Source organism: Coffea arabica, chromosome 10c (assembly GCF_036785885.1).
Source record: "Coffea arabica cultivar ET-39 chromosome 10c, Coffea Arabica ET-39 HiFi, whole genome shotgun sequence".
NCBI lineage: Eukaryota > Viridiplantae > Streptophyta > Magnoliopsida > Gentianales > Rubiaceae > Coffea > Coffea arabica.
This window is the reverse complement of record NC_092329.1, coordinates 47,565,880-47,634,707: the sequence shown is the minus strand read 5'-3', so window position 1 is coordinate 47,634,707 and position 68,828 is coordinate 47,565,880. Positions and strand designations below refer to the sequence as shown.

The following is a 68,828-nucleotide window of genomic DNA, read 5'->3' as shown; positions in this document are numbered from 1 at the left end:
TTGCTAATTGAGCCAACTTATGTAGGGAGAAAGTTAACTTCTTTGATGTGCGACGGTAGTTAATCACAATGAAGTGTGCTAAAATTAGTCTACGTCGAAGCACGTGTTGTTTGACTTTCTTTTGTACTTAATGCACCAAGTTGTAATTAATATAACATGTTTGTGACTTTTGCTAGTTGTTCTAACCACCCAATTGGTTGGGTTTTTTTTTTGTTTTTAACTCCTCAGTGGAATTGAGAGGGTAATGACACCTACTGATATTGTTTGATGTACTACTATGAGTTTGTTCAGCACCCACTTTTGGGTCTTCTATTACCCAAAACTCATTATCCCCCAATTTGGGCACTATCACTTTTTTTTTTCTCGAAACGTTAGATTACTTGTATTGATCTAAAAGATGACTTTACAATTCGAGCAACGGCTCGTCAAGCTGTACAACTTGTGTTCAGCAACACAGAGGAAAAGATCCTTCCTCATCCATCAAAATGCCTAAGGCATATGAGCTAACATTAGCAATAGTGTTACTATTATCATTACTATCTAGTAAAAAGAGCACATTCGAAACAATGACATTAAGCAAAAGATATCCTCTAGGATCGTTGCCAGTCTGCCATTCGATGATTTACCATGCTTGATTTGTCTCAGCACTTCCTTGTTTTGGAGTTGTATTCGGACATTGCACCATTCTTTTTCCAGCGCTTTGCACAAGATTAGTCTGACTACTGAAGCTACATCCGATTCCAATCGAAACAATAATAAATAAACCGAAACTGAAGATTGAAAGTAGACGAAAATGCGTCTGTATTCTTCCACCTCCCTTACTATTGCCTCGTGAAAAATTGAAAAACTTTTTTTCATCTTTTTGAGCCATATATCTTTTTATCTTATATACATCATATTTATATAAAAAAAATGTTACAATCAGTGGTGGAGCCAAGACTCCATAGTAAGTGGGGTCAAATTTTAGTACAAAATACTTATTTTTTTTTATAATACATTAAAACTTTTACAAAGCAAAAATCAAAATATAAGAATAAAAAGTAAAAAATCCTTACATTAAACTTATTTTATAATACATTAGTACAAAAAACTTATTTTTTTTATAATACATTAAAACTTTTACAAAGCAAAAATCAAAATATAAGAATAAAAAGTAAAAAATCCTTACAGATTTTTTTTGGGGATAAAAAGAAAGTTTCATTGACAAATTGCTAGAAATCATCCAGTATGATTTGATTTACAATACTATCCTAATGATAGGTTAAACATGTACTAAAAATAATAAATTTGCAAAACATTTATAATTGTACCCTATAAGTACTCTATTTTTTTTTAATAATATCAATTTTCATTGACCTACAAGTACTCATCTTATAAAAACATTGCAAAATCAATTAATTATCAATTTTGTTAAATACATCATTTTCAATGTGAGTAAATGAAGTTCTTGATGTTTTCTTTTAAACATTTTGCGAACTATCATCAACTTGATCTTCTAAGGGTTTCTTTTAAGAAACTTATCTTTAGTCTGTTATAAATAAAAATCATAATAACCTAACTTCATAACATAAATAGAAAATTTAGCATCCACTTGAAAATTTCTTGTTTTTGAAAACTTTTAAATTGGTTTTACCACTTCATTCAAGAAAGTTTATTCCTTGTTTTTGGAAACTTTGAGAGTAGGGATGGCAATGGGGGCAGGCGACCGCGGGCACCCGCCCCGCGGGGGGCTAATGGGGAGGGGGTTGGGGCGGGGGCAGGGGGAATTCCCCCCCCCCCCCCCCCCGGCTTAGAAACGGGACGGGGGTGGGGGAGTGTACCCCTGCCCCAACCCCCACCCCGCCACCCGATTTAAAAAAATAAATATATAAAATATATATAGGTATATAATTATATATAATATATAATTTAATTAGTTACAAACTTATGATAATGATATTATTAGTTATATGTATTATATGATGTCTATTAGTATATATAATATAATTGATATTATTAATTATACTAATAATTATATATGTGTACTAATACAAATTATTAATTGGTTATACTAAATTTACTAATACATTTATACTAAATCCCTAATTACACTTAATACAATAATATTTTTTTTTCTTAAAAAAAGCACAAGCACAGTAATGAATTAGTGATTGTATTTGTACCAAAAGTGAAAACTTGACTACTTTAGTTATATTTATTTCATCATGTTGGATTGTATTCAAATAATTTTTGTTTGATTGTTTTTATAAGTTTCAATTATCAAATTACAATGAATAATAATTTGATGATATGTTAATATTTTAGTACTTGATTATTTGCTAAAATTTAACTATAATAAAATTATATAACAAATTTTTATTAGCCCCGCGAGGGAAGCGGGACGGGGCGGGGGGAGCGGGGGACGGGGGATGGGGCGGGGGCGGGAGGAGTTTGTAGGCAGCGGGGCGAGAGATGGGGGAGGGGTCCCCCGCCCCGTTGCCATCCCTATTTGGAAGTGTGCATTAGAAAGAATTGGCTTTACCACTCCACTCAAGAAAGCTTATTCCTTGTTTTTGGAAAATTTGGAAGAATTTATTCTTGAAATAACTTTCATAAATAATTTGAAATAAATTCAAAATTCATGTGATAGTAACAATTATGAATTTTCAATCGTTTGGTGGTCAATATATATAGAAAAGAGAATTTGTTAAAATTTAATGAGGTCAAATAAAATGTGACTTTAAAATTTTCTAACCCTAAAAACTATGTTTGGATTGTTTGTTTCCGTCGGAAAATATTGTCGTTTTCCGTGATCACATTTTCCTATCACCTTTTTCCCTCACATATATCAAATCGCTACAGTATTTTTTCCATGAAAAATGACGGAAAATGCAATCCAAACACATCCTAATTTTTTTTCAAAGTTAAGTGGGGTCAATTGACTCCGCTTGCTTCCATGTGGCTCCGCCACTGGTACTCACTGTAATTTTTCTTCAAAAATTTTCCAAAAAAATACAATCGAAATGGGCTCTTAATTGTCCAGTGAATTATAACCCAAGAAAATGTTTTACACTACCTCCTGATTCTCTGCATATTCCACGTATCATAGGTCTATACCATAGAAAATGATTTTTGACCACTTTGATATGTGCCACGCACAGAAACCTCTATGTGGGGTTTCTATTTGTATTTTTTCTGGTGCCATGACAAAATTCTATGTGAAGTTTCAAGAATTTTCTAGATTCCACTTTTTTTTAAAAAAAAAATTTGTTTTTCTGAGCGGCAGCATTCCACAAGATGCCAGCTGTAGAATAAGGTAGGTCCGACTTGTTTCTGGCAATAGTTAGAAAATACAAACAAATAAGACTATCAAAGCTGCATCGGTCCATCAAGACAAAGAAGAAGACTAACTAGTTTCTTTCTTTCACTTCTGAAGTTATTAATTTTGATAATGAACATGTAAATTCTCCCTAAATATTTTGAAAGCACCCTTAATTGACATTTATAAGGCAAGAGTTTTGGGTTAAAATGTAATCCCAACTCGTTAATTGACCCAAAAACCTGTTTAATCAATAAGACAAGCTTATATATGTCAAGTTCATCCGATCTATTATTGTCATGCAATCACTCCAAGGTCAAGCTATATGCAAAAGTAATAGCTGATAATTCTGATTATTGATGGTCAATTAACAAATTGGAGCCATTTAACCAGCAGACTATTTTCTTCCATTCAAACTTTTTTTATTTTAATATATAGTTACGTTAGTTGCTTTGATAGGATTAATTACTGTTGACCTCAACAACAGATAAGGAATTCATGGAACGCTTGTTATTTATATGCAATTTAATATTCAACAATTGTGAAGATAGAAATGAATAATTAAGATGGATAAATTGATAGGAAGGTTGATCGGCTTTGCTAGAACTTGTAATTGTTTAGGGTAATTGCCAACTTATTATCCATCTTAATTAACAACCGCTTTGTTTGATATATTAGATCAACATATTTATTAATGTAAATTGGATTACTAAAAAAAAAAAAAAACCAATAAGGTTGTGCATAACTTAACTTAGGTCAGAATGCAAAATTCACCAATCTCCTTAAGTCTTTCGAAATTCTCCTCCAAATTTTGTCCAATAAAATGTGTTTGAATAATTTCTAGCAATCTATTTGATAAACCTCATTTCTTCTATAACAAAAAAAAAAAAAAAAAAAAACCACTGTATGTGAAAAATATGTGTATGGTTAGAAGATAATCTGATTTTAATTGATTTTGCTTTAGTCTTTAGTCCATATGATGTGTGTGTATGAACACAGACAGCCCAAACACAGGCCATGCCTCAAAGAGCATAAATTATACATAGGGACGTGGTCACCTTATTCACCTTTCACAACTTTGGTATCCTATCCTCATCTCCTGATTTAAAACCTTTCACAGACACACACCTTCACTTATATTAGTCACTCACTATAAAGGTACTTTATCACATTGTATTCAGAGGAAAAAAAATTCATTGAACATTTGCAAAATCATCACACGAAAAAGCCATGGCTCAAGCAATGTTGCTAACTGCTAGTGTCCCTTCTAGCCATGCAGGTGACCTCAAGGGATCAGAGCCATTGCTTCAAAGGATTAGACCAAAACCAATCTCTCATTTGTTCTTCTCTCCTCTTCCCACTTCATCTTCCTCTTCATATTGCCCTCTTACAACCGTTGCCGTCTTCAAGTCAAAAACCAAGGCTCCTGCCAAGAAGGTATTCATGTTTTTTTTTTCTGTACCAAGCTAGGTTTCTACTTATTATTCCTAGTATTGCATTTTGGCCATTTCTAAGCTTTCTTGCCTTTTTATATTTGGTCGTGACAGCCTGCAGCTGCTACCAAGCCAAAGGAAAAAGTTGAGGATGGGATTTTTGGCACTTCTGGTGGAATTGGATTCACCAAGGAAAATGAACTATTTGTGGGTCGTGTTGCTATGCTTGGATTTGCTGTAAGTATATGTTTATTGGACGTCATGAGTTTTTTGACACATTTTTTTGTTTAACCTAGTAGGCATGAGCTCATCAATTTGCTGTAAATGTAAGACACGTGGCAACATTCTGTGGCCGTTAGATAACATGGCAAATTTCTGTGGTTGTGAAATATTAGATAACAGGGGCAAATTTTTGTGGTTGTGAAATATTAGATAACAGTTATAGAGTATGATTAATTATGTAAATATTAACAATGCATACACTAGTACTTTTGAATGCAGACCACATAATCTCAATTAAATATAAACTTCATTTTTTAAATATGTTGCATGTACTTAAGGGTATCAGTATATACATAGTCAGTGTATACAAATATAACTTAAAAAATATTTGAATAATAGACAATTTATGAATTATTTTTTTTTACTTCTGTAAGATTAATAAAGTAAATTAAGAGGTTTCCAAAGATTTAGAACTTCCATGACCGTGTTTACACAATTTTGCTAAATTAGTGAAATGAGTTAATTAAATTGTAATACAATCCCAAATTTTTGGAATTCATGAAGAACTAGAATGGTTTTGTGTTTCAAGGAGCCCTTGGACAAACTTCACCATTTTCACGGTTCATGTTGTAGCAAGGCCCTGAGAAATGGTACCTATATTTGTAGCATGAAATGCTATTCAAATAGTATTCTTTTACGTAGCAACTGTTTATACTATTAAAAATTTGTACCTAGTTGATATAAAAAGCGAATAGAATTCATCTACACTATGAGAAAAATGTCGTTTGATCTTTTGCTTTAATTTTCCACCTTAGTAGTCGACAATTTGGTTTTTACTGTTAATTTGCTGACAATTGATCAACAGGCATCCATATTGGGAGAAGCTATAACAGGGAAAGGAATTTTGGCACAACTGAACTTAGAAACTGGGATTCCAATTTATGAGGCTGAGCCTCTTCTTCTGTTCTTCATCCTCTTTAATCTCCTTGGAGCAATAGGAGCTTTGGGTGATAGAGGTCGTTTTGTGGATGATGCTCCTGGAATTGAAGGAGCCGTTGTTCCTCCTGGCAAAGGGTTGAGGGGTGCATTAGGGCTCCGTGAAGGAGGTAAAGGGCACTCTCTAACCTATTACCTTTTATATATACCTCGAATAATTTTTGGGGCGATATGAGCATAGTAATTTTTTTCACTTAAGATACACTTGCTTTTTTTTTTTTTTTTTTAAACATCTTGTGTGTTTTGCTTAATTTCTCTTTATTGGACAAAAAATTTATGTGGGTTCAACGTAAAATGATTTAGCATTCTTAATTATTAGACTTTGGAACTTTAAATTGTCCACGCGATCCCACTTAGTTCTTAAACTTAATTTTTGGATACTTTACCTCTTAAAACATGAAATTTGCCAACTTTAGTCCATAAACTTCGAATTTGGACACTTTCTCTAATATCATTGTCTATCACTTTCTCAATTATGTATGTGTTAGCTGGTTAATTGACTATTAGTTGAATAACTAATGTTCTGGGTTCAAACTAAAAATTGATTTCATCATTTTCAATCCAGTCAACAAATAACCTTGTTATGCTAATCAGATATGGTATGATAATAAAAACATTTGTCTGAGCCTTTGAAGTTCAAGTTTGGTCACTCTAAAGGTCAAATTGTTCTATAGTATTATATTTGTTAATTTTTTTTTTTTTATGTATTGTTGAGTTCTATGTTATTTTAACATGGATTTATAATTGCAGGTCCTCTATTTGGATTCACCAAAGCAAATGAGCTTTTTGTTGGAAGATTAGCCCAGTTGGGCATTGCTTTCTCTATAATTGGTGAAATCATTACAGGGAAAGGAGCTTTGGCACAACTCAATATAGAGACTGGTGTTCCAATTACTGAAATTGAACCCCTAATTATATTCAATGTTGTCTTTTTCTTCGTTGCAGCAATAAATCCAGGAACAGGGAAATTCGTGACTGATGAGGAAGATGCATAACTGGATTTAGAATTGTGTAACAACTTTTATATAAGGAGCTTGAGTTCTTTTTCTTCATTTATATATAAATATAGATGTGTTGTATAGCCGTTGTTAACTTCAATGGTAGGGATCAAACTAGTTTCCTTGAGTGTGTACATGGCATGCATGATTTCAGTCAGATTGTCAGGGATAAATTAACTATTGTGGCTTCCAATTTTAGGCTTGATTATCAAGATCAAAAAAATTCCATCACTGATGTTCTGTTGAATCTCTTAGGCTGCTGCATGGCAGCTGATTGTGTGTTTCTTGGACATGTTCATTATTTCAAGCATGGAAATTATAAAGATAAAAGGGGATTAAAAAAAAAAAAAGCAAATCTGTTTGAATAGGTCTTGACTTTAATGCAGAATTTTCAAAATCTTTCTCTAGGTAGGTAAGAATTCTCAAAATTCGTGGACCATCCAAAAAGGCGATTTTGGATCTTTATTTTTTGAAAAAAGTGATCAAAATACATATAAGGTACAAGAATGTAATTTAGTTCCTACAATAATCTAGTCGAAGAATCACATAGACATCCATCCCAAGTTTAGTCATTGCAAATTGAATTCCAATATGCAAAAATGCAATCTAATAAGCTTATGAATGAGGTTTCGTTTATCTAGCTTCTTGTTGACTTCATTTCTAATAATAAGGCAAGGCAATTTTGTTAATTAGACAGGCCAAGCCTCATTTAATCCACCTTTTTGTTTGAATTCACTTTTAGCATACAATATGTAGTAAAGTTATTGGTATCTCAACTTTTCTTCAAGAAATTGCACAACTTAAAAAGGTTGATTACACAGCCTGATTCCGTAGCGTGATAGTTACTAGCAGGTCTTGTGATCGATCCCTGTGTGCTATCTTGCTGTGTGTTATCGAGACAATATTCTAAACAGTTTTAGAGGATTAGTCTGGCCGAAGGTCGAGATATCCCTAAGTGAAAAAATAAAATAAAAAGGTTGATCGCCTTAAACATTTTTCCCATTCTTTCCAATTTCTTAACATTGGTCAATCCGTTTGTCGAACAAGACCTTCACTATGCACCAAAAGATAAGATGTCTGAAAGTAATTTTTTTAAGGTCACGTTTGTCATGTCACAATAAAATTGAGAATTTTCATACTTCTTTTGAGTTGACAAACTTTCTGAAAGGGCAAAGTGTGTATATTTTAGGTTTAAGGGGAAAGAAGTGCAACTAGAGAGGAGTTTCAGGGGTTAAGGTGTAATTAGCCCTAACAAAAATATTAGCTTGATAAAAAAAATAATACTTGCAAATCAATTAGAAGATTTTAGGTTTAAGGGGAAAAGTGCAACAGGAGGAGTTTAGGAGGTTGTAGTGTAATTAATCCTTACAAAAGATTAGATTTATTTTTTTGATAGAAAAGATCATTTCATTTAATAAATCTCCAATAATGGCATAAAATACTTCAAACAAACATGGCACATATACATATATATTTGAAATCAATAGATACAATGTAGCTAAAAAATCAATACAAATAAAGATGACATTAATGCTTCTACATATTTTTCATTCGGATAAATCATCGTACCCAATACATCAGTGCATGTTTTATGACAGTCAAATTTGATTAAAACTAGTTCAAGTTAAGGAGAAATTTAGATTTGACAATAATAAAAAAGATTGCAGATCTGAGAAATTTGATTTTAAATTTACAAAATCTCAACTTTCACAAAAAAAGATAAAAACTAAAATAACCCTCACAAGGAAAAACCCAAGAGAAAATAAAATTTTCACTAGAACAATTTATGGAAGAAAAAACTCTTATTAGGAGATTGTAAGAGAGAAGAATCTCTCACTAGGAAACCCTAAGAAAGAATTGATTCAAATAAGAGAAATTAAAAATTAGAGAGAGTTTTCCTTCTCATGGGGAAAAGACTAGATTTAGCCTCTCTCCCATGAGAGAGATGAAGGAAATTTTGACTGAGATACTTCTACATAGAGAGAGAAGAAAAGAGTTTTAAAGAGAAGGAGGAGACGCTCGAAAAAGAAAAACTTGCAAATTAAATAGAAAAAATCAGGTTACTCAACATCAAAAGTTTGACTAGATGAAACCTCAACTGATTTTAATTCAAATACTAGGGGAGGAGTGCTCGCGCATCGCGCTGGTGTTTGGTGCCTGTGGTTGAAGAAGGTTTTTTGGTTTGACAAATAATAATACATTGCGAGAATAGTACGTTGCGATAAATAATTAGAAGCAGGTATGATTATAAGACAAACAACATAAGAGTCTTCCAATATTAGAATTAGGAAGTTCTCGAACACAAATAATTAGATACAACAAGTTTCCAAAGGTATACGGACAAATATTTATGAAATTGTTTTAGGTAAAAACTACGAGATAGATAGCAGAGTAGGTTAAATAAGACATCATGTATGTCTACTTATTTAGTGATACGAATAGTAGTAAACTCATGTAGATGCTGTAATAAACAGCAGTCAGATGCATTGCTTCTTGGTGGTTTTTTCATTTTGGTCCCAACTTCAGCATCTACATGATGAGTGTAGAACATACATGATCGAGGGCCCTCCGCAACTTCCTGCTTCAACTACTATGACTGCTGAAGTTGAAAGTGGAGGCAACGCAGGGATGTTGGTGCCTTTTCTTGTCGGAGTAGCTACTCTTGGTGCTTTTGGCTTAAGGAAGCAAGTAAGCTGAAGGAGTTCTCTGGTGAAGGACTATGCGCTGCTAATGTCCACATTCAGTCGATCTTCAAGTGAGTGAGTCATTAACTTACCAATAGAAGGTGATTAAAGACAAGGTGTAGCAGAATGAAGAAACCATGGGACCAAAATGAAGCAGAGGCCAAGTGAAAGCCTCATCAAATCCCAAATTAAGTTAATAACCCTTGTAAAGATTGTCGGTCGGGCCCTCCGCAACTTCCTGCTTCAATGGGCGGTGATTGTTTCCATGCCTAGGATTTATGCAGTATAAGGGCATAAAAAAAATATCCCAATTCCAGAATATGAAAAGCTTGAAACTGAAGAAGGTGAAGAGGATGCATGGAAACAATTATAACCGACGCAACCGTTGGGCATTAACTTATCAACGTCTGGTTATTTAATTGAGGCTATAATGAGAAAGAAATGAATTGTTTCGGCCATAAGCTCGGATGAGAGGGGAAACGATGCGACATTCTGTTTCAGACAAAAGTTGCAAGAGAAACCCAATCCCCGAAGCTCAGGAGCCATTAGTAGGTTCACGTTTTTTGCCATTAAATTCAGGTATAAATGATAGAGAAGGACGTCTAAAAGGAGGTGCTTCCACACCTGAGCTCTAACCACGGTGACGGTTGAGCAAGGTTGGCCTTTCTTATTCCCTTTTACTTGTGGGTTTCCTATACAAGTGATTTTCAAGTTCAGTGATCATTAGTCAAACGGCGTACTTATGATGTGTGAAGGTTATTTCAGTAATGACCTATAGCTTGTAAAACACTATAGAATATTTTACATTTCCAAAAAGTCCCTGCCTGTGTGGTTAAAATGCAATCCCCTCTTTCACCAAAACTCAATCTTATATAATATAAGGATACAACCGAGCCAACCTTTAACAAATTTTGAAAGTCATTGAGAAATTAATCAAATTTCCAAGACATTCTAATGTTTAATCAACTCGAACAAAAAATGTAAACAGATCAAGTGTCTAAGTCCTGAGTTCAACCATTCTAACTGAGTCAAATTTCAAAACTTGCTTACAAAAAAAAAAAAAAAAAAAGGGAATGAAAAATAGCTTCTCCATCAAGTTCACCTTATTTTTCTTAACTTTAACAAATGTACCCGTCTTTAACTAAAGTTTATATTATTGCCGCCTTGGGGAAAAAAAACAACTAAAGTTTATACGGCTGGCTCAAAAAACAAAAAAAGGAGTTTATACAGTTGAATCTAGGCATTAGATTAACAGAACCAATGACTGGACCAAAATCATTGAAAAACACAAAACAAAAGTGCTTGAAGTAGGTGTATGCTTTATTTTTGTTGATTTTGGTCAATGTTTCCATTCTTAGTTTTTTTTTTTTTAATTTTTTCTAACAAGGAAGGGATGAGATTTAAAAAACGGCCAGGAGGGATTAGGAAAAGTAGGTGGGACGGGTTAAATCTACACCCCTCCGTACTAATTCCACACCCTATACATTTAATAGACATTAATGCTCTTAACTCTTATACATTAATTCAAAAATTTTTAAAGTATTTAAACTATCTTTCTACATAATGAAATTAAGGGCAATAATATACTTTCTAAAGAAAAAAAAATTATTTACCCTAATGTTTAATTAGTTCTATGGAGAAATTTCTTTACTTGTGATTTTTCATTCCAAAATTTATGTTTTTTTGAAGTTGTTTTTGCTATTTTTTCTTTCCTTTTATGATTTTACTACCTTTATTTTCTTGAATTGTTTTTGTTACTAAATTATGCATAATCAAATTGTAGATATTAGTATGAAGAAGTTGTTATGATTGCATGTTCGACCTTCAAAACTGCAGAGATTTTAATTTTATGGAATTGAAAATTATATATATATATATATATTGTTATTTACATGCTTGTTCGTAATTGAAAAATTTGGAATACTAAATTAGATTTTAAATTAAAAATTAATATTCTTAAGTGTTTGTAAAATATTTCAATATATTCTTTTGTACAATGTAAACATTTTATCGCACTTTTTTGTTTTATCAATATATGTTTCTTGAAACTACAAGAAGCATCAAATAAATCTAATGGGCGAGGGCCTATCTAATGAGTACATGAGATGTAAATTAGTATGGAGGGGTGTGAAAAGCCTCTCTCAAATTAGAATTGAGAACTTTTAATCCTTAAAATCTAAATTTTAATTATTAAATTGAAGTCTTCTTGAGTACGTCGCTCAACTAGTTAATTCAATCAAACTTTAACTATACAAACCACATATAACTCAACTCAAGTCTCTTCGAATATATCGCCCAACAAGTTAATTCAATCCAATTTTAACTACAGTAATTCAACTCAATCCAACTTTAACTACAGTAATTCAACTCAAGAATTAATAATAAGCTATCAATCCCTTTTGCCCCGCTCCCCACGTCCCACATCCCCTTCTAAACGGTGGAAAGAGCATTCAAAGCCCAAAACATGATGTAGTCAATTTGACCTCAGGACCCCACAACGCCAACTGCTATTCCTTTTCAGTTCATATCCAACTCCTCCTTACATGAGTACTGCAATCCGCTTTCTCCAAATCTTTTTTCAATAAAAATCACATATAATCCACTGTAACTATCAATTCTTCAGCTGAGTCAGCCTCTGATCAACTGAAACAAGAAACGAGAAATAAAACAAGAGGGACAGAAGTTCTTTTATGGAGACCACAAAGAGGTACCTAAACTATCACCAATCACCCTCCTTTGGCTCTTCCATGAGAGATGTCACTTACAGGTTCATACCCTTTTCTCTTTTCAGAAGATTTAATCTTTTTCTTTTATTTTGTTTTGTACCAGTCAATTGTAGGAGTTGATTATATGGTATTGAAGTTGGAGTTCTTGTTTCAGTTGTAGGTGCATTGTTTTTTAGGTTGTTTCAGCTGTTTAATGAGTTGTGAATTGATGCAAATTGCTTTTTCTTTTATTTTAATTTGACAGCCTTTTGTTCCTGCAGTTTTTATTTTTATATTTTTGTTGTTCTTTTTACAGTCCAATAAGCACTTCTAGCTATTCTTGGAAGCAAATTTATCACTGGTTGGGCTTGATTAAGTTGCCTAAATCGTCTGGATAAGTATCTATTTTCCTGTGATGTGATCATTTAATTTTGAAAATGTTCGAGACACAGTTTTCTGAGTCATCTGACAAAAGGTTGTTGCTTGTCATTGAATGCATTGTTTATCAGATGCAGACACGGGCTATTTGAAGATTCGGCATTGATTGGACAAATAATTGGAAATGGATTTGATTGATTTACTTACTAAACGCACTTTCAAGAATTGTTCTAAAAACTTTTAGTTGGTGATTTCAAAACTGTGACATTCTTTTACATCATCAATAATGGTTCTTCCTCAATTAGTTTCTATATAATGTGTTAGTCTATTGCCGTCCTTGGCTTTTAGTTGATTTGAAGTATTTTTAGTTATTACTTTTAGAAGTACTATTCTCATTTTACATTCTAGTTGATACTTTTGTGAAATGCCAGCGAGTTCCCGTAATTTATGCTCATCCTCCATGTTATATGTTCTCCTTTTACTCTCCTGTGTTTGTGATGAAAGGCTATCTTGGCCAGAGAATGGAATATTCTTGAAGTTTGGTCCTTGTAAAATTCTGAAACTTTAACATATTCCTGAGTTCATTCTTCCTTTGATGTTGTTTAACAACACCCAAGGGATGAAAATGATTTTGGAAGATGTAGGTGTAGGTATCTACCCTGAATATTTTCCAATTTTGGCTCAAGATCTTCTAATTCTGTAGAGTTCATTTCACTGTATCTTTAAGGAGTCCTACAATAGTTTTTCAATGAATCAGGTGGTGATGGAGCCTTAATGGTTCAAGTATCAGGTACAAGCTTGTCTGCCCATGGAGATTCTAAAGAAGTAGGAAGATACTGTTATGCTTGCTGTTATTGTGAAATTTCTTCTTTTGAACGCCCCATGTGTAACATCCCGAATATTAGGAGGTTGTTTGTGAAGAAAATATTAAAGTGTATTTCTTTGGGGTTTGATTTAAAACCTTATTTTGTTTTAAAAGACTAGAAACCCTAAAATTTTAGTCAAAAACCCTAGTTTACTTGCGACTAACCGGTTTTATTAAATGTCTCACATTTTAATAGAAACCCTAATTTTAATTTCTGAAATTGTAAAACCCTCACGGTTTCTTAAAAATGCTCTTTTATTTGGAAATTATTATTTATTAAAGCTCTACTATCTAATTATTCCATAATAAGTGCAAATGAATCTAGAAAGTAGGGTTTTACTCTTTGTTTTCAACATTTGAGCAAATTAGGGTTTTAGCGATTTTTCCGCCGGATGAATTTTCGGTACTGGTCAAGGATCAATTTGATGATTAAAAGTGACCTTTAAGTGAGAAATAATATGTGAATAGGAGCAATTATATAAGGTTAGTGAATGGGAAATAAAAACCCTAGTAAGGGTGTTTTTAAGAAAAACGGCGCGAACCGACGGGTCCCGCGCACTACCGATTGAACGCACCGTTTGACCACCATTTTTCTTACCAAACAAGCTTATTGACTTTTGCACAAAATATCTTCCTAATTTGAAGCTGGTTTGACCGAAATTATAAGGCTAGAAATGTAAGGGAAGAAAGAGAAAAATTTGTGGACAAGATTAGTCCAAGTGTTGGCCAAAAATTGTGGACACAATTAGCCTTAATCTTCTTACTTCCTTATAAGACAAGTTAAGCTCCATTTCCTTCATTTTTCTGCTCCATAACCGAAATAAGAGAGAGAGGGAAAGACCAAGAGAAAAACTTCTTCATTTCTTCTTGATTCAAGCTACAAAGTGAGAAATCCAAAGAACTAAACCGATTAATCTTGTCCTTGAGTGGTTAGTTAGTGTTTGGTGGTGAAAGTTTGGAAAGAGAAGGCTTGGGCTGCTCTTTGTAACCTCTATTCAAGGTAAGAGAGCTTATCTCTCTAAGTGTTGCTTTCAATTTTGTTAAATTAAGTTTAGTAGTTTGATTATAGTGGTGGAATCATGGATGATTAGCATGTTTTAGAGGTTTTTCCCCAATTTATTTGATGAACTAGGGCTTATGGAAATTCTGCCCAAATTGTTGTAAGATGCTTATATGTTGCAATTGAGGTTTCATAAGGTGTTGTGGGAGTGATTAGACCAAGAAATTAAGGAAAGTTCCACTAAAAACTAAAGATTTCAGATTTCTGGAAATTCTTGCTTACATTCTGTCCGAATTTTTATCTGTGTGTTAGAGGCCGAATTGGCCTTAGATCAAAGAAGAAAAGTTGTAGATAATGACATTTTATAGGTTCCTACAAAATTTCAGCTCAATCGGAGCAACGTAGGATGTGAAAAGTCCAAAATACCCTTACTGTTTTAAATATTTCCCAGCAGTCCGTTTCATCAGTTAAGTCCAGTTTATCACGTTTTTTGACTAGGAGCCGTACTGATTTAGCTCTGAGCCAAAACATGAAAGTTGTAGTGTTCTGAAGTAGCTTTAAAATGCCTCAAAGAACACCTGAATTGGACTTTTGTACACTGAGTTATGACCATTACAGTGTTCTGCGGTTAAACAGCCGACGAATTGGTTTCTGGTTTAGTAATTCGAGAATGTGAATGAGTTACATTAGGAACTGGACTAAGTGACCTTCATGAATGTTGTAGATCTGTGTCTTAGCTTCGAAACGGCATAGGTTTCGTTTTAAACTGATAAGCGTAGCCTCGGATATGTTATTTCCGCATTTGTACGTCAAATCTGTTTTGAACTAAATTGAATTTCTGCACCTGTACTTAATATGATTCTTGTTATTATGATATTGTGAGCCTATGGAACGGCTCTTGACATGAATTGCTGATTTATATAATGTTGGGTTGTGTTTGAGAAAAATAATGAAGCCTAAAAGGCTGGAAAATTAGGTAAACACAAAGGGCATGCTGCCCAAATTTACGCTCGAGGACTAGAAAACTATATTAGCGACTTGAGTGAAGGTTAAGTACTTATTACTTGAACTTGCGAGAACCTTGGCCACTATGTTTCTTGAGTGTTATACGTTAGGACTTGGCCGAACTTGTACCCTTGAGAAATGAAATAATGATTGCTCGAAGTACGTTTTCCTTGTACTTTCGACTCGCATGACAATTTCAAGTATAAATATTACAAAGTTTTATCATTGAAAAAGTGAGCAAGTATTTCACGAGTACTCTCCAAGTGAATTTCTATTTATTGATTCTTATTGAACAAAACGTCTAAGTTTCGAATCTTAATCATGTTTCAAAGTTCTCAAACTGAGTTTTATCGCAGATTTGGACTCCGAACCCGGAGTATAACCTGAAAGTGACCAGTAAAGGCACTATATCTTTTGGTGAGTGTTTTCAAATACCGAATTGAACTTGATACCTGAACTTGATACGTGACCAATATGATTACATGTTATATACGTGAATTGTTAGGGCAAGAGTGTACTTTATCGCACTTGCCCTTACGTGATATACTTGTTTATTGTTGCAATTGACTTGACATACTTGTTTATGATGCGCGCACTTCCTGGAATTCCAGAAACCCTGTGGCGAGTTACTCTAGTCGAGCCGGCAAGGGGCTTGGTCGATTGGGTAACGAACCCTGGGTCTCTTGTATTGTCGAGTGGAGTGATATCTCCTCGACTAATCGGTATACTCGAGTAGTACCACCCGTGTTTCTTGAGGATTTTGGGCCCAGTTGGGGGTTTGAACGGTGGACGGAGAGTCGTGTAAGTGGTGTTCTACTGGATTGGTTACTTACTTGAAAGTTGACGGAGTGTCAGCTACTACGTGATCAAGCTTCTGGTAATGCAATGGGAATTTGGCTCCTGAGAGCCATCCGTATCCTTATACTTTGGAGTGATTATTGTTTATTGGATTATTGTTTCTTTTGAAAAACTTCTACACTCGCTCATTTTGAGATTGCTACTTGACGTGTTATTGCTCACATTTATGAACTCTTCATGCTCGTTACTTTGCTATATCGAAAACTTGTACTTATAAATAATGGTCAATTTGCTATTTGGAACCTCACTGGGCTTTTAGCTCATTCCACTCCATTTGTTTTCCTTTCAGGGGTACGAGCGAGGTGTGAGATATGTAAAGTCTAACATAGACTAGTTGTTTTGACTTTTGACTTGTACTCGCGCTGTTACTCGAATAGAATGTTTTGTATTTGGATTGTATACGCCCTGAACCAGTTTGAGTATATTGAGGCTTTGTACCTCGATTTCTATCAATGTAAATTATAAGCTTGAATTGCGATGTTATTTATGGTCTATGGATGTCTGCACGTGATACGAGTGAATGAGTCCTGGCGAGAGCTGGGCAGGCGGTCCGCCGAACCCTCTGGTACGCCTTAGGGGGAGGTGGGGTCGTCACAGATGGTATCAGAGCTCCTATTGAGCTCGTGCCGGGAGAAGGTTCTCGGACTGTGGGGATTGACTTGTTAAGTATGGAACAATTGTCTATTGTTGGGAACCTTAGATATGTATGTTGGGTAGGAATCTCTAATACGGGTGATTTGCTCTTGAGCCTGGCCAGCTTGAGTGGTGAATTATCATATTTTCGGATTCTTGTCCCCGAATACCAAAGAGTGACATCTTTACGATCAGTTGAGATCTCGTGTAATATTCGGATAAGTTTGGATGGTGAAAACAAAGGCACAGGGAATGCGAGTAGTCTGGACTTGAAAAATATTGGAAATATTCATGGGATTTGGGATCCTTCTTATTCACGTTTTTCGAGCCTTGATTAAGTGTAGTGCCTGAGCGATACCTAGGGTTAATGCTCTATAAGCTATGTGACTTGTTTTGATCGAATGTGTTGTATTGCCTTGTTTTATGATTTAGAGGGGTTTATGATTTGCATTATTCTGTTTTGTGCTGTTGATATTTATATAGTTACTTAGTGGCTATATTCTATTATTGATTAGTTGGTTATATTGTTATAGTTGATTCGCTACGAACCATGGAGGGTAGAAGAAGTCAAGCTAGGGGAACTAATCGAGGACGCGGTCCTAGTCGTAGCCGTGGGGGTAGACAAGCCCAGGAACCGGTACGAGAATCGAGAGAGGAAAGAGAGGCAACGGTTGAGCCACAACCTGAACCCCAAGCTACAGGGGGAGATCAAGTGGCAACTGCCATCCAGCAAATGACTAATATTCTGGCCCGTTTAGTGGAACAACAGGGTCAAGCCCCTGTAAACCAACCTCGGGACCCCGATATGGGGCAGGATAGAGCTTTGGAGAGATTCCAAAAGTTCTCCCCACCCAAGTTTTTAGGAGGGCCAGACCCGTATGAGGCTGAGAAATGGCTGGAGGCCATGATAAATATTTTTGCTGCCCTAAACTATACGGAGGAGAGACAAGTCCAATTCGCTGTATTTCAATTCGAGGGGCCAGCTAGGGCCTGGTGGAATGTAGTGAGGGCCAAGTGGGAGAGAGAAGGAACTGCATGGACTTGGCTAAACTTTGTACGGGACTTCAACGAAAAATACCTTCCACCCATCGTCCAGGAGAAGAGAGAGGACGAATTCATTAAACTCCGTCAGGGGATGTTGAGTGTAACTGAGTATGAGACTCAGTTTACAAAGTTGTCCAAATTTGCTCCCGAACTGATAGCTACGGAACAAAGAAAAGTACGGAGGTTCATACAAGGACTGAACGTGGAGTTACAAGAAGCCTTAGCGGCGGTCCAAATTAATACATTCACAGAGGTTCTGGAGAAAGCCTTGAGGATAGAGACTGCTAGGGCACAAGTGAGAGCTTTCCATGCAAAAAGGAGAGGTGCGCCTGGTGGAAGTCAAAGGCAAGGACAAAGTGATTTAGATATGCCACCTTCTAAGTTAGGTCGAGAAGATGGTAGTGAGAAAATTTCAAGGACGGTTAAGGAAAGTACTCCAAGAGGAGCTTCGCGTGGCTGGGGCCAAGCAAGAGGTACCTCACAAGGAGGTCAGACCTCAGCCCCTCAAGTATCTTGTGGGTACTGTGGGAAGGCCAATCATGTGGAGAGTGATTGTTGGCGAAAAGCGGGAAAATGTTTATGGTGTGGTAGCACCGAGCACCAGCTTGCAACCTGTCCCCGTAGATCACGCCTAAACCCTGAACAAGCAAGTGTAGGAGGAACTAAGCCAAGAGTGCCGGCTAGAGCGTATGCCTTGAACCAACAGGCAGTACCTGAACCAACAGAGATAGTAGAAGGTACGATTCGTAATTTCTGTTGTTTAACTAAGTTTTGGCTATAGTGCGACCTGAGAGCCGGAAACGAATATATAAGGAAAATACCCTACGTTATTCGAAGTGCATGAATGAATTTCGAGGACGAAATTCTTTTAAGGAGGGGAGATTGTAACATCCCGAATATTAGGAGGTTGTTTGTGAAGAAAATATTAAAGTGTATTTCTTTGGGGTTTGATTTAAAACCTTATTTTGTTTTAAAAGACTAGAAACCCTAAAATTTTAGTCAAAAACCCTAGTTTACTTGCGACTAACCGGTTTTATTAAATGTCTCACATTTTAATAGAAACCCTAATTTTAATTTCTGAAATTGTAAAACCCTCACGGTTTCTTAAAAATGCTCTTTTATTTGGAAATTATTATTTATTAAAGCTCTACTATCTAATTATTCCATAATAAGTGCAAATGAATCTAGAAAGTAGGGTTTTACTCTTTGTTTTCAACATTTGAGCAAATTGGGGTTTTAGCGATTTTTCCGCCGGATGAATTTTCGGTACTGGTCAAGGATCAATTTGATGATTAAAAGTGACCTTTAAGTGAGAAATAATATGTGAATAGGAGCAATTATATAAGGTTAGTGAATGGGAAGTAAAAACCCTAGTAAGGGTGTTTTTAAGAAAAACGGCGCGAACCGACGGGTCCCGCGCACTACCGATTGAACGCACCGTTTGACCACCATTTTTCTTACCAAACAAGCTTATTGACTTTTGCACAAAATATCTTCCTAATTTGAAGCTGGTTTGACCGAAATTATAAGGCTAGAAATGTAAGGGAAGAAAGAGAAAAATTTGTGGACAAGATTAGTCCAAGTGTTGGCCAAAAATTGTGGACACAATTAGCCTTAATCTTCTTACTTCCTTATAAGACAAGTTAAGCTCCATTTCCTTCATTTTTCTGCTCCATAACCGAAATAAGAGAGAGAGGGAAAGACCAAGAGAAAAACTTCTTCATTTCTTCTTGATTCAAGCTACAAAGTGAGAAATCCAAAGAACTAAACCGATTAATCTTGTCCTTGAGTGGTTAGTTAGTGTTTGGTGGTGAAAGTTTGGAAAGAGAAGGCTTGGGCTGCTCTTTGTAACCTCTATTCAAGGTAAGAGAGCTTATCTCTCTAAGTGTTGCTTTCAATTTTGTTAAATTAAGTTTAGTAGTTTGATTATAGTGGTGGAATCATGGATGATTAGCATGTTTTAGAGGTTTTTCCCCAATTTATTTGATGAACTAGGGCTTATGGAAATTCTGCCCAAATTGTTGTAAGATGCTTATATGTTGCAATTGAGGTTTCATAAGGTGTTGTGGGAGTGATTAGACCAAGAAATTAAGGAAAGTTCCACTAAAAACTAAAGATTTCAGATTTCTGGAAATTCTTGCTTACATTCTGTCCGAATTTTTATCTGTGTGTTAGAGGCCGAATTGGCCTTAGATCAAAGAAGAAAAGTTGTAGATAATGACATTTTATAGGTTCCTACAAAATTTCAGCTCAATCGGAGCAACGTAGGATGTGAAAAGTCCAAAATACCCTTACTGTTTTAAATATTTCCCAGCAGTCCGTTTCATCAGTTAAGTCCAGTTTATCACGTTTTTTGACTAGGAGCCGTACTGATTTAGCTCTGAGCCAAAACATGAAAGTTGTAGTGTTCTGAAGTAGCTTTAAAATGCCTCAAAGAACACCTGAATTGGACTTTTGTACACTGAGTTATGACCATTACAGTGTTCTGCGGTTAAACAGCCGACGAATTGGTTTCTGGTTTAGTAATTCGAGAATGTGAATGAGTTACATTAGGAACTGGACTAAGTGACCTTCATGAATGTTGTAGATCTGTGTCTTAGCTTCGAAACGGCATAGGTTTCGTTTTAAACTGATAAGCGTAGCCTCGGATATGTTATTTCCGCATTTGTACGTCAAATCTGTTTTGAACTAAATTGAATTTCTGCACCTGTACTTAATATGATTCTTGTTATTATGATATTGTGAGCCTATGGAACGGCTCTTGACATGAATTGCTGATTTATATAATGTTGGGTTGTGTTTGAGAAAAATAATGAAGCCTAAAAGGCTGGAAAATTAGGTAAACACAAAGGGCATGCTGCCCAAATTTACGCTCGAGGACTAGAAAACTATATTAGCGACTTGAGTGAAGGTTAAGTACTTATTACTTGAACTTGCGAGAACCTTGGCCACTATGTTTCTTGAGTGTTATACGTTAGGACTTGGCCGAACTTGTACCCTTGAGAAATGAAATAATGATTGCTCGAAGTACGTTTTCCTTGTACTTTCGACTCGCATGACAATTTCAAGTATAAATATTACAAAGTTTTATCATTGAAAAAGTGAGCAAGTATTTCACGAGTACTCTCCAAGTGAATTTCTATTTATTGATTCTTATTGAACAAAACGTCTAAGTTTCGAATCTTAATCATGTTTCAAAGTTCTCAAACTGAGTTTTATCGCAGATTTGGACTCCGAACCCGGAGTATAACCTGAAAGTGACCAGTAAAGGCACTATATCTTTTGGTGAGTGTTTTCAAATACCGAATTGAACTTGATACCTGAACTTGATACGTGACCAATATGATTACATGTTATATACGTGAATTGTTAGGGCAAGAGTGTACTTTATCGCACTTGCCCTTACGTGATATACTTGTTTATTGTTGCAATTGACTTGACATACTTGTTTATGATGCGCGCACTTCCTGGAATTCCAGAAACCCTGTGGCGAGTTACTCTAGTCGAGCCGGCAAGGGGCTTGGTCGATTGGGTAACGAACCCTGGGTCTCTTGTATTGTCGAGTGGAGTGATATCTCCTCGACTAATCGGTATACTCGAGTAGTACCACCCGTGTTTCTTGAGGATTTTGGGCCCAGTTGGGGGTTTGAACGGTGGACGGAGAGTCGTGTAAGTGGTGTTCTACTGGATTGGTTACTTACTTGAAAGTTGACGGAGTGTCAGCTACTACGTGATCAAGCTTCTGGTAATGCAATGGGAATTTGGCTCCTGAGAGCCATCCGTATCCTTATACTTTGGAGTGATTATTGTTTATTGGATTATTGTTTCTTTTGAAAAACTTCTACACTCGTTCATTTTGAGATTGCTACTTGACGTGTTATTGCTCACATTTATGAACTCTTCATGCTCGTTACTTTGCTATATCGAAAACTTGTACTTATAAATAATGGTCAATTTGCTATTTGGAACCTCACTGGGCTTTTAGCTCATTCCACTCCATTTGTTTTCCTTTCAGGGGTACGAGCGAGGTGTGAGATATGTAAAGTCTAGCATAGACTAGTTGTTTTGACTTTTGACTTGTACTCGCGCTGTTACTCGAATAGAATGTTTTGTATTTGGATTGTATACGCCCTGAACCAGTTTGAGTATATTGAGGCTTTGTACCTCGATTTCTATCAATGTAAATTATAAGCTTGAATTGCGATGTTATTTATGGTCTATGGATGTCTGCACGTGATACGAGTGAATGAGTCCTGGCGAGAGCTGGGCAGGCGGTCCGCCGAACCCTCTGGTACGCCTTAGGGGGAGGTGGGGTCGTCACAGATGTCTAGATGTATATTCGTGCAAAGTATTCCCACGCTTCACTGCAGCAGCATTAATGGAATCCCTTGCATTTTTTCCAAGCTGCTCCTCTAGTTCCAGTGGCTAGGAAATGTACTAGCATATATTTGCTTAGCTCCATAGACAGTCTGACTTTGCAAGATCACTGTAAGCAAGCCAGTGCTGCCAAGCAGGAACGTTAGATTGGAACAATTATTGCAGTTTCCTGTATGTTTTACCAGGCCTTCCATTATAATCTAAGAGCATGGAGTGCAGAATTGGCTGAACTACCAATCATACTATATTCTTTTGACCACTTTTGACTTTTAACCCTATTAAAACTAAATGCCTGAGTTTCCAAGTTCCTTGCACAACATTTTAAATAAATTATTATAGTTGTCAAAGTTTACCATAAGTGGATGGTTTTCAGCCTGTGTAGAAGATAGGTGTTTATCGTGCTCTTAGTTGCTTGGGTCAACACTCAGCAGCCACTTGTTGAGGAAATATTTAATGCAATGCAATGGCTGTAAGTAAATGTGGAAGATTGTTTATCTGTTATTCCTGTTTAGATCTCAGCTTCTTCCCTACCTCTGAAGAACATTTGGTGTCTTACAATGGTTTTAGCTACAGACCTACACGTTGAAGGGTGTAATTTTGTTGTAGCTCTTAAGACTTCAGGTCCGTCCTACTTGAATTAGTTGACGTACTATAATAACTGTAAGCATGCTTTGGGATTATATCAAATGGCAGATCTAATTCCAGAGCAGCATGTAATTTCTGGCACCCTGGAGCCAAACGTTGATGTCTTTCCCTTAGTTGTTCACAGGATTAATTAAACCATGTGCAAGAGTTATGCTGGGAAAGCCTTGACAATGTTGGAGGCCTAAATTTATGATTTCAATTTTTCTCGTTGTAGCAATCTCATAGAAGTACTTCTCAAATGCCCAGCAAGAGTGGAGATTTCATGGAAAACCTCATAGGGTCAGCTAACAAGATCTTATTAAGCATTACTAATTTCCTCCAGAAACCTCATTTATAAGCAGACTGATGTTTTTAACTTCATTTACAGGAAGACTGGAGTTTTAAAAACTCATAATGTGTTTTACTTGGTGCTAGGCCTGGAAGCCTTTTAATTCTCAACCTGTTCAAATAATTGCTCATGATTTAAGTAATTATTCAATTAGTATGAGATGAGGTGTCACTCAACGCTATTGACAGCAGCAATTTTGAAGACCTTTCTAGTAGGCTTGAGACGTCGCTATTTTGGTGATATTGTACAGTTATTGACAATGCTGTTTTGGTGATATTGAGACGTCGCTATTCTGCTGTCAATGCTATTGACAACAGCAATTTTGTAAGACCTTTCTAGTAGGCTTGAGGTGTCGCTAGTTTGGTGATATTGTACTCATAAAGGTGGAGTTATTTGGAAGTTTATCTTTTTATATGTATGGGCATAAAATAAACACTTTTTGTCAAAATCTTGAGCACAAACAGGTAGAAATTTCTACAAAACCAAATTAGATTAGTGTGCACTGCCCATTAACAGGAAATGTACACAAGCTGTGAACATTAACCCCGTCAAAAGCTTTGTGAGCAATGTGGTTGGTGTGCTGTAGTTAGATAGCCACAATGCTTTTGGAGTTGTTGAGGGCAGATCTCCATCTTAGCCTCCTAATTGCGTATTTTTCTCTTCTGAAATTGATTCTTGAAGGATAAGGTTCTCCAACTTTTGAAGTTCCTTTTTCATTCATAAAAGGCCAAATTGATGTGGCTATACTGATGCTATTCTTTGTTTTTTAACCCTTCATCATTAGAAACCAACAGTTTACCCACTTAGATTCTGAACTAGAGAAGCAAGATAACAATAACAGATAAGAATCAATAAAACTACTAAATTAACTTTACTCTTTGTGGTAGCACATTAATGAGTGTCTGATTTTATCTTCTGGTTACAATTATAATGAAATAAACAAAAACAAGTGACTTGTGGTAACTGTAGTAATACTTTTGATTGTGCAAGTTCGATTAGGCTATGCATTAGTGCAGTATTGATGTTTTAAAGGTCTTTCCTATGTACAATTAGACTGAATGTGTTAGATGCCCTGAAATGGACGACTGGAGTAATTCCCTAGGTCTTGAAATGGAAAAAAGTTCTTCAATATCCAAGTTTTGTAATGGAAACTATGCCATCAATGCTAAGTTACCTTTACACATTGCAACTGATTTTGATAATGCCCTTAGCATTTGAATTTGTTGGTCTTATATTTCTGAGGGGTGAGTTGTGTTTTCCTACATGTTTTATTTGAGTGGTGCTCCTTCCTTGGTAAATTGCTCTATTGCTCTTGGGTCTTATTTCAGTGTTGCATGAATAAATTTGACTCATTAATTGTGTATTACATGGTTATATAGCCTATATTTTATGCAATGCTTCTTCTTCAATTCTGTAGTTTTGGATGTTGGGTTGAAATTTCGAGTCAAAGAGAGTAATGTGGTATATGGTAACAGAACAGTGGGTTCATATTAATCACACCCTGGGTTTACTTGGATGCACGCCTCACTCTTTGGAGATTGGTATTATACCAAACATGGAAACTGACTGTTCTTTCTGCAAAATAGTCCTCTTTAATTGATGAGTTAGATAACCTTTTATGTAGGTGTACAATGTATACGGCCGCTAGTTGGTATTGCGTAAATGTGAAGTAATATCTAGTTTACATGAGATTGACCACCTAATTCAAAGTTCTTTACTCTAAGCATTTGATTTCTAGAGTTAGTCACAAGGAACTATACTCTTAATAAAGCTTGAAGTAGACAAATTGCTCTAGCAACAAGGAAAGCTAACCTAGCTTGAAGTAGTCCATTGACCAATTACTCTCTAAGGCTTGGACTTTGTGGCACACTTTGCTTATGAATCTAAAGACTTTCGGTTCCGTGAAGATTGTGCAATTTTATTTCTTTCTGAGATGTAAACTCTGGATGGATCTTCTCATTTTTTATTTTTTCTTTAGGTCTAGACACATCTTTCACATGTCAAATATATACCCTTCAATGAGGAATGCGGCCTTAATTGAACTTAATGAAGACTGTTATATTTGCAAAGGTGGTAAATGTTTTTCACAGGGAGATTTTAGGAGTATAGGGATCGAATAAATGAATGTTAGATTCAATAACTTGTTACCAATTTTGTCAATTCTCTCTTTTACCAATATCACAGTTCTTCTAGATTTGTTTGAGGAATTTTGATTCGATTCCACATTTTCATTATCTTTTCTCTTGAAGAGTGAAACTGCAGATTGTGTTTTAACTTTTCTATTGCTTTTACTATGTTAGAAATCTTATTAAATTGATGAACTTCTCATGCTTGTAATAAAATTCTTATCAAAGAACTCAGCTTTGATACAGTTGCACCAATACCTGGTTCTTTCCACTATGATATTTCTTTCTTGATGCTTTATTTCTGCCTTGAAAATTGATTTTATCTCTTGCAAGCTCCAATTACACAATTAATACCACATGTATAGCTGTAAAGCTATTGTATCTTTCTTTCCCTTCTCAATGTCTGATAATGCTTCAATGAATGTCTGAAACAAAAAATAACTTTGAATTGGAATGCCTGATAGTGTCCTACAATTTTTTCTTCCTTTTTCTTATTGTTGACCTTTGAAATAATCATCTAGTCAAAGTAAAAAAACTTGGATAGAGGTTGAATATTTGTGTATGAGATAGTTCCTGCTATTGCTTCAATTTTTCATGTCTTTTCATTTTAGATGATGTATTTTGTACCAAGCTACTTTTTTCAACTTCTTGATATGATTTTTTGTTAGAGGAACTTTAATTTGACTTTCAAATCAAATTATATCTTTGAAAGAAATCCACACAAATTTGAAAGACATCCTACTTCCTACATGTCTTTCACGGTTAAAAAAGTGTCAAACATCTGTCTATGAGTGTTTGGATAATCTTGCTGTCAATTCACAACAGACATTTGAACTTGTTTTACTTGGGGTTATGCTGGTCAGTCAGAGGGGTATCTTAGCTGGGATTTAGGTTGGAGTGTGTCTTGTAGTGAGGAAAGAGAGAACTTATTCAAGGCTGTGGACATGCTATTAAGCACTTAGAGAAGTGCTGTGTAGATTGTGGCGAGAACTTGTTTATTTGATCAGTAGAGTAATAAGATGATGAGGTAGGTTAGCAGGCAACTATGCAACTTTGGGTTTTGAAAGGTCTAAAAATGAATATCTTATTTCGTGGGGAGAGCCATGTCAGGTACGTTGATCATATGGATGGGGAAAATCCTCCTTTGATCTGCAGTTACCAGAGTGCATGTGGACTTGTCAAACGTAAGAACTGTCAGTTGTAAGAATATCTTTAGGACCCAGCCTTTATGCTTGATGTTGGCTTTTTGAGCATGGGGTTAGAAACTTAGCATTTTGGAATGTCTGATTATGTCATTTTCTAAGAGAAGAACATCATGAAGCCCAATGGTGATTTCTGTCTGAAGCAAGACATGGTGGTGCACTTTTTGGAAGCTTCAAAATAAATCTATTTTAACATATGGAAACCTTGTAAATGTGTCTTATTTGAACCAATTTTTCCATTTGTTCTGTTTCTCTGGGTACTCTCCCTAATGGAATTTACTGTGTTTTCCTGAAATTTTTGTAGCCAATGTTGTATACACGTACATATAGTCCTGAAAGTGCTGAGGTTTGTAAGTATGGTGGTCTCTTTTATAGAATCGAAGATTCTGTTTTAAATGCAGCTGGAATTTGCTAGCATGCTTTTTTATTTTGTCCTTTCTTTCCTTTTCTTGAAAGTATTCCATGTCCTATCTGATGGTTTTCAAACATTGCACTTACAAGATAGTTTGTTGTGCAGCTGTGGCTCTTGTGGCTATGAGCTGAACTTGAGCTCTTCCAGCCGCAACACCTCCAAAATCGGATCAAAGTATGATAAATCCATAAAGAAAGGGATAATATCCTTCTTCTACATCGATGAATCCAGATTTACTCAAGTTGAAGTGTTAAAATGTGTACCCAACTTTATCTTCAAGCACTCATGGGGTTTGCTCCACCGGAAAACGAAACTGTTGTGCCGGAACTGTGGTAATCACATTGGAGATGCTTATGAAGATAATGCTGCTCTTGTAACAAACGAATCGGATTTTTCCTCCAACAGTGAAAGCTCTAGCCAAAGAAAGTATGACATCAGAATCCGCTGCTTGCAACCATCTTCAGCTCAAGCTGTTACTCCTGTTTTGTGATGTATGTTCTCACAAATTCGCGTAAATCTGTACAGTGGGAAACCCTTCTCTTATTCTGCAGTTTGTACACATTTTTGTCAGGCAACATTTTATATATCAGTTTCTGTATATTCGTTGACAATTGTTTAACGTATAAAAGCACAGCAAAACTCATGAGTTTTTTGGGATTCCGTATTTAATTGTACTTGTCCCTTTGCATGTTTTGTTGTATAAATTACATTTAAGTTGAAAAAACTTCATTTGACATGCATTTTGCAGAGTTGAATTATATGGTAATCTTTTTGAAAATTTCACAAAAGTATGGCTATCAAATTAAGTTTTAGGTTGTCCTTTTCTTCATGTTCATAACACAGGTACAATAATATGTCTATAAAAACTCAACAGCTCCTGAAATTGGGCAAATATAGTTATTCCACTAGCAATGTGGTAACTTGAGGGGGTCAGGTGCTGGGCAGATTCAAGATTTAGTATGCCTGTATAAACTCAAAAAACACCTGTTACGTTGTGTTTAGCACAGTTTTAGTTTTGCTGAATACTGCATGGTGGCACCAATTTTAGTGGGCACACACCAATGGCAGCAAGCTTTGGACATGTTTTTCAGTCCCTTCCCACTCTTCTCACCCTCAACTACTAGGCTTTTTTTTTTTTTTTTTTAAACCTCCCACCGATCCATACAACCCTTCTCACCCTTAATTGTAAAATCTAGGATTTAAACCCTGAATCTAACAGTGGGAGAGCTCTGAGAGTCCTCTCCTAACCATTAGGTTAACCCAAATGGTCGTCTATATACTATTCAATTTGGATCCCTTGAATCTAATAGTGGGAGAGCTCTAAGAGTCATCTCCTAACCATTAGGTTAATCCAAATGATTGTCTGTATACTATTTAATTTGGATGCATGACAACTAATGTCAATATGATTTTTAATCCAAATTCTGCACACGTACCTCGCATTCAAACCCGATAGTGTATGAACTATTAGATTGATCCTATTTTCATATAGTCTACTTAATCATGAAAATTTTCTTCAAATTTGTTGTAACCTAGCTCTAGTATTTGATTTTAAAAAAAAAAAGATCATTAACAGCAAGTAACGGTATTGTGGAACATCTTGCAACAAAGAGAACACAATCAATGACCTTGTGAGAAAACTTGACAATGTGACAACGATGTTTCCCATTTGTTAAATTGAAAAATAGGCAAAAAATCTGGATGTCCCTCGAATCTTTCCAACTATTAAGTGCATATTTTTGCTCCTTAAACTTATAAAAGGACACTTCACTCTTCATAAGGTAATGTTTCCCATTTATTAAATTGCAAAATGGGCAAAAAAAAAAAAAAAAATCTGTTTGGCACTAAAATTATTAGACTGATCGACTTTTAGCCCTCTAACTTTAAGTAAATATTTCCTTAGACCCAAAGAGTTGTTTCTCGGAATGATTGCTAGTGTGGAGTTAGTTGTTGTCGAAAGAACTTCCTTTTTAACTTTCACAATTCAAATTCTGAAAAATTAGAGTAAGATGATGTAAAATAAACAAGGGACTAATGGTTAAAGTTGAAACATTAGGAGTACTCAATTCTAATTCCCCTTCCCCTCTTCACTTCTTAAATCCCATCCTTCTCCTGCTAGGATTTTTTTTTTTTTTTTCAAAAACAAGGAATAGAAATAAAAAGAATGAAAATTATGCTTCGCCTTTTCAAAGATGGCAAATATTCAGGCACCGGAAAATCCAATTACGCGTCCCAAACACTTTAAAGATCTTGAAAATGTATAATAATTTAAAGAGGAAAGAAAATTAAATGAAATGAATGTATTAGTTATTGAAGTTTAAAGTAAAACTAATTTTTAAAGATTTTATCCAGTTGATTTTTTGAAATTTTTGGTTCAGATATAACCCAACTTTTTTAAAGATCTTGAAAATGTATAATAATTTGAAGAGGAAAGAAAATTAAATGAATGAAATGTATTAGTTATTGAATTTTAAAGTAAAACAAATTTTTAAAGATTTTATCCGGTTGACTTTTTGAAATTTTTGGTTCCGGTATAACCCGTCTTATTTCTTAAGCACTTGAGAGAATTTTGTTTAGCTTCAAGTTTCAAATCATGGAAAAATCTAAGCTAGTAAGACAATATATTTTATTCAAGAAAAAGCTATAATTCTATCGAAATCATAATTTGGATTGAATGAAGAAATTGAGAAGGTCCCAAGATTTAACTTATTAATATGGATCTTAGGTAGGTGATCGTAAGATTTTTGGTTCAACTCTCACTTCCGCATGAGGTGTGGAGTCTTCCTTCTTAATAATAATAATAATAAAGGATAGTCTACAAAAAAAAAAATCAAATCTGTAATCAAACCGCAGAAGATCCATAATGCCTTCAAATCTGTCATCTAGCTCTAATTACCAATGTTTTAAAAACCGGACCGTTAATCGAACCGGTGAAGTGAAAGGGTCGAGATTCAACCGGTCGGACCGGTTCAACCTCGGTTCAATGAATTTTTTAAAAAATAATTTATATAAATATATATGTGCACAAAATAAGACATGTAATGGATAATTTAATACTTTATATGATGAAAAGTTTACTATTTTTGAATAACTTGGATTTTTAAAAATAAATTTTTTAAATTATAAGTTAAAACAAATAAATTTCATCTCAATTTCAATTATATCTACCAAAAAAATCTTAAATATAATCCAAAAATATCACAATATTTGAAATTATACAAAATTCACGTCTATGAGAATTTAGACATTGTGAACTTAAATTTTAATTTACATTTTGGAATTTAAATTTACAATTTAAAAAAGGAAATTTGGAGTTTGAAGAAAATCAAGAGAATTGAAAATAGAAATGCAAATTTGATAAGAAACAAAAAATTAGATAAAAGTGAGTGGTTGTGGTATTAAATAAATTGGGTTAAAGAAAAATAATTCTTTTTTAACTTTTTTAAATTTAATGGACAAAAACAAAATTAAAATATGGAAGAAAACATCAATAAATTAAAAATAAAGAGGTTTGATTAAAAAATGAGTGGCAAAAGAAAAGATGATAGAGAGAGAGTGTGTGTATGTGTGTGTGTGTGTTGAAGATTAAAAAGAAAGAGTCATGAAAGGATGATATTTTGTAAAAAAAATGGAACAAAAGAAATATGAGTATTTGTTTTATATAAATAAGTTATCAAAAAAAATTAATAAGATGTGATAGTGCAACGGTTACTACATTGGTCTTTTATTACAAAGGTCTTGAGTTCGAATCTTGATAACTACATTTTGCAAAAAAAAAAAAAAAAAAACTAAAAAACCGGAAATAACCGGTTCAAATCCGGTTCAGCGGTTTAGCGGTCCGACCGGTTTTGATCGGTTTCTTGACAAAGTCAAACCTGGCATTGAACCGGACCGGAGCCATGGCCGGTTCGCGATTCAACCGGTCGAACCGGCCGGTCTGGTCCGGTTTTCAAAACACTGCTAATTACTGATGAACTTAGACTTATCATGCCTACTTTTTTTTTTCCTTCTGAGTAAAACAACAAGCAATGGTGCTGTGAAACATCATCTTGCAGCGCAAGGAATAAAATTAATTAGAGAACGACTTTGTTTGAAAGCTTCCCGTTTCTTAATAGCTAAGCACAAAAGTCAAGGTCATTAGTTAATGCATGAGAAAACTTTTCATGAGGTGGACTAATTATTTGATCATTAGACAATAGACATTCTTCCACGGAGCAAAGTAACTACAAGTTTGAATTTTTTTTTCTTTTTCTGGCATTTTGAACTTTTGGAAGGTAAACCAATCTCTGAATTTTCTCCCATACTAGGAAAGGATTGAAGTAATAAGGGTAATCCAATCTTTTGCTGGTCCTTTTGTGCCTTCTAGACAAAACTACTTCAGTAAAGTAAAGAGGCTAACATATATGTTTTTTTTTTATTTAAACCTTTTTTAGTGTAAGGGGGAGGGCTACTTCGAGTCCTCCTACTTACACTCTTTTCTCTCGAATCACCCAAGTTATTTTTTTCCTAGTTTACGATATATGTTTAAAAAATTTTACTGTAAAATTTTTTGTTGTAAAATATCTTTATTTGCACTATTTGTGAGGTGATTTTCTAAATATGACTGAAAAATGACAAAACGGGCTGTGACCAATCACTAGTGAAAGGGGAGAGGTGGCGGCCGACTGGCCTGCGGAGGGCCTTGTGTGGTGTGGCAGGGGCTGGGGAGCTATGGAAGAGAGGGGAGGTGGGAGGGAAAGGAGGGGGAAGGTTGTGGGGAAAGGTGGGATTGGTGATAGGGTTACTATATATGTGTGTTTCATAAATAGAAAGTTCTTTATATATAGGTGCAAAACAGAGCAATATTTTTGGAAAATCTTCAAATGCAAATAGGGCCATGTTGTGGAACAATACTATAGAGATATTAATAGTTGTTCGATCATATTTTCTTTTAACTTTTGCAAATTAAATATATTCAAAGTTCAAATTTCTGTAGATGAAGTATAACATGTAGATTAAGAGAAGGCATTGAAAAAAAAGAATTTATGCTTTCACTTTTCAAATATGAGGCACCTGAACGTGTAATATATTACTAATTCGGTCTGTCTAACTAGTGTTCTTAATATATATTTTAAGTGTCATATTTTTGGAAATGTAATATTAATGAAAGAAAATAAATAAATACAAGGGGAGTAGGGAAGATTAAATAGGGAAAGTATATACATATGAGAGAGGGTAATAAATGTTAGTATGTATGTAAGTATGTATGTATGTATTTGTGTGTATATATATATATATATATTAGATAAATTAGGTGAGTATTAGATGTGTTAACGAGTATTCTATGGATATCCGTTAGACCCTTATAATTTGCTCGGACGGAATGGAGGCTTATAGTACCATATTACTCTATTGGATTGATTGAGTTTAAAAATAAATGAAATGCTGCCATTAGTATAAAGTAATAATTTAAAATTGTATTTTTTTCTTAACAAATGAGTTTTTTGGGTGTTTGTCTAAAACTTTACTATAACTTACTGTAGAAATTGTAGGAAAAATTTTTGAAATGTGTACATTTTTGAATATTTTGAAATGTATAATTTAAAAACTTTTAAAAATGTTTTAAGGTTACTGTAATTAAAGTTGTAAAAAAACTTGTAGCAAAATAAACTTAGCCAAAAACTTATTTGCCAAACAGCTATTAGGATTTCTATACACAATTTGCTATGTAGATGGAAACAACCACACTTATAACTAAATTTGGTACCATAGCGGTTGCACCTGGAACTGCACCATGTATTTAGTGGTCGAGATATTCTCTGTAGTTCCAAAGAAATAGGATCCCTTATAACTATTCTTGCTTCAGATTCGATTTAATTTCACTGTTTCAAACTACTAACAATCGGGGCTTTTTGAAAAGTGCTAATTGTGCACATTATAAAAAATTTTAAATTAGAAAGAAAAATGTCATTAAAATTTCCTTTTTTTTTATCTTTTTTGTAGTTGATATAATTACCTATATTTGAGTGAAATGTTTTATTTCTATTGAAGAACTTCTACATTTCTATGTTCTTCTAGCAATCTGTTCGTCCAACCTTACTGCGTATAACGTTCAATACTTCAAATTAATTTAAAATTGTCGTTCAAACAGGAACGCAAGCCACAATTGACTTTTCAACAGCAAGTGGTCCGAACTCGAAAGACTCGTTTACTAATCCACTTACCATGGAAAATTAAATTCCTTGAAATGCATCTACGACTTTTTTTAATGGACATTATAAATTGCTTCTCCTGATCAAAGAAGACCCAAGCCACAATTTTGAGCTACTCTGCTTTGAATTTCATGGGACTGTCCCATTGCAGATCGAGTCACAACAAGAAGAAAGACTACAAAATGGTACCAGTGAATGATGAGGATAACATGTTGCTGAATCTGCCATCGCATATTATCATCGACATCCTTTCCAGACTGTCCACCAAAACTCTCTCCAGATGCCGCTGCGTTTGCAAGGTCTGGCAGAAGTTGCTTTCAGAGCCCGAGTTTTCCAGTTTTCGCATCTTAAGACCACCTACTACCAGCCTTATGATACATAAGAACTCCGATTCTTCCTTCAACCTGCTGGAATTTGAAGATGAGCCTAACTACCACGACTTTTACTGCGTACCAGGGACAAAATTCGAGCAGCCACCCAAAGGTCTGAGACAGAATTGTATGTCCATATTCGGTTCTGTCGAGGGATTGATTTCTTTTCATGAGTTTGGTTTCCAGAATCCAGATACAGTTTACATATGGAATCCGGCTACGCAAGAGTCCATCACTATTCAGAGCGCTGGAGGTGTAATGGAATTTCCTAATGTAACGAGCTATGGATTCGGATTAAGCTCGAAAACTGGAGAGTACAAGGTGGTTAGGATTTACCAAGAAGTTTTGGAGGAGAATTTGTTGCATGTAACCAGATCTGATTGTCATGTTTACACACTTGGATCGCAAGGGTGTTGGAGATACACGGGGCACGCCCCATTCCTCTATAGTTGTCGAGCGAACGGAGTTTTTCTGAATGGTAATCTGCATTGGTTGATTCGTGATCCTGATGCCAAGGAATTCATTTCTCGTTTCGATCTAGACAAGGAGTCATTTCAGCCCTTTCCAGCTCCTCCTGAATTGGACGAACTAAATCTTGATAGCTTGGAGCTTTACCAAGATTGTCTGAGCGTGTGTGACAACACTTCAGACTGTGATATAGTCATTTGGGTGATGAAGGAATATGGAGTCAAGAAATCGTGGTTTAAGCAGTTTGTTATCAACAAGCATCCTATTGATCTGGTTGGTCAATACTATGAAGTTGTTCGGATTCTAAAAGTTTTCATGGATGGAGAGATTTTGCTGATGTGGAGGGATGATCTGTTGATTTCATTTAACTCTAAGACTAATTCTTTGCAACGTATTGACATGAACAGATTCATATGTGCACCCAATGAAAGTGATGAAGAGCGCTTTCCTTGCATTGAAGCAGTCAATTATGCTTCGAGCTTTCTTTCCTTGAGGAGATTTGAAGTGGAGATGGTCGAAAACACTTTTTAAATTTGAAGTCTACATGTATTTGGGTGATGAATGAGTATGTTAATACGCATGGATGTTTATAGTTATAGAATTGCTATTTGTAATACTAAAGGGGGAAAAAATGAAATGATAAGAGTAATAGCTTGATTATTTTGTGGAAATAAGGTTTGCGAGGCAGAGGAATTAGAGGAACTAAAGATCAATTTTAGTCATGAGGCAAATAGATGGTTAAATAAATACATTTTGCCCCGTTTTAATCTTTTAAAGATGGTTGAAAAGTGAGGATTCGGCCAAAATCAAATGGTATGAGACACCATCAAATGGGATTCCGACATCGTTCCTTTTTTTTTCCCGGGTAAGAAAAATAACTAATATAAAGTTAAAAAGAGTTGTCAAATACAATCATCGTAATATTAGTAGTATTGCGACACTATGCTGGCAATATACCATAGAGGGCAATAAGCAAGGGTTTCTTCTCGACAATTTAAAATAAGTTGAATAAAGATTTTATCTCACAAGATATATGAGAAGTCTTGACACGTTCTCAACTAGTTTGGCAAATTTAAGTCTTTAAGCTGAAAAGAGTGAGAGAGGTATGAGTTGTGTGGTACAGAGAAGAAGTGTAAGTGAAAGATTTTGGATTTGAATCACCCCACTTGCACTTTAAAAAGTTAAAAAAAAACTTTAAGTTGAAAAGATCCAGTTAACTGGACCAACTTTAAAATAGAACAACATCTTGCTACTTTTATATAATTAAACTTTCACTAAGTAGATGGGGAAAAAATCAAACTTTTAAGACCAAGTCTTGAACTTATTTTTCAACATAAATAGATAATGTGCCAACACCATTTAGCCAAAAGTTTCGTCGTCTTCTCACGTGCCCGGCATGTGAATTGGAAGCATTCAATCCTTCGCGCCTTGCGCGTTAGCTTCCCATCTGGCCTCACTGCCAGTATCCCATGTGCCTGTGCTTCCTTCTTTTTCTGTGCTTCTACTGCATTTTTTCTTTCCGCTGCCTTTTCTCTCCAGCTGCATTTTTGACGTATGGCATTCGGTTCTGCGAAGTCCATTGTCTTCTTACCGCACAAGGAGCTGCCACCTTCGCTGTTGGCTGCATCGGTCTAGATCTTGTGCCGTTCGTTTGGTTTTCCTCCTCCTTCGTCGTGAGCTTTCTTCTTCTTCTTCTTCCTTTCCATTGAGTTCCGATCTTTTCTGCGAGTTTCCTCTGTTCTTTTTTCCCCCCTCTGGAGTTCATATTTTTTTGTCCCTTGTTTGTTGACCTACAGCTTTCTGTTTTTTCCCTCATCCACTATTTTTCTTACCGCCAAGGAGGTGCAATCTTCGCTGTCGATTGCTGTTGTCCGGATCTTGTGCCATTCATTTGGTTCTCTTCCTCGTCCTTCGTTGTAAGCCTTCTTCTTCTTCTTGTCCAGTGAGATTCAGTCTTTGCCACAAGCTTCCTCTGTACCTTTTTTTTTTTTTTTTTGTCTGGAATTCATCTGTTTTGTGCTTTGTCCGGTGAGGTACATTCTTGGTTTTAGTGAACTGCTCGCTTAGCTTACTTTCGTTCTAGTTGCACTGTGTTGGGGAACCTTGTCTTTCCCTTGTATTCTTGCGTTGTGTTGGATTCTCTGTGCTTAGTAAAGGCCTTTTCTGTGTCTTTGTCTCCCTTGTTCTCATCTGCTGTTTGTGGCTTGCTTTGCTTAAAAAAAGGTGACCCTGTCGTGTCTGACTGGAGATGTTGAAGCTGGTTTGTCCTCCAAAAAACCCTATATGTCTTCTGCCTCAAAAAATTTTTCACCCAAGGCCTTTTCTCTGTCTTTGTCTCTCTTGTTCACGCCCGCTATTTGTAGCTTGCCTTCTTTAAAAAAAATATTCTGCGGTGTCTACCCTGAGATATTGAGTCTGTTTTGTGCTGTGTTGCGTTTTGTTATTCTTCCTGTCTAGTGAGCTTTCTTTTCCTCTGTTAGTTTTAGCCTACGGTTGTAAGCTTAGCTACTTGTTCACATCTCTCTCTCTCTCTTTTTTTACCCCAATTTGCATGCTTGCTGTTGCGTTATCAGCTCTTGAATCCTGTTGCCTATTTGGGCTATGTTTTCTTTTGCATTCTTTCGCTGTATTCCCTTCCTTCTAAATCCTGTTACGCATTTTTTTTTCTCTATGCACCTGGGTTGTTTTTCTCTTGCCTTTCATTCCTTGATGAATTTAGGCCTTCCTCAGCTTGCCTTTGTTTCCATTTTCGTTTTAAGATGATCGTCGAGCCTTTACGCGTCTCTGAGGTCCATAGCTCCCTACCCCATTGGACTTCTGTCATCCAGGTTATTGAGGCTTCTCATCTTAAAACGACCTATGCAGATCATGCATCCAAGATGTATCGCCACTTCGTCTTTGCTGATTCACATGTACTCTTCCTTTTGATTCTTTTATTGTTTTATTATTTTCTCCCCCCTCCGCTGCAGTTAATTTTTTCCCACTACTTTTTGTCTTGTGATGGATAGGGTGTAAAGGTTTCTGCTGTCGCCTTTGATGATAATGTTACTCGCATCGAAGGTTTGCTTGTCCCTTTCAAAAAGTACTGCATTAGTGATGCTGCTGTTGAGGGAATTCCTAGACCTGCTCCACTCGATTTGTATCGCTTCTTTTGGATTATAAACAGCGCTACCCTGATCAAAGAGGTCTTTGAGCCCGAAACGCCGACCCTTCCCCCTTATTTCGATCTTACCCCCTTCACCTGTTTCCAGCATTTTGCTGATAGCCAGATCTCTATAAGTGAGCCATTTCCCCTCAGTTCTTTTATGCTATTTTTTGCATTTTGCCTTTTTTTAGTTCACACTGCTGCTCATTAACTCTTATGGCTTTGCTTTTTGATAGACATGATGGGTGTTGTTTTGTATGCTTTGCCTGTGAAGGAATCGCACTCTGAGGTTCCTTCTGTTGTTTCCAGGGACTATGTTGTTACCGATCAGAGGTTGTTCTCCATACTAATGTTCCTGGTTGTTTTTCTCTTGTCCTTGTACCGATTCGCTTTTAACATTTGCTTTCTATTTTTCCTCCAGTAATATGCCTGTTCTTTTGACATTAATCGGGGAGATTGAGTCTAAAGAAGGAGGATCTATAGTGAATGCAATGAGCTCCATTGAATCGAGACCAGTTATTATTGGTATTAGAGTCAGAGTGAAGACCGACAATTGTAAGTTCCGAATGCTTATGACTACACATGTTAGTTTTCCTTTTTTTGTTCTGTTGCTTATTATCTTTTCCTTTTTGCTTCCTTCCAGATTTATCCCTTTGTACTAAAGCTACTTTCGTTGTTTTGGTTTCCCCCAAAATTCAAGAAGTTGCCCATCTTGAACAATGGTTATCTATTCTTGCTTTTTTACATTTTTTGAAAACCAAAAAAAAAAATCTTTCCCTCTTCTAACTGGTGACCACTTCAGCTTATTATTACTGTTTTCTATTTGTCTCTTTATAGGTACCGTCATAATTGTTCTGAAGTAATGACTTCTGTTTTAGAGAAGAGATACTGTAATCCCCTTCTACTTCTTCCTCCTATTAGTGACACCATGCTGGCCACTATTTCCAGTCTTGCTCCAACAACTCATTTTGTTAGCGACCTTGCCCTTTCGATATTCTTTAACTTTTTTTTAAAGTTTTTTCCTGTTATTGTGAAACCACTTGTTCCGTTTTTCTAGCCTATAAGTTCTGCATGGATTAAGGGCCGAGTTACTGTTGATCGCTTGCATTGGCTATGGAATTTGGCCTGTCCATATTGTTTTGCACCTAACAATTTTATTGAGACTCTAGGAATTTCTTGTGTTGCTTGCCTCAAGGATCTTTATACTTTTCCTAGGTGCACTAATGTTACTTTTTGGTTAGACCTCGCTTCTGTTCGCTTGGAACTAATGAATTTATTTCCTGCCTGGTGCCTCCTTTAACAAGGTTGATGTATCTTTTGTTCTCAGAGCGCGTGTTAAGTTGGATATTGTTGATGCTACTGCTTCCATCAGTGTTTTTGCTTTGGGTTCCCAAGCTGAGAAACTGATAGGCTTTATTGCATACCAGTTGAGCCAATTTGAGTATGAGGTGCGCTTTAGTTTGGTTATTCGTGAATGCTTATCCATTTCACACTATATATGACACGCATATTTTGCTAATCCTTTTTGCCTGTTGCAGGGTGTTAGCCTAAACCTCCGGGTTGCTGATACTCTTGATGGAAAAGAATTGTTATGCTGTGTTAAACGTTCTCCTGAATTCATTAGAGTAACTGGAATTAGGTTTACTGTTGTTACATCTTATTTGGTTGGAGAAGCTGCATCGGTTGGAATGTAAAATGTGCTTAGAGTTTTAGGTTCCTTTGTGCACCTACCTGTGTCTTTGTTTATGATGGCTTTTGTGATGTAATGCTTTGTATCTTTTGCAAGAACCAATTATTCTGTCAAGCGAGCCTTTTGTATTGCCATATCGATTTCGCCTTTTATTTACTCGTGCTTTAAAAATGATTTGAATCTCCCAGGCAAAATTGGCAAACACAATCTGGATTCCTTTGAGCGCAATACTAAAAAAACACTTTCATGAAAATTAGTCAGCTTTAATGTCCATCTATATGTTCCCTAGAGCAGCACAAAAAAAAAATCCGTTCCCTCTGCCAACGATTGTTGACCCAATATAAAAGGAGAATTGTTTGGCCGATTAGACGGGGAAAAATGAATTAAAACAAAACGTTATTATTTTTGTCCTTCATGGAAAAAACCACTAACGCTAAAAAGAAAAACATGCACGCCGGGAGGGGGGTGTGTGTTAGAGCCCGTTGACTTTGTACATGTGCTTTGGATCGAATTTGAAACATGTTTCTATCACAAAACATACCTGCTTCGTTCTTTTTTTTCCCCCTTTTTCCTGATACATCATACAGTGTTTGTCTGCTTTGTAGAGAGGTGTTCGCATATATATTTTTTGCCGCATTAAATGCAATTCAAAAAACTTTCTATTTTCACGTAGCTGCAGGGCCGCTCGCTTGTTGCAGTACAAAAGAGCTTCTGCCCTTTGGAACTTTGCTACTGAGGATTGCTATATTTGTGCTTGGCTACCGTCTGCTGTCATGTTATGGCAGGTGCGTTTGTATTGCTATGTTAGCCTTTATTCTTTTTCCTCCCTCTTATCACATTCAGCACTATCTTCCTTCTATTGTTTCTCCTATCGTTTTCATTTGCTCTCTCTACGAGGACGAAAAACTCTTCCACGCTTGCCTGAGCTGCGCCTCTCTCTGGTGAATATACTCTGTGGTACATACTATCATTTGCGCTAATTCTTTCATTTCCAGTAAGCTAGCATTTTTTTATTTCTTGTTCACATGGAAAGCTTGACTCTTTTTTCCTTTTTTTTCCCTTCTCAGTTGCCGACTTGAAGAAGCCTCTGTGGGTGTTCCTCTACATTCTACTGTTGTTCGTGTTCCTGCTTTACAAGTCTATCAGGTTTTACGTTTGCCTCTGTTGGCTTTTAGGTATATACACTTTCTTATTGGTTCTTTCTACCATCTCATGCTTGCCATGCAGCTCTCCTTGTTTCATACGTTCTTTTGCATGTCTACTTTTTCGAACGTTCCAAACCAGTTTTTTCCCCCCTTTGTAGCTGGTTTTATTTGTTTCTGGCAACTTCCTTTCTTGTTTGGAGTATTTTTTGTTATCTATGTTTTTTCCATATGGCTGTGCTTTTAATATTTTTTCCTATTAGCAATACAATGATGGTATATAGCTTGTTCCTAGATTGCTTGTTACTTTTAGCTCCCTTGTCCAGCTATGTTTTTTTTTCCCTTTTTGTAGCTCGACGTCTACTTTTTCCTTTTGCTTTAAGCTAGTTGCCTGATAGACAGTTGGATTTTTTTTGCCTTTGTTATGCCTACATTTTTAGCCTCTTTGATAGTATGTTAAGAGTTAAGAGCAAACTGTCTCTTCCTTCTAGATCCCTGCTCCGGCTATCAACAATCTATTTCTTTTGTTTGCAACTGATGGCCTATTAAGGTCTGACTTTATGGATCATAATACGGCCAGCCGCAAACGTTATGCTAAAATGCCACAGCATTTGAGAGATGAAATGCTACGTCGTAGGAGAGAAAAGTATGCTGAACAGAGAGCGCAATCATCTCCTGTTCATGTTCCTTCACCGATAGTACGTCAGTTGAAAAAATCTAAGCAGAACAGAAAGGGGTATATTTCTAGATTTAGAATGGATGCTAGCGGTGCAATCTTATCCCGTCCAGCGGACCAACTACTTGCTTCTACTGCTATCCAACTATCTACTAATGTATCTGTTCTATCTCAACAATCTATTTCTTCTGTTCCTTCGCCTCAGCCTTCGCTTCTAGCTCCTAGAGGTATACTCTTGCCTCGATAACTATTCTCTCCTCCTGCTGGCCAAACAACTTGGTATACTTTGGCAGTGTATGGATTATGAGTATTCCATTGAATAATTTGTGATTATTCGGTCAAATAGTCTGACCGAATAAGAATAACTCAATTCCGTATGGATAATCAATTTAATGAGAATACAATATAGGATTTGCGTTTGGATAATATATTTTATTCTGCAAGTATTAAATTTTTTCTAAACACCGCTTTTTTGGTTATATCACATTATTCACCTCAAATTGCAACCTCTTTGAATGAAAGTTGATATTATGTGATTTTATTTTGCGGCAACGAAATAGTTCTTCATAAAATTATGATATACCAAATTAAATATAGATTACAGTACTTTCAATACAGAGACGTGGTCTCACACTTGTGAAGCAAACATAAAGGAATTAGGAAACATACAGACATGACATAAACAAGCAAATTTTACAGAATTTAAAATGATGCAGTAGTATTTGGATTAACCTTATTCACATCACACTAGTAGTAATACACAGTAGTCATTCGCTTGTAATCCCTCACTTTCGCCTCACACTCCGATACGCATTCCACATTCCGTTTGCCATTGCATCTCTCATTTCATGCCGTTTATTGACCTCTTCTTGCGAGGCACTTAGGGGTTGAATTTCTGGCATTGGCGGGACCTCACCTTCTCCTTTGATATCCATCTCTTGCTCATAATCATTGAATATGTCATCATCTGGTAATTCGTCCTGTATGAAATTGTAGAGTGCAGCAAGCTAACACCACATTTATTTGTGTACTCATATAAAAATAAGGTACAGGACTACGTAGAATGGTGAATCTCCTTTTAAGCATCCCAAAGCATCTCTCAATTACATTTCTAAGTGATGAGTGACGAGTATTGAAAAGTTGTTTCGGGGAGAAACACCCACACCGACCCTGTGCAGGTTGTCGAGATGTTCCACGATAAGGTGCAAGAAATCCAGGAACATTTCTATTTGCCGAGTCCACAAGGTAGTATTTTCCTACAAAATAAAGTGGAATAAAGGTACAAAATAAGTAAGTACACACTATGATTTCTTTAGTCATTCACTCACATACAGTGGCAAGCACATATTTGGACAAAAATCTATAAAAATATTGTCATGCACCTGGAGGGGGCATCGGAAAATGTGTAAGTCCTGTTAGTGCTCCGTCCAAGACACGTGCATCATGGGCGCTTCCTTCCCAACCAGCATAAATATATAAAAAGCGCATATCAAAATCACAAACGGCTAGTACATTTTGAGTTGCTTGTCCATGCCTATTCGTGTACGCCGCTTGCTGTCCAGGTGGCGGATGTGCTGGAACATGTGTACCATCTAATGCACCTATAGCATTCTTTTACATTTGATAAGCTAGTTAGTTGGTAAGTGCATAATGAAATTTGACACGATCATTGGATATTAATGCACAGCGTGTTGGAACCAAAGGGGTAAGCAATACTTTATACTACTTTACCGTAAATCACTGGGCAAATCTCCGATCAGTGTAAATCTTAGGATGCACTTCGTTCTGTCTTCTTGGACAAATGAAAATTTTTCCCAACTCACAAAGCCCCCGTAACACCTCATGAATGTTCCAACAGATGGTCTCCGGGGAATGTTGGAATCGTTCAGCCAGACACCACATTCGATGATTGTGGCTTAACATAACTAATGTCATGTACACTGCTTCCTCTATGATGACTCTTTTCTGGGGATTTTGCGGTACATATCCCCCACTCACAAGAATGTCACATAAGCGCATGAAGCTATCCATCATTATTCTACAGTTCTCAAGTACTCTTGCAGGATGGCCATTAATCACTTCGTGCACATACGTGCGGCCAGATAGCATGCTATTTCTGCACGATAGAGGCAATATATATCCTGCTAGACGTTTAGCCACAGGGTTGAATAGAATAACCATCGCCCATTGGATGAGTTGCCAGTCGTCGTCATCATCATCAGCATTATTCGAAGACGATCCCCAAGTATTCCAACTGTTATCCATATTTGTATTTTGGCTGCCTATGAAACCTGGTACACCACCTGTCCAAACGAAACTTTAGCTAATATACTGAACGGATGACTCCAAAATCAGCTACAACATCAACAAATTTCATGCAGTAATATACCTATTGCCTGGCTAATATACCTGTTGCTAATAAATTTGTCTAGTTTAGCTAATATTTTTAATAGCTTAGAAATGTAATATACCCTAGCTTAGGTAATATACCTTAGCTAATATTTTTTAATAGTAGAAAAAACCAAAACTGATTGTTATAGTAATATACCTTAGCTAATATTTTTAATAGCTTAGCTAATATACCATTGGGCTAATATTTTTTAATAGTAAAAATAATCAAAATCCTGTTTTTATAGTAATATACCTTAGCAAGATATTTTTAATAGTTTAGGTAATATATCTTAGCTTAGCTAATATACGACTGGGCTAATAGTTTTCAATAGTAAAAATAACCAAAAGTAATTTTTATAGTAAAAGATAGCTTAGCTAATATTTTTAATTGCTTAGCTAATATACCTTGATTGATAGTTTTTAATAGTAAAAATAACCAAAAGTAATTTTTACTATTAAAAGATAGCTTACCTAATATACCTTAGCTAATATTTTTTAAAAGTAAAAATAAGCAAATGTAATTGATATAGTAATATACCTTAGCTAATATTTTTAAGAGCTTACCTAATATACCATTAGGCTAATATTTTTTAATAGTAAAAATAACCACAACTAGTTTTTACAGTAATATACCAAATGTAATAGTTTTAATAGTTTAGCTACTATACCTTAGCGAATATATCAACTCATAATATACCAACAGTTGCATATATATATATATATATATATGTATATATGTACTACAAGAAAAATTTTGTAGTTAAGACTAGAGGTAGCTTGGTTGGAAGATTTACATTTATACAAACAGTTACTAAAATAACTAACATACTAATGGCAGCAACATACTGGTAGTTCACTAGGAAATTTTTAACAAAGATATGCTCAAAATAAGTATATAATATGGACGGGAATGAGGTAGGAACTTTATATAAAAAATGCAAATTCCCAAAATAAGAGATATAACATTTTAAATGAGAGATATAACCTGGGCTATGGCAAGCGCTAGTTACCGGAGCAATAAGGCTGGGGATGTACCAGAATGCCTATGGCTTCAACACTGCCTCAGTTTCTGAAGTCAGTAGTTCGATATAGGAAGTCTTGTACACACTGCTATGAACTTATGGCTTTATAGAAATTTGACAGCTCTCATGGAAACCAACCAATTTCATCTACCGATTGTAGACATGGTGAAATAGCTGCAGCCACTTGTTCATAAAAAAAAAAGCTGCAGCCAAATAATGCATTGCATGTCCGTAGCTTATTTTTTATTGATAGATCACTGATGCTCGGACAAATAAGCACGCGAAGACAGCAGTGATTTTTACTTAAAGGGGCCATTGAATATGTTAAAGGCGTGTCCGAATATCCCGTGAACTACTGTGTTACCCATGTGTCGTTTCCTGCAAATAAGCTATCGGCCAAGCACCGCAATATCCCCCAGCAATCAAAAGAAGTAAAAGAATCTAGCATAGTAGTAGTCCATGTGAAATGCTGCCGCATGTTCAGGCGTGGGCCTGTAGTATTTGAATGAGAGAAGTAGTGTCATATGCTATTTGAAAAAAGAGTAGTCAGTTAGTGGGTGTCAGTAAGGCACCATTGTAGTCAGATTGAAATGAAATCCCGGCTGGAATCTATCTTTTGTAAATGTACAAACTTTATACATACAGCTGCGTAGAGATGTTAAGGCATAGGAACTTTATATTTATAAATATTGGTCATATATATATACATATATACAAATGCTTGCTTTTGATTCACAACAATAAGAAATGAACCAGAACGTGAGAGTTGTACTAAAGCCAGCATTTAAACAACCACAAGAGTAGCCAGCATTTAAATAACCACTAAAGCCAGCATTAATCAATTGGCCAATAAACCAATGCCAATCAACTAAGGGGCCATCCAGACTCCATGTGCATAAAGAAACTATCTAACATTTTTAATAGCTAATATAATTGAAGAAAATTCCATATAAATGAAGAAAGTGAAGACAAATAGGCATTCAAAGCTAAGCAATCCAGAATGTTCATAAGCAGCAGGAAAGTTAGAGTCTCAAATACAGACCTAATCCAAGTCTAAGTCAATTGTCAAGCAAAGTACATATAATATCCGCAAGACTGGGAATTTTTAGTCATAGACAAGCAATCCAAAATTGGTCCTCCAAGACACAGTTATAGAACCCAGCCAAATTTCCATCTGATGTCCAGTAAGGCACCATAAACGAAACTCCAGTTATAGTTGCCTATGCAGCAACTATTTCGGATCAAGAATGGTATCAGCATACCAATACTGGAAGCCTTCATCCGACTGGAGAAACATGTGGCACCACCTCTCGAAATTTTCAAACTCTTTCATGGAAGCAAGACGTTTCCGGGACCACAGTTCAACGGGCTCATGTCTTGGGTAGCATTTGTCCCAAACTTTTAGCACCGCTACGCACCAGTCATTTCGTCTAGTGTTTTCCTCAATTTTGATCTGAGACAGCTTGTCGATGTTCATTGTTGCGTCTCGTAGAGCTTCCCCAGTCTTCTGAGACTTAGTGCTCCTTGAACCATCGTAGGATGATGTCCCCCGACTCGATACTGGGCGTTTACCCGGCCTACTAGCAACGAATTCGACTTCTTCATTCCGCACTGGAATGTAAACATCATCCCCCCAAAAGTCTGAGGTTGGTCCGTCAACCTTTGCCTTCCCCTTACGCCTTGATGCAGCCGCGGTGGTCTTTTCGGCAGAATAAGGAGAGTGGTGGACATCACTCTGAGCAGACGAATAGGCATGCTTTCCGGTGGCTGTTCGGCTCTCTAGAATTTCTCCCAATTCATAGAAGCAACTGCAGCTGCGGCCTTTTTTGAACCTCCCATAGAATTTATTTTCTTGCAATCCATGTGAAATGCCAACTAGTTCAACTGGACAAGCTGATACAGTTTATATAAAAAGCATTCTTGTTGTGTACTACTAAGCTGTTATTTCAAATAAAGAGATTACACATCACTAGGCCAGCAATCAACCGTGATAAGGCCAGAAATGAAAGACATATACCTATAGCGTTACACAGCAGTCAATCCAAGCCAGTAGTATCAGATACGTAGGCCAACAATGAAGCATAAGTCGGCCACAATTAAACTACACAGACCAGGCCAATGATCACCTTAAATTATTACTGTACCAACCTAATCAATGCATAGGAATTTGTCCCCCCTCTCAATTATATTTAGGGGGCAATAGTACTCTACAAAATTAATAAAGCAGCCTCCAAACATAGGGGGGAAGCCTTAAAGTGCACATCAATGCTACCAACCTAGTGCGGCAGCAATGAAGGTCTTAAAACACTAGACCAAATATTACATAAGTCAAAGTTTCAACGACCCTGAAGCAGTGAGGGCTCAATATTCCATAATATATCACATAAACACACAGGGAAACATATCTATTGAAGCCTAAGAGCATTTTGAGATACAATTAATAGAGACATAGAAGAAGTTTACCCGCTTTAGAGCGCTCCATTTTTCCTTCGTAGCCTGAAAGCATAGAAGCTCTGAATTAAACCCAACTCCCGTCTCAGCCGTGGTTTGGAACATCCCTGATAAACGAACGAAACACTTCCACTCGGATTCCAACCTATAGAATTTTGAACGGTAGTGTTCCCACCTCAAATTGACGTGGCACTTGTCGTTCATGTGTAGGCTAAGATGGTGCTAGTTTGACCTGCTCTTTTGGTGCTTGCCCAAGCACCATTCTTGTGCCACTCTACAAGTGTTGCAACGAAAGTTGACTCAAGCGTAGGGTGATTTTTCCAATCGGCCACTTCAGATTCATCATTCATCTACTGCAATAAACCAGAATAATCCATAGTAAATAACATTTAGATTGTACAAGGAAACACATAATAGAGACAAGTGGGTGCTGGTACTTCAAAGTAGGAACCGCTTGCATACCTTTACGAAATAGTTTCTCGCACAAGCAGCCAAATCGTTTGAACCGCTCTCAGAATGTGCTTGCTGGACTGCATGAAAGTGAAATATATGCAATGGTAGTAAATTTGGTTCCATTAATGAAGACAAATAGGCATTCAAAGCTGTCAGCAAGCCCAAGTGCACAATTTTTGGGTGAACATATTATGAGATCATTAACGAATGGATAGAAACTGAAACCAAAATTACACGTCGAGGAAGGTCTTACCATTGCTCTTACGTACTCGACGGCGCTTATGTGGGGCATATAAACCAAGATACAACGAAAAATGGCAGAACTTAAGAGCCACACACCAACTGGCTGCTTTAAAAAAAAAGGGCAGCAAAAATGAGAATTTGGTGACGAATGATTCGTAGTAAAACCTTTAACATACTAGCAAGCCTATTATGATGCCTTTAATTGGACAGAGACAGCAGACTCTACATCGGGGATTGCATAGAAAGGTAAAAATCAAGAAACTTAGGATCCAAAATGCAACTACGTGGATTAACCTGGGCAATAACCCTTTGCGTCAACTGCACTTGGGATGCTCTAGTAATGACACTTCACTTATGTTTAGGAGCTGAATCAGATGTTTTTATTGTTTCACCTCAAATTTTTTGGACCTTTGAGCAGGTGTACTATGCCTCGTATTATGCATCTGCCACTGCAGTTGTTTTCATTCTAAAATCATGACTCCTATAAATTCTTTGATATTTAGTATGTGGTCTTTTCTAGTGATTCCTTGAACTTTTCTTGTCAGTAAATTTATTCTGTCTTTTAAAATGGACAGATTCCATTCATCTAGTTGGTTGTGCAGTTATTTTTTTATTGGTAAAATACTACTTTACTCATCCATACTTGGAAAATTTTTCCAATTCATATTGAGTTAAGAACTAGCTGGATATAGAAAGCTCAGAAGTACACATCTCAACTAGAGTCCAAAGTCTGCACATAACTTTTAGTTATCAATATTTAGTTTCTGGGCAGTAGTGAAGTAAACTGAGTTTTGCTGTTGGAATTAGTTATTTACCTCAAGATGATGTATGTTTGTGGCTTGAGAAGCAGAGCAGGAGAGACAAGGGACAGTGGGAAGTAAGGACCCCTCCAAGAAAGAGAAAGATTTTTCCTTTGTGAAAGGAAAAGGCAATAATTTTGCAATTCAGATTCTTTGATGGCAGATGACTTCACCACAATTATTCCATTGCCAACTCAGATGAATAATAAATGTAGAAAAGGACTTGGGGATGGTTCTATACTTCTATCATTTCTGTCTACCTTTAACATATTAATATATTTTTTTACAAGTGTGCAAATAATCTTGGATAACAAGACATATATGTTACATATCCAAAAAAAAAATAAAAATAAAAAGAAGGCCACACTTGTTATAGATTGTATTGAGATCACAAGTTTCATATATTATCAGATTGTATTGCAGTAGAAGTATTGAGAACTTACTTTCCTATGTAAATTTAGATTTGTTTCAAATATGTCATCCAACTTGGAACTAGGACAAATTTGTTATGGCATATATACCTTAGAAAGAAATTTAAATCAAGAGTGCTCCTCCATCCTGGCATTCTATAATACTTTTCGTTATGCAGCAAAAAGCCAGGGAACATTTTTAAAGCAATTGGCCCCTTTAAACTGGCATTCTTTTGTCCCACATACCTGGTAACTGGCGAAAAATGACCACTTTTTTTTTGGTATTATTTTACTCTATTAGACATTGTCAGGTCAGCAATGTGAAGAGAATAAATTTGAATCATGAATATGAAACAGATATAACTTACACTTCAGTATCTATCCACAGTTTTCCATGCCAAGAATTTAAATAATACTATATCAAGGCTTCAAGGAAATGGAGCATGGTAATTTTTTTTGTGTAGAAATTAAGGAATGAAATTATCATCTGAGGTTACATTTTGTGCAACAAAGAAGACAGGCTGCAGTTCCACAGGATTGCTTCTTGGAGCCTGGACAAAAGAACCACTGCATCTTCTCTGCTAGACGATAGACTTAGAATTTGGATTTCAACAAGTCTTACGAGTTTTTGATGTTTCCACCTAGTTTGAGATGGTAACAACTAGGTAAAAGAAACCATTTTTTTTATCCATAAAAAAGGGATCAGTGTACTAGTTCTATAATAAAATATTGAGACAAATTTCTAAATTCACGTTCCTACTATCTAAATTCATACCGTTAACGCAGCAATGACTCGTACCATTAGTATTAACTAGAAAATGAAATTGAGAATCGAAAGTGTAAATTTAAAATGGAGGCACGTGAATTCATCTTTTATATCCGGGATTGAAATTGTGCATGTTAGGATGAGTAAAGTTTTTGCATAAAGAATTAAATACCAATTCATAAATAAAATGAGTTAAGAATTGGCCACCACTGTGAAGGAAATTGACAAATCAAATACTGCTGCATATTCGTGTTTACACAATTTCCAGATTGTGTAGGGAATCTAATTTTGTCAGTGGAGCTACCGAACCCTAATTACAGAACACAGAGAGGACTCGGGCACTACATATCCATTTGCTTCTTAACATAATGGCAAATTGGAATGGATCAGAAGAAATTTGAAAGAAAAAATCCCATATTCATCTACAAGAATGGGGGAAAACGTACCTTGAGGCTCAAAATGTGGAAGCCACGCACACAATATAATAGGGGCTAGATAGAAAGCATCAGCGCCGGCAACAGCCGCTGGTGTCGCTGCTGAAGCTTAATCGAACCCAAATTTGATAGCTTTAATGCAGATCTATTCTTCTTGTTAGTGCAAACTTCACAAATTGCTGGTCATTTGCTTGGCAGAACAATTACTAAACCTACCGGCTGAGATAAATGATATGTCAGTAGAGGTTGGGGGTGGTGAAGAGGAGGAGTAAAGAAGAAGAGTAAAGGACTAGGCCAATTTGTCGGCTTCTCCCTGACACAAGACAACGGTCTGAAAAATTTTCAAGCGCTTTACTGTTTTGGGTCTGAAAAAGTTGGATGCATTATTCGGTCAAGAAAAGTTATAAAATATTGTGAATTTACTGTTTCGGAATATAAAAAATAAAATATTATCAGTCCAAACAAAGCCTTTATTTTTCCTTTCTCGTTGTTCTTTTCCCTGCTTGTCTGGCCTTTTATCCTTTTCATACAATGTTTCGCTCGTTCCAGGGTTTTTATCTACTTCTTTTTGTTCTTATTAGCCTCTGATAGTATTGTTTCTCGAGAAGGCCGTTCCTTCTTAACAGCTGCTCAGCCTGGTTCTTCCCTAGCCAGACCTGTTCAACATAGCATGGTCAGCTCGCAGCTGATAGGTGAAGGACAACTTGCCAAGAGATCAAAACCTAACACCGCGAAATGGTCCCATTTAGAGAAAATTCCAACTAAGCCTATGACTCTTCCTGATGTATCACATTGTCGGCATTGTGGTGCAAAGAGGTTCTATCTTGAACCTTCATATTTTTGTTGCTCGAACGGGGGGTTTCACTTGTACAGCACGCATTGCCTTATGATCTCATTCATCTTTTCATTGGGACAGACGAGGAAAGAACAGAATTCCAGAGAAATATTCGCACAATTAACAACAATCTTGCTTTTACTACCTTTGCTGCAAAATACGATAGAAACCTCACAAAAAATAGCCATGGAATTTACATGTTTCGCGTTCAGGGTCAGGTCTATCACTTGCTTAACAGCCTTATGCCTTTAGTCTCTCCTCCTACTGGTATTCAGTTGTTATTCTATGACTATGATGAAGAGCACTCGCTGAGGCTTCAGGACTCGCCCCATTTACGTGGGAGCACTCTTGAATTTCTAATGCACGTACTTTGGAGGAGTCCTTATACTAGGTTCTTTAAGAGTCTTCGTGAGGTTTCTTATCTTGAGAAACATAGGATCATACTCAATTCTGATCCAGGTTTGGACCAACAAGTATGTAACCTTCCAGCTACTTCTCAGGTAGCTGCGATTTGGACCGAGCCCGATGACCAGGATCTCGAAAAAAGGTCCACATTCAGGTGTACAGTCATTCGAGTACCAATCATAGGATACAATATTATTATACTTGTTACGACCTCTTATAGTATCTGCTCTTGTTCCCTCACGGGGAATCTGGGTGGCATCGTGGTATTCCAAAGATAACTATTCCACCTAAAAGAAAAAGAAAACCTGATGAGGACGATATGCTAAATTTTTCTCTTGTAGAAGGACCTTCTGATTTGATTGCTCTTGAAAATGCAGGTATTTTCAAGTGCTTAAAAAAACTATAGCATTATTTCTGCTCCCTGCCCATTGGCCTTTCTGTTAAACCAGTTTCTATCATCATTATTTTCCCTGCAGTGGCTGAATAAGGGAAGACAAAATGAGATACTGTGTCAGCAAGAGAATATTACTGTTATAAGTTTCAAATGAGAGAAGATGATAGGTCGATGCTCTTACACGCAAGATGGTTGTTACAGCAGTTCTCAGTTGATATTTATGTTAAGATTGAAACGTCGAAACTTAATTTTCATAGGAAAAAACAAAAGGAAGTTAGGTCTGAGATACTTAAAGGAGTCATTGATGGTATGTCCGTCGGCTCCAGTACTAGAAATGACGTTGGTCGTAGGATATATCTTCCAGCTTATTTTATTGGTGGTCCGAGAGATATGAAGCGTAGATGTCTAGATGCTGTGTTTTTGGTTTAGAAATTTGGTAAACAAGACTTGTTCTTGACTATGACCTGTAACACAATATGGAAAGAAATACAAGATAACTTGAAATACGAAAAAAGCCTCAGGATAGGCCAAATTTGGTTGCTAGAGTTTTTCGGGCAAAATTTGAGGTTCTTAAAGCAGAAATTGTTAAGAAGAAACTCTTTGGTGAAGTTGCAGCCTTTGTTTATGTAATTGAGCACCAAAAAAGAGGCCTTCCTCATGCACACATGCTGGTGATTTTGAAATCAGATGCTAACCACTTAATCCAAAAGCATACGACAGGATAGTTTCTGCCGAACTGCCTGACCCAACAGAACAAAGCTACTTATGCTCCCTTGTTATAAAACACATAATGCATGGCACTTGTGGGTCACTAAACAAAGAGAATGTTTGTATGCGAAATGGAATGTATAGGAACCATTATCCAAATGATTATGTTGAGCATACTACTCATTCTGAAGATGGCTACCCTCATTATAGGCGAAGGTAGAATAACCGATATGTTAGAATGAGGAATCATTGTCTAGACAATAAGTAGGTTGTCCCCTACACTCCATACCTTCTTGCTCTTATAGATTGTCACTTAAATGTCGAGATTTGCTCCACTGTTAAGCTGGTCAAGTACTTGTACAAATATGTATACAATGGACATGATCGAGTCAGTTTTCATATTCATTCTGAGGATGCTTGATGAGATCCACGAATTCCAATCTGCTAGATGGGTAGTAGCTGCTGAAGCAATGTGGCGCATTTATAGATTCCCGATTAGTGAAATGACGCCTTCTGTTTACACGCTTCAACTACACCTTAAGGGCGAACAAATGGTTTCTTTCCACAGAAATTCGAATCTGTCAAATCTGATCAACAGTGCAGATTTTTCTAAAATGATGCTGACTGAGTTTTTTGCCATGAATAGATGAAGCAAGCAGGTACTCAAGCTTAAATGTCTATATTGGGAGTTTCCAGAATATTTTGTTTGGCATTTCGATAAGAAAAAATGGACTCACAGGAAGTGTAGAAAGGTGATCGGAAGAGTGGTTATGGTTAATCCCAGTGAAGGCGAGCGATACTTTCTAAGATTGATCCTATCTCATATTCGTGCACTGGAGTCATTTAACCACCTTCTCACTGTAAATGGACAACTTGCACCTTCCTATCGAGAAGCTGCCTTTCGAATGGACTTGCTTTAGTCAGATGTCTATATAGAAGACACTCTTGACGAAGCCAATACATTTCACATGCCTCGGTCGCTTAGAGCCTTGTTTGCAATGTTACTTGTTTTTTGTGCTCCTTCCAATCCTATTAGTTTATGGAAAAAATATGAGAGGGACTTATCAGGTGATTTCGAAAGAAATGGCCTTGCAAATGGTCATGATTCAGTTTATATAAGGACATGTGTACTGCATGACATAAATAGATCATCGGAGCAGATGGGCAAACACATTGGTGATTACTATCTGGTTCCTGATGATCTTTTGTTTAATGACTATGAACGTTTTACCAAGGAAATTGAAAGTGAACGAAATATTCCCTTTACAGATAATGATTTGCTAACAATTTATCAATTGAACACTGGTCAGCAAACTGCATATAATGCTATTATGTCCGTCATCTTTTCACCTGATGACAAAAGCTTCCTTGTCAATGGTCCTGGTGGAACGGGTAAAACTTTTTTGTATCGTGCCCTACTTACTACGTTGCAGGCATAAGGTCATATAGCATTGGCGGTTGCATCATCCGAGGTAGCAGCCTCTATTCTTCCTGGAGGAAGAACAGCGCACGCGCGGTTTAAGATTCCTCTTGATGCATCAAACACTAAGACTTGCCAGATCAGTAAGCAGAGCTCGACTGCTAAACTGATTGTCATGTCCAAGTTAATCCTGTAGGACAAAGCTTCAATGGCGAAGTGAGATACCATTGAAGCATTTGATCTGCTCCTTAAGGATATCATGGACAGTGATAAGCCGTTTGGTGGTAAAGTCGTCATTTTTGGCGGCGACTTTTGCCTAACACTCCCTGTCATTCAGAATGCAACACGAGATATTCAGGTTCAAGCCAGCTTTGTCAATTCTACTTTGTGGAGCAGCTTACAGAAAGTTACTCTAACGAAGAATATGCGAGCTCTTCTGGAAAAACCATTTTCAGAATTTCTTCTTAGAGTGGGTGAAGGGACTGAACTTGAGAACGAAGACGGGTGAATATCTCTAAGCAATGACATATTAGTGCCATATGATAGCAAGGATAATTCTCTTGACAGGTTGCTTTCTAATTCACGCCTTTTATATATATTAGCATACGATGCTGCATTATAATACTTTTGTTGGTATTCATGTGCGTGCGCCTATGGGATAACTATATGGCTACGTATTACAACAACATCATAGGCTATCCTGCCGCAAATTGTATTTGTCTTGTCTAGCTCCTTGATCACACAGGTTAATAGAATCAATGTTTTCAGACTTGCAGCTTTACTCCTTAGTCCCCTATCTAATGATAAATAGGTGTATCCTATCCGCAATGAATAGTGCAGTTGATGATGTAAACCAGATGATAATTGATCGGTTCCTAGGTTAGCCTTATACTTATACGAGCATTGATAGAACACTTAATGAGTGAGATCAAGGAGATTACGAAGATTTTCTTAACTCTCCTCATAAATTAATCCTAAAGGACAACTATCCAATCATTTTGATGCGCAATCTGAACCCAGCTGAAGGCCTCTGCAATGGCACTCACCTTATTTGTAAAGAGCTCAGGAAAAATATAATTTGTGCTGAGATTGCCGTTGGGCAGCATCGAGGCAAAAAGGTTTTGCTTCCAAGGATTCCACTTCAATCAGCCGATAATGAGAAAAATGGTATTCCTTTCAAGAGGACTCGATTCCCAATTAAGCTTTGTTTTGCAATGACTATTAATAAGTCCCAAGGTCAGACACTAGATTATGTGGAAATTTATTTACGTGAACCCGTCTTTTTCCATGGACAACTGCACGTTGCTCTTTCTCGTGCAAAAACATCTACAGCGGTCAAGGTTCTCATTGTACCAGGGACTTATAGTGATTCTGTATCTTGTGGCAAAACGAGAAATGTTGTTTATCATGAAGTTTTGCAACTGTCTAAACCATCATTTTTTTGACTTGGTTAGCTCTTCTTGATTCTCTCTCTATTGATCTGCACTTTTTCCTTTTAACTGCTGTTGTTTGAACATTTAACGAAATACTTATAATGTATTTGGCCCTTATATGTAATTAACTTGTTCCCTCCAAGATGTCTGACTTATTGAAAATTGCTGATGTCAAGCCAAAAGTGCAAAATTGGTCTGCCAAGGTTTTTGTCAAAGAAAAGATGCATCCTGGTTCGGGCAAGACTAGCCCGACAAGATATCAAAAATTTGTGCTATCTGATTTAGAGATTTTTTCCTCAGCCTCCTTGCTTTTGACCCTTTTACCAAAGGTCCAACCTAGACTAATCCATTTCACCGTATTTGCTGACAGGGTTCTAGGGTCCAGGGTATCCTTTTCAACAATACTATTTTGTAGATTCAAAGAGTGAAACTGTTGGTAATCTCACAGTAACTTCCATACCTGTTACCTTTTTTATAGTTATCAGATGCTCCTTTCAAACATCTATCTGTTTTAAATTTTCAACATCAGATGTCCTCGGAGTTGTCATTGATGTGCAGTCCGCTGTACCAATCAAACTTCAGTCGCAAGATTCATATGCTCAGCAGTTTGTAATCATTAACGAGGAGTAAGGTTCTAAAAACCTGTTTTCCTGTACTTGGTAGCTTCTTTTCAAAGTGGCATCTAAGAATACATGTGCATGCGTTATGATTTATTAGAAATTTTTCCATATTTTTTGCAAAGTAGACTACAGCCAGTTGTGTTGTCTCTCTAGAACAACTTTGTTGAAACCGAAGGCAAGATTCTTATATAGTAGTTGAAGAATCGCCCAGTTCTTATTTGCCACAGACTCAGAGTTGTCTCTTATAATGGTATCATTAATTATGCTGCTTGTCAATTTATATACATTCGAGCTTATTTCATTGGTTGTTTCGTTTGTTAGGGTACTTTACATTCCTCTTTCTCGTAGGACTTGCGCTCTCCACTAGAAACGATTCAGTTCTTCTGATTGATCCGCCTATTGGAGATGCAAGGCAGCTGAAGAATTGGTAGTTAGAATCGCTTCCTTTTACCTCTTCGCTTTTGTGAATTTATCCATTATATATTGTATCTAATCACTATTGACCTGGTTTTATTCTCTATGGAAGGGCAATGAGGAATGAAAACCGATTTGCTACCGTGCTTCAGGAAAAAACATATAATATGCATAGTCCGAGTATGTTTCATCAGTCAAAACAAAAAATTTTCACTATACAGGGTGTTCTAGCAAATCAAAAGATCATTATATTGATATGCTTGTTTTTTGTTTAAAAACCAACAAAAGCGTCATGTAAATCTATTTCTATTTTGATGTTCACAGCTTTCTTGTGTGAAGGCTCGTTTTTCCTTCCAAAACATATTTCAAAAATATTGGTATATGTCTTGTACTAAATGTTATCGTCATACCTCGGCCAATTATGGCCACACTTATACCTACAATCATTGTAATGAAAAGCAGTCTGCAACACCAAGGTAAGCTATGTCTTCCTGTCTACTAAACATGAACCTTTGCTGTAGAAGTATTTCTTAATTTGTTTCACGGTTTTATCTTTCAAAATAGATGCCGCTTTGATGTTGACCTCACTGATGATACCAGTGTCATGACAGCCTCTGTGTTTAGGGAATTAGCTGAGCAATTACTTGAAGTTATTGCAGTTGAGGCAATGGATTTTTTTAACAAGGTTTATACTAAGCTACATAAAGAAAGTCTATATTGTGAGACCTTAGTTACCGTTTCTTAATTAGCCATTCTTTCTTGATTAATACTTAGAATGAAGAACTCCTCTTGGAACTGCTTCATGCCACGTTGAAATCCAAGACATTCATTGCTCAGGTTAAGCCTGGAAACACCAGAGATGACGGGACTTATCAATGATATATGATTGTTTATTACTTTGAGGACACTTCAGGCTGTGAACTTACTGAAGAACGATCCTTATGCAGTTCTCAGGTGCCCGGTCAACTTTCTGCAGCTGATTCTTCATGTTGTTACCAAATAGTTATCTGTATAATGTTTTTGCATGCTCATGACCATTTTTTTTTATTAATTACTTTTCGCTTTTTTTGTTATATAGAAAAAACTTGTTCTTTTCCCAAGGGGCAACTCTGCCTTGACACAAAGCAAAACGTTTCTGAAAATGATAGTCAATCTTCTGCAATAGACTCTTCAGGTTGTTCCTATCCCTTCCATGAATACCTATTTTCCGTTTTTTCTTCAGTCTTTTTAAAAAAGAAGAAAATCCCTTCCTTTGTAGATAAGCCGTGTGGTTCCTCCAAGACTCGCGTTTGTCTTGCAACCAAATTTGAGCTCAGCCAGGAAGCCGAAAATACTGCATCAGAACCTTGTGCTTTCACAAGCAGCAAAAAACCAAGGAATGCTTGATCTACTTGTACTTATCAGAAAGTCTTTTGTCATAACATTTTCTGCTGTGTAAACCTATCTAGCTCTATCTTCTTATGGATGCTTTCCCTCTTTGTCAGTTTCTACACATTCACTTGCACCATCCTGCTCTTGTCCAGCGGTCTTTTGTCATATTGTTGCGTACCATGTAAACTTATCTCCCTCACTCTGTTATTAATCCTCTTTTATCGGGAACATTTCCAGTTTATTGATCTGCCATATATTATCATACTTATATTCCTTATTTGATCATTTAGCTAAAGGTAATGCTTTCTCAGAATCACTTGCACATGGCTTCGTATCTCTGTAGCCAAAAATATAGAGTTAGCTCTTTAAAGCAATGCACAACTATTATTTGCTAGACAATGAAGTCACACCTTTTCAACCAACTTCATTAATAATAAACCCTCACCTTTTCTACATTTATGATTCTGAACATGAATAAAATGTCTACTCTTGCTTCTATCTTTTGATATATGCCATTCCAGGTAATTTTTCTTTCGGTTCCACTTTTTGAATGGCCAAACCCAAAAACCCTTTCAAGAGGTGGAGAGCAGTGGATCTCAATGACAAAGTTCGATACTACCTTTGCACCTTCGATGGCTTTCAGGTTCACGCCGCAACTGTTATCCAGACATCTTAGGGAAAAGCATTATATTCTGTCAAGAAAGGTTTCTTTGAGGCCTATCTGATGGTTCTAGAATACATGGGTGAACCTTTGCTATACTCTCTTGCCTCGGTTGAGCAATGGTTGCAAAATATCATTGATATTAATTCTGAGGCTTTTGCAATAGACTGTACGTTCCCTACTTTCATATGTCATGTTTGGATTCTATTGCTTGTAATACTACTTTATGATTTTGCTTCTTTTATGTTTTTATAGGCAGCCATAAACCTTCAACGCAGGAAATCCCACAAGGAAATCCGTGGTGCTACATTATGATGTGTTCGGATTTGTAGAAATAGGTTTGCACTTCATATTAAAGTTGAATCGCCTGTCTCGTACGATTTCCGTGCCACCTGAATCTTTCATCTCTCCCCACAGAAAATCCTTGGTTCTCTTTTTAAATCGGCAGCCTTTGAAAATGGCCAAGTTATGAAGCTATACCATGGCATCGCTATTTGGCATGTGACAATCATTGATAACTGCTTTAAACATGGCTGGGAATCGTATTGCAGAGACAACCTAATTCATGAATATGATTTACTTTTCCTGCGACGTAGAAGCCATTTAACCTACGATGCCCTGTCTTTTGGTACAACCCAAATCCTGACGTTAATGCCATGGACATTGCCTTTACCAATGGTGCCAAATTACCAGCAGCTTCAACCAGGAAATTACTCTCGTTTGCACTATTTCTCATTATTTTACTTTATGCTATTCATACTAACCAAAGTTAATTGCTCTTCATGCAGATGTTGCTGCTTCCCTAACCTTCAGCCGTATTACTTCATCCATACATCCATTCTTCGGCCATAATCTCGCCGCATCTATTACTTTCTACCAGTTTTATACCAAGCACCATAGATACACCTTGGTTAGCCTACACCATTCTTCTTCCTTTATTTTTTTCCCTCTATTCCTGATAACTTATGCTTGGCAATTAGCAAGCCCTTCCACAATATATAACCCCAGCATTACATGAAGCCAAGACTCCAACTATCAATATTACCAGTGGACACTGGACATATAGTCTTGGAATGACTACGACAGAGTTTGACTGAAACTGGAGCACATTTGTTGCAGACCATGAACTTCGGAACGGGAAAGTTCTTCTCTTCATTCCACAATCCAAATCTTCCTTTGGCATCATCATCTTCGATCGGAAAGGAATTGAAAGAATGTATCCATGGCACTACAATTTTAATGTTTAGCCCCCTTTTGTTCCCTGTTTACTTTCCTTATGTTTATTTTCTTACACGTCCTTGTATGCTATAATCGGTCTACTTTTGTTAGCTCCATTTTCCTCTTTTTCTTAATCCACCTCGTCATACTAAGTTGGGCATTCACAAATTCATCCCTACTGCACAGCGCGCGGTTCTTGCCTCCTAGTTTAAAAAAAAAGGAAAAAAAAAAGAGAGGTGATTCCTCATTGTGTTTGACGACTGTCTTTCTTTGTTGGTTTTTTAAATAACAATTAGTCGAAAAAAAAAAACTAATACACGAACACACTTAAAAAAGATCCATGAATACCCTAAAAACACACATATTACAATTCTCCCCCTCTACTAGCACCATAGCCACCGTCACTACTCCCCTTCCTACCACTTCCCACTCCTAATCCCTCATCTCCACCATTGAACACCCTCCTCTTTCTCCCTTTTCTGCCATCCTAGTTAAATATGTTATAATTTAAAAAGAAAGAATATCAAATGGATGAATTTAAATAGTTATTGAAGTTTACCAAAGGACTAACTCCATTTTATATCTTCAAACTTATACCACTTTCTCATTTGCACTTTCAATTTCCAGTTGGAACACTTTGTACTATGATCTCTCAATTTTTGATACTTTGTATCTTTAATTCTCAAATTAGTCCTATTTATGTCCAATTAATAGCAACATTAGTAAAATTAACAGAATAGAGGATCATAAAAATCAATGATGATATGGTGAAAGTGGTCAAAAAGGAGTAAAGGGATTGTAACAAGAACAAAATACATTGTCATTAATTTACACCACCTGTTATCTTGGTAAGTTTGTAAATGATATTAGTTATTGAATGAGACAAACTTTTGACCAATTTGTTCCAACTGGTATTCTAACTTTAAGTACATTGTTATTGATTTTTATGATTCTATATTTTGTTAATTTTGCAAACATTTTTACTGATTGAATCTAAATGGGACAAATTTGAGAGTTTATAATACAAAGTATCTAAAATTGAGAGTTTAGAGCATAAAGTGTCTAAACTTGAAATGTAGAGAGTAAAATAAAAAAGTAGTATAAGTTCAAGTGTGCAAAGTGGACTTATTCCTTTAAGGAAATACAACTTCTTGAAGTTTTTGTTGAGCTGATTTTTTGAAATTTTTGGTTCCGCTATTAACCAATCTTAAGCGTACTTGAGAGAACCTTTTTTAGGTTCAAGTTTCCAGTCAGGGAAAGAGTCTAAGCAGACATTCAACTTCGGACAAATGAGATTACTGTTCAAGTAAAATCACTCAACGTCGCAAAAAAGAATGCCATTCAAGCAAAATCTAATACTATAGAAATGATAAATTTTCATACAATAAAGAGCTGAGAAAAAATAACTATGCGATCATAAAGCTCAAATCCATAGGCTTAAAGTTTCGACTCTATTGGGATTGGACGGCTTATCATAAACTTGTTTTTGTATAGGGATAATATCGGAAACCTCCCCCGAGATTTCTCTTAATAGCACCTGACACTAGGGGTGGAGCTGATTCAAGCTACTCGACTCGGGCTCGATATGTACTCGATCAGAAGCTCGAGCTCGAACTCGCTTCATCGAGCTCGAGCTCAGAAATTTGATACTCGAGAGCTCGACGAGCTCTATCGAGTATCACATAAAAAATTAAAAAAAAATTATATATAAAATTACTAATATAGGTAAATAAATTCTGAGAAATTACCGGTGAGTACCCTTATCGAGTCGAGCTCGAGCTTTTTAAGGACTCGATCGAGCTCGAGTTCGAGCTGTGATTCTCCGACTCGATCGAGCTCGAGCTCGAGCTCGAGTATAATTATATTATAGCCGAGTCGAGCTCGAGTATAGCGGTACTCGAGCTCGACTCGGCTCGAATACACCCCTACCTGACACCCCTAAGGTTTTAAAAATATCACTTACCTCTCTTACTTTTGCTATTCATGTAACAAAATTTTTAAAAGTCCTAAATTACCCTTTTACTTGCTAAATAAAAATATTTCTAAACCATTTTATTCAATTCAAGAAAACCATCACCTCAAAAACAATCTCTTATAGTAGTATCATATCATCATGTTACAACCCATAAAAATATAAATTTGAAAAATAAAAATATATTTGAAAAGAAATGCACTTGCATCAATTTAACTTTATATGCTCAAAATCAATTTTCTTATGAATTTATATTTTTTTTCAACATCTTCTCAACCCTTGTTTAAATCATTAAACTATACCATTCATTATAAAAATCAAGTTAAAATAAGTAAATAAATCATATCCCATTTTATCATAATCACAAAAAATAAAAGATAAAAAAAATTCAATTTACTATAATTTAGAAATAAAATATTGCATAGTCATCCAAAACAATGAGTAAAAGAGAATGAGGAAGAAAAGGGAAAAATAAGATAGCGACTTTTGTTTCTTTTTAAAAAAAATTTTGAATTCCATTTATTTGATATGTTGTGAATTATGTATCAAGTGAGGGTTAATATAGTCTTTTTACATTTACTATGGATGGTAAGTGATATTTCTAAAACCTTAGAGGTGCCAAGTGATATTAAGAGCAACTTCAAGGGAGGTTTCTGATATTATCCCTTTTGTATATGGAATGTACAGTAATTACCTCCAAAAACACCCCCAAAAATGGTTCCAAATATACAACATCTCAAATACACTTAACCTCAATACCAAATACAATATAATAAAAAAAAACTCTCACATCTTTCTTCTTCCACCTACTATCCACCACCACCACCACTCTGCCTCCACACCTCTCTCCTTCATTGCTGCCACCACCCTTTTCCATCCTTCTTTTTTCTCCCTCTTCCTCCCCCTTTTTCTTTCTTCTCCCTCTTCCCCTCCTCCCTCCCCTCCCTTCCCCTCCCCTTTCGCGGTGACCATCTCCTCTCCCTCATAACTAAAAAGAGAGAGAGGGAGGGAGGGAGGGAGGGGAAGGAGTTATCGAGCAAGAGGAAGGAAGAGGAGGGGAAGATGGAGGAGAAAGGGGGAAGGGAAGGGAGGAGATAGAAGGAAGGGGAAGGGAGAGATAGGAGAGAGAACGAGGAGGCAGGAGGGTGGCGATGATAGATGAAGGAAAAAGGGAGGATGGTGGATTATTTTTAACAAATTTATAAAAAAAAATACCTAAAAATTTTTAAATTATAAAAATGCTCCAATATCTGTCTTCAAAAACATCAAATCCAAACTATCTACAATAAAAGATTTTCATATATACTACTTTGGTAAAGAATTTGAGAACACCACCAAAAACACTTCATACGGAATCGAAGTTCTGCATGTTTTTAGAAAAATCAAAACTATTAAAATGTATTAAGAGCACCCCTTTGTTAAAAGTAAGTTTTTAAAACCACATCAATTTTAGTTTAGGACACTTTAATCCTTAAACTATGAAATCTATACTATTTTAGCTTTTAAATTCAACTTTGGATATTTTACCCCATAAAGTATGAAATCCAACCCATTGAATTGTAAAGATGTATTAACAGAATAGTAGACAAGTGATCCTCAGTGGGATGGATTTCATACTCTAAGGTTAAAGTGTCCAAAATTAAAATTTAAGAACTAAAATGGAAGCAAGCCTATAGTTTGAGGGCCCAAAATGAAATTTAGCTTGAACTCTATACACTAAAAACCAAAAGTGCCATCAAATTAGTGTTCTTCTCTATCTGATCATATGGTACTAGTTGCGGAACATAGAGCGTTGACATCTTTTTTCAATTTCTTCTTCCAATCTTGAATCCTCTATTAAGGAATTATTTGTTTCTTTTATTGTGTTCATTTCTTTTGTTATTCTAGCAATCTTTTGGTCCAATTGGACAATCACAAGTTGGATATTTAATGAACCATCCATATTTTCAATTAGTCTACTTAACCGGGAAATATTTCTTCAAATTTGTTTTACAAGTGTGTGAATAGTAAATTATTTACACAAGTTTATCTACTTGTCTCATAAATATATTTTTTAAATTATTTTTGTATTACTTACGTCACATTAAATAAGTGTTATAGTATATTTTATAAAAAATTATGCCAAATAATCTCCTATCCAAACGCAATTTTGTCACCGAACTTCAAAAGGCAACTTGCAACTAAGGTCAAAAAGTGGAGGTCGCTATTTAACACGTATGAAAACTTTTTTCTTGAGGTGGACGACTGTGTCTTTGACCCTGAAATGGATGATAACTTTTGTGACTTGGTCCTCGCGTCATAGTTTTGTTACCTTTCGCGAAGCAAAGTAACAATCCAAAAAAAAAAAAAAAAAAATCGTGGGAGTTATGCTTTTTTAAGTTTTGGAATGTGATCAACCTCTAAATCAAGAGTCTGTAATCTAAAAAAAGAAAAACAAAATAAATAAGATTGAATGGTCTCTAATCAAGATTGAATTTTGGTCTATTCGGTGGGAGTTTTAACTTCCTGACTACTAACCCCATGATTAGTGGTTTAAAAAATGGTTAGTTGTTTCTTGAAATGATTGCTAGAGTGGACATTGTGATTATTGTCCAGTCATTTACTTTTGAACCTTACACAATTCAAATTTTGAAAGATTAGAATAAGATAATCTGGAATGAACAATGAATGGAAAAATAAAAGGAATGAAAATTGTGCTTCGACTTTTCAAAGATAACAAATATTTAGACACCTGAAAATCCAAAGTAGTTTGTTTTATATATAAGATAAATGGAGACATTCATCTAATTATTTGATGCCCTATGTGTAACCAAACACATTAAATATCTCGAAAATGTATAATAATTTAAAAAGGAAAAAAGTTAAATGAATGAATTGTATTAGATATTGAAGTTTAAGGAAAGAACTATTTTTAAAGTTTTTGTCCGGCGAGTTTTTTGAAATTTTTGGTGTTTTTGTCTCGCAGACTTAAGATGAGAGAATTTGTTTAGCTTTAAGTTTCTAATCATGGAAAGATTCTAAGCTAAGCCAGTAAGACAATCTAATTTATTCAAGAAAAGGCTAATGTTATTGAAATCTAAATTTTGATTGAATGAAGAATTTGAGAAGGTTTTCAAGATCCAACTTAGTTAGTAAGCATATTAATAACGTGACTATGAGATACTTGATTTGACTTTTTAACACTCCTTTTTCCTCCCTTTTCCCATTGTAAGGTTTGAAATCATCTCTTGAATTAAAAAAGAAAAAGAAAGAAGGAAATTGCAAAGAAACCAAATCCATCGGCTAAAATTTTGTTCTTCATGTTTTTGTTAAAAGTTTACTAGAATCATGCCTTTTGTTTCAGAGTAAGTTTTTCTTGATTATTTCCAAAATGCCCATCTAGAAAACTCCATTCACCCAAAGTAAAATGCCCGTCGAATGCATGCTTGGCTACATAATCATACGGTAAATTTAGGAGTGGCGATGGATGGTGGTGTATCATGTTCGTATCATATCATTCTCGCATTTCTATTGACAAATCTCAATTGAGACCTAGTTTACTAGCATCTTGTCATAGCATGCCATGCCTTGCTCATTCATGAGCTGACACAACCTTACTTGTCTAACTCATTAGACATTTTGAATGACAATAATTTAACCTATCTGCTTTTGCAATTGAAAAGTTGTAAATGAGAACATGAACAATAAAAAGTCTTCAAAGTTCAAAGCACAAAATAAAAATCTAAAACATAAACACCAACTTTCAACCCGGATATTATATAATAAAACACAATACTCAAGAGTCTTCAAAATTTTTTTACTAATAAAGTCTTCAAAATATAAAATAAACTTGAGAATTTAGAGTTTTGAACAGAAACGAAGTCTAATACTTCCATATATAATATGCATGAACGGCATAATAAAAAAAATTAAGAGGGACAATTTAGTAACATTCAATTATTACCAGATTAGCGCGTTAACATGCAAATTATCTTAAACCGGCTTATATCCGTATTGTTAACAAATCCATCCAATGACCTACTTATGTTCCCATCGTATTAAACCTATTAATTTCGAGTCGTCGCATAGGAAATTGCTAAGGTGGGTTAACATCATTTTTCACTTCCATTTCCCCTAAAAAAGCTGTTTTAATAATTCCTCTATCAAGGAACCGTTATCTTCTGTGTGCCCATAAAATTCTAGCAATCTTTTGGTCCAACCGGGCAACCACAAGTCCACAAGTTCGACAGTTAATGAAATTATTTATCCAGGTTGGTCAATTGCTTTGTCCAACCGCAGGAGATCCAAAGTCCCTTCAAATATGGTTTAATCTTAGCTCTATCAGGCTGACCTTTTCTTTCTTTTTTTTTTATTTTTTATTACTGAGATTCTAGATAAAACAAAGACCTTGAACAGCAAGTAACGGTGCTGTGGAGCGACATTTTGCAGCGCCAGGAACAAAATTAATTATTTACTTGTCACGAAACTTCAGAAGAGATACAACTTTGTTTGATAGCTTCCCATTATCAGTAGCTAAGTGCAATACAATAGCCAGTACATATGAAAACTTTTCATGAGGTGGACTGATTCTTTGATCAACAATTTGTTGCTTTGCTTTTAGGACTTGGTCCTGACGTCATAATTGTTAATTTTCATGAAGCAAATTACATACAAATTTCTTGTTTGATTTGCTATTTTTTTTAGTGTTTGTAGAAAAATATACTGTAATGATTTGAGGTATATTAATTAAAAAAAAGTGATTGAAAAATATATTCATATAAAATGTGAAAAATTTTCCTTTAAAAATTGCCATCCAAATAAGGCCCTCTCTAGCATTTTGAACTATTGGAAGGTGAGCCAATCTCTTAATTTTCTTCCATCCAAGGAGTTTGTAATCGGAAAAAGAAAAGAAAAGGTGTAATCCAATTATTTGATGCTTCGTCTGTTTATATTTTCATTTGGTTTGGTGTTTTTAGGGGGAATAAATGCATTTTGGGGTTAGACCAATTTGGTCCTTCGTATTTTGGCCAAAACAAATAGTTCCCAAAGTATTCAACTTCAACCAAATTAGTTCTGATATTTTGATTTACACAAATATTATCTATAAGATATAGTATTCGACTGAACTGTTTCTTAATGGTTGATAGGAAAGTAGTTTTAATGTGTGGGTGAGTTGGATAATTTGAGTTTTTCTTTATTTTGATCTTTTATGTATGTTTGGATATTCTTTCGAGGAGAGTTGATGTTGATGTGTTTTGTGAATACAAAGTATTTTAAGAAATAGGAGCCAATAATAGCCATGTTTTTGGAAAAAGTAAATCCAGATAGAGCCATATATATATATATATATATATATATATATATATATATATATATATATATATATTTATAATGTGGAACAATCGTGTGGAGATAGGGATACTTGTTCGATCACTCTACACATTTTGAAGTCTAGAGAGATCTTCAAAATCCAAATTTTGACAGATAAAAATTGTTGTAAAATATATATAGTATTTCAAAAATATTCTTTGTCCCACATCGAAAAATAAGAAGGATTGCTTTCTCTGTCCCACATCGGGAAGTGAGAAGAATTGTAGTCTTTGTCCGACATCAGAAGTGAGAAGGGTTGCAGTCTTTGTCCGACATCAGAAGTGAGAAGGGTTGCATCTCATTCTAAAATTTATAAATAGCATTCATTCTAAAATTTATAAATAGCATTCATTCCCTCCTCAGAAAATCACCCCGGCAGCTTCAGTTGATACCTTCCTGATAGCTACTCTGACTCTCTCTCTCTCTTTTATTTTTGTCATTTGATACCTTCCTGACAATTCTGTTCTCTTCTCCTCTCTCTATATCTGCTGGTTTAATTTGCTAGTTCTGGTCCTTCTTGTTCGCAAAAAGAAGAAAGCTGGTTTAATCCTGAGAAGACATTTCAATTTCATGAAATAATTTTTTAGAACAGTGCTACGCACGAATCAAGCAATAGTGTTAACATTGTTGTAGCCGTTTCTACAACAATCTAAGAAACTATGGCTTCCTGCAATGTTAACACTTCACAACCTGTATCCGTATCAGTTGCTGTTGTACTACCGTTGGCTAAATCTTTTCTAGACGTCTCTAAAATTGAAGTTTTTGCCAATGAAAACTTCAAAAAATGGCAAGAACGTGTGCACTCTCTACTCGACATTCATGGAGTGGCCTATGCACTAATAGAAGCACAACCGATTGCGACTACGGATGTCAAGACGCAAGAATCCTGGTAATATGCCAATAAGGTATGTCGGCATACTATTTTACAAACACTTTTAAATGAACTATTTGACGTGTATTGTAGCTACAAGGAAGCTAAGAAAATTTGGGAAGCCTTGATAACAAAATTTACCGCCGAAGACGCCACCTAACAAAAATTCGTCGTGGGAAAGTACAACAAATGGCAGATGACAAAAGACAAAGAAATGAAGGTACAAATCACAGAGTACCAAATGCTACTCGGAAGCCTTTTGTTGCCATCTTTTGAAGTTTTCATTAACAAAAACTTCAATTTTGGAGACGTCTGGAAAAGGTTTAGCCAATGGTAGTGCAACAGCAACTGATGCGAATGCAGGTTGTGAAGTGTTACATTGCCGGAGGCCATAGTTTCTTAGATTGTTGTAGAAACGACCACAACAATGTTAACACTATTGCTTGAGTCGTGCATAGCACTGTCCTAAGAAACTATTTCAAGAAATTGAAATATCTCCCCAGGATTAAACAAACCTTTTTCTTTTTGCGAACAAGAAAGACAAGCTTTCTTCTTGTTGCAAACAAGGACTAGAACTAGCAAATTAAACCAGCAGATATAGAGAGTGCAGAAGAGAACAGAATTGTCAGGAGGGTATCAAATGACAAAAATAAAAGAAAGAGAAAGAGTCAGAGCAGCTATCAGGAAGGTATCAATTGAAGCTGCCAGGGTGATTTTCTAAGGAATGAATGGATACTATTTATAGATTTTAGAATGAGGTGCAACCCTTCTCACTTTCGATGTGGGACAAAGACTGCAATTCTTCTCACTTCTCGATGTGGGACAGAGAAAGCAATCCTTCTCATATTTCGATATGGGAAAAAGAATATTTTTGAAATACTATAGAGCCAATTGTAAGAATATTTTTTATAGAGCCAATTGTAAGAATATTTTTTATAGAGCCAATTGTAAGAATATTTTTCGATGTGGCCGTTTGTAAGAGGCAACTGCGACTAACATGTAAGAACAAGATAAGACAAGGCATCAAACTAGGGGTGTACGCGAGCCAAGCTACTCGCGAGCTACTCGCGAGTAGCTTGGTCAATGACTTGGCTCGAACTCGGATTGACCGAGTTCGAGCCGAGTTTCGAGTAGCTCGAATGAAAATCGAGTCGAGTTTCGAGTCAAAAATCCCCGGCTCGAGGCTCGTCGAGCTACTCGTCGAGCCGGGGTTATTTAAATAATATATTTATAATTTAAATAATATATATGTATTATAATTATAAAATGACCATTATGGGTATAAGTTATATGAA

General features: G+C 35.9%; 3 protein-coding genes and 1 long non-coding RNA gene across 5 annotated transcripts; all 4 read left to right on the top strand.

The window, feature by feature from the left end:
• Window positions 1-4,453: 4,453 nt before the first annotated feature.
• Window positions 4,454-7,194, top strand: LOC113713178 (photosystem II 22 kDa protein, chloroplastic). Its single transcript, XM_027236820.2, has 4 exons — window positions 4,454-4,735; window positions 4,846-4,968; window positions 5,819-6,059; window positions 6,700-7,194. Exons 1-4 carry the CDS (start codon window positions 4,529-4,531, stop codon window positions 6,942-6,944), a joined length of 816 nt encoding a protein of 271 aa, XP_027092621.1. The 5' UTR covers window positions 4,454-4,528; the 3' UTR covers window positions 6,945-7,194.
• Window positions 7,195-12,058: 4,864 nt separating this feature from the next.
• LOC113713570 (uncharacterized protein At4g08330, chloroplastic) lies at window positions 12,059-27,869 on the top strand. Its single transcript, XM_027237323.2, has 2 exons — window positions 12,059-12,398; window positions 27,315-27,869. Exons 1-2 carry the CDS (start codon window positions 12,322-12,324, stop codon window positions 27,697-27,699), a joined length of 462 nt encoding a protein of 153 aa, XP_027093124.2. The 5' UTR covers window positions 12,059-12,321; the 3' UTR covers window positions 27,700-27,869.
• On the top strand, window positions 19,383-24,284 carry LOC140016244 (uncharacterized). 2 transcript variants are annotated; one of them, XR_011822586.1, is made up of 3 exons: window positions 19,383-19,982; window positions 21,344-21,404; window positions 22,135-24,284. It is a non-coding gene; the product is annotated as an uncharacterized lncRNA (long non-coding RNA). The 2 variants fall into 2 exon arrangements; XR_011822585.1 differs by having other exon boundaries at window positions 19,383-21,404.
• Window positions 27,870-33,582: 5,713 nt separating the features above from the next.
• On the top strand, window positions 33,583-34,770 carry LOC113714143 (F-box protein At3g07870-like). The gene has a single exon (XM_027237939.1). It carries the CDS (start codon window positions 33,583-33,585, stop codon window positions 34,768-34,770), a length of 1,188 nt encoding a protein of 395 aa, XP_027093740.1.
• The last annotated feature ends 34,058 nt before the right edge of the window (window positions 34,771-68,828 follow it).

Excerpts from the sequence above, each read along its gene's own strand:
- LOC113713178 (XM_027236820.2), top strand. The coding sequence starts at position 4,529 with ATGGCTCAAGCAATGTTGCTAACTGCTAGTGTCCCTTCTAGCCATGCA. Across the intron at positions 4,969-5,818 it reads TTGCTATGCTTGGATTTGCT|GCATCCATATTGGGAGAAGC; the intron begins GTAAGTATATGT and ends ATTGATCAACAG. Across the intron at positions 6,060-6,699 it reads ATTAGGGCTCCGTGAAGGAG|GTCCTCTATTTGGATTCACC; the intron begins GTAAAGGGCACT and ends TTATAATTGCAG.
- LOC113713570 (XM_027237323.2), top strand. The coding sequence starts at position 12,322 with ATGGAGACCACAAAGAGGTACCTAAACTATCACCAATCACCCTCCTTT. Across the intron at positions 12,399-27,314 it reads ATGAGAGATGTCACTTACAG|CTGTGGCTCTTGTGGCTATG; the intron begins GTTCATACCCTT and ends TTTGTTGTGCAG.
- LOC113714143 (XM_027237939.1), top strand. The coding sequence starts at position 33,583 with ATGGTACCAGTGAATGATGAGGATAACATGTTGCTGAATCTGCCATCG.